At 40.2% G+C, this 72,089-nt stretch overlaps 3 protein-coding genes and 2 long non-coding RNA genes across 6 annotated transcripts; 1 reads left to right on the top strand and 4 right to left on the bottom strand.

Annotated features, from left to right (window-relative positions):
- The first annotated feature begins 18,474 nt into the window (after positions 1 to 18,474).
- On the top strand, positions 18,475 to 20,049 carry LOC129763400 (uncharacterized). Its single transcript, XR_008740910.1, has 3 exons — positions 18,475 to 18,574; positions 18,632 to 19,412; positions 19,470 to 20,049. It is a non-coding gene; the product is annotated as an uncharacterized LOC129763400 (long non-coding RNA).
- Positions 20,050 to 26,667: 6,618 nt separating this feature from the next.
- Positions 26,668 to 28,542, bottom strand: LOC129762329 (DNA damage-binding protein 1-like). Of its 2 annotated transcripts, XM_055760511.1 has the most exons (4): positions 28,440 to 28,542; positions 28,068 to 28,386; positions 27,605 to 27,968; positions 26,668 to 27,547 (listed from the first exon to the last, which is right to left on the bottom strand). In XM_055760511.1, the coding sequence occupies exons 2-4, from the start codon at positions 28,131 to 28,133 to the stop codon at positions 27,456 to 27,458; spliced, it is 522 nt and encodes a 173-aa protein (XP_055616486.1). In that variant the 5' UTR covers positions 28,134 to 28,386; positions 28,440 to 28,542; the 3' UTR covers positions 26,668 to 27,455. The 2 variants fall into 2 exon arrangements, with proteins under 2 accessions (XP_055616486.1, XP_055616485.1); XM_055760510.1 differs by having other exon boundaries at positions 27,605 to 28,386.
- An 8,314-nt stretch (positions 28,543 to 36,856) lies between these two features.
- On the bottom strand, positions 36,857 to 37,953 carry LOC129776843 (uncharacterized). The gene is made up of 3 exons (XR_008743167.1): positions 37,599 to 37,953; positions 37,392 to 37,513; positions 36,857 to 37,268 (listed from the first exon to the last, which is right to left on the bottom strand). It is a non-coding gene; the product is annotated as an uncharacterized LOC129776843 (long non-coding RNA).
- Positions 37,954 to 38,231: 278 nt separating this feature from the next.
- Positions 38,232 to 39,086, bottom strand: LOC129761306 (uncharacterized protein K02A2.6-like). Its single transcript, XM_055759025.1, has one exon. The coding sequence runs from the start codon at positions 39,084 to 39,086 to the stop codon at positions 38,232 to 38,234; it is 855 nt and encodes a 284-aa protein (XP_055615000.1).
- Positions 39,087 to 40,283: 1,197 nt separating this feature from the next.
- LOC129761307 (uncharacterized protein K02A2.6-like) lies at positions 40,284 to 41,903 on the bottom strand. The gene has a single exon (XM_055759026.1). The coding sequence runs from the start codon at positions 41,901 to 41,903 to the stop codon at positions 40,284 to 40,286; it is 1,620 nt and encodes a 539-aa protein (XP_055615001.1).
- Positions 41,904 to 72,089: the final 30,186 nt, after the last annotated feature.

Below are 72,089 nucleotides of genomic sequence, written 5' to 3' on the forward strand. Positions count from 1 at the left end.
TGAGGGTTTTTGAGTACGAGAAATGTTTCTATGGTTTTCTATGATGGTATGACATCCCTCGCTCCTCGGGAATGGAGGGGGGTTCCAAAAAATTAAAACGCATCTCAATCAAACATATTCCAACCAAACATGACAGTTGAAAATTTTCGGAAAACTCAGAAGAAAATGGGAAAATTTGCGAAAAAATTAATTCCCATGTGTTCTAAAATTTCATAGTGACAAGCGTTGTTAGTCCATTTGATGTTTGCGCTAACGAAATTGATCCTATAATATATTCTTTGTTCGAATATGAAAATTGATTTTAATGTGATAAAACTCACTCCTATAGCTTCTTCTATATGTAATGGTTCTTCAATTTTTAGGTGATTTGAATATTTATTTTGTTACACACATTAGAATCACTCTTCTCGTGGTAATATCTTAAGCTCAACTGACGCAGTCTTTCTAGCTTTACAAAGGTGTCCCTACGATAATGCATGTATGTGTGTGTGTGACAAGGTAAACAAATAGGGTGTGAATGATACAGTGAATAAAATATAAAACATAATTATTACACGCATTTTTTTTTAATTGATCAAGATATAGTTAGCACAATCTGTAATTTAGCACTGCCATTGACCATAACGATTCGGTGGAACAACTACTCTTCCGATGCGAGTTACTTGAGGGGAATTCGATTGACTATGGAATGAGTGGAATGAATCAGTATCAGATTCAGAGTCATTGAACCCAAGGTAGTTTGACTCATCTGAAACACTGCAGTCATCATGTTGCAGAGGATAATTGTTGCTGTCGGGCATCTGGATGGCAACTTCAGTTGGAGAATTTTCAACTCTTGCATACTGAGGATCAACGGTATTTTGAGAGATGTTTTCATCGAGTAGCAACTCTCCCGGATGAGCTTCGCTGTTGGTAGTAGGTGAAAAAAATCGACGGTTGCGTCGAAAGTGATTTCCAAAGCTATCTTTGACAACATATGATCGACTGTTGACTTTACGAATTACAATACCATAGCGCCAATCTCTAGAGTTCTTTCGAAACATGATCTTTTGTCCTTCGGTAAGTGAGGGTAAAGGCTTCGCATTTCTGTCGTAGTATTTCTTCTGTGTTTCGCGTTTTCGCTCATGTTTCCAACGAATTAACGGATTATCAACATCCGATCTAAGTAACAGAGATTCATCAATTGGCATGCGTGTTTTAACCTGACGTCCGAAAAACAGCTGACTGGGTGACATTTGCATGTTGGCTACTGGAGTAGTGTTATATTCAAGAATGCGATATCGTAACATCTCTTCAGGATGTTCTTAGCAATTGCAACGGCTTTTTCAGCCAGACCGTTACTCTGTGGATAACGAGGGCTCGAGAACTGAAGAGATATGTTATTTCTGTTGGCATATCTATCACATTCCAAAGAATGGAATAGCACGTTATCACTGCGTATTTCTGTTGGATAGCCGTAGCAGTTAAAATATTTATCAAATAGCTTACATACTCTTTTCATCGTTTTATCTTGTAATTTATCACAACAAATCCAACCCGAGAAAGCGTCAACTATCACCAGCCAGTCGTGTCCACCATACTCGAATATATCTGTGGAAACTTTGTGGAATGGATAGTCAGGTAGTGATTCTTGAAGAAGAGGTTCCTTTTGATTACTTCGCTTAAATTGCTCACAAATGATGCAGCTTTCCACTATTTCTTTCAAATCATTTGTCATACATGGCCAGAAAAACTGCATTCTAGCCCTGGCTAGCGTTTTCTCGATACCAAGATGTGGTGCATGAAGCCATTTTGAAATAAGGTTTTGCAACTCAGTTGGGATGATCAGTCTATGATTCTTGAATAGAAGGCCGTTTTCATAGTGCAATTCATGGCGATATTTGTAAAAGAGCTGACTGAGATCATCTAAAGCGTGATACGAAGGCCATCCACATTGTACATACTTCACAATACGCATATACCGTTCATCCCTATTGAGAGTCTCGACATACCGATTATAGTTCTTTTCGGACATGCACGCACGTTGAGTCAAACTGTGTACTATTCCTTCAATTTGTGAATCACTTTCATCCGTTGTTTTCAAAGCAGCACGTGACAAGCAGTCTGCTACCAGCATACTTTTTCCTGGTAGATATACTAGCGATAAACCTGGATACTTCAACAACCTCAAAAACATTCGCTGTAATCGTGGTGTAACATCGTCTATGTCACGCTTTATGAGACTTTCAAGCGGCTTGTGGTCGGATTCAACAACAAATTCTCTTCCGTATAAGAAGTTATGAAATCGTGAACAGGCAAATACAACCGCGAGTAGCTCCTTCTCTATTTGAGCCCATTTCTGCTCACTTTGAGTCAACGTACGAGATGCGAACGCGACGGGACCATTTTCTTGCATTAGCACACACCCTAAACCATCTTTCGAACTGTCAGTTTGCACCTTACAGGGTTTTGTGGGATCGAAAATTGCAAGGACAGGTGCCTTTCCCAACGACTCACAGAGATCAGTGAACTCTTCATCATGGCAATTCGTCCAATTCCATTCCACGCCATTGTGAGTAAGATGACGTAGATGCGCGGTGTGCTTAGACAAATTTGGAATAAATTTTGCTAAGTACTTCAACAAACCAAGAAGTCTGGAAACATCAGTCACATTATTTGGTTTGGGCATTTGCGTTACAGCTCGAACGTCTTTATCTAAAGGGCATATTTTACCTTCGCCTATAGTATGTCCCATAAATTTCACTCGGCTTTGTTGATATTGTAACTTGTCGGCATTGAACTTCACATTATTCTCCAGGGCTCTTGAAACAACTTGAGATAAAATGAGGTCATGATCTTCTTCATCAACTCCCGCAATCGCCAAATCGTCAAAATAAATTTCAACATCTGATATATCTCCAAATATTTGCACCATTCGCCGTTGGAACATCTCTGGAGCACTATTTAAGCCAAACGGTACCCTGTTCCAACGGAAACGACCGAACGGTGTCATAAAGGTTGTCAAATTTGAACTTTGCTCATCCAGTTTCATCTGCCAGAATCCGCTACTTAGGTCCAGTACGGTTTTATAATGATGATGGTCCCACCTCTTTCCCCTACATAGGTTTGAGCTGGACGAGTTATCTTGTGGATAATTATATGGAGGAGTTTCTTTGTAATATCAAATCAACCAGTAAGCTAGTTAAAAACAAAAAACAGTCCGGTTGTACCACTGGCATAGATTGTTTATCAAAAGAACAAGTAAGGGCATTATCTAAACGCTAAATATTCCATGGCATGTCAAGAGAATTTCCAATCCGGGAAGACACTTGACCGATCAGGAATCGAACCCAATGCCTATATCAGCATTAGCCATGAATTTACAAGGGATTTCCCGCTTTACTAGATTCCCGAGAACGATCTACTAATGCGATCGCTTTCGAGTCCAGACAGCTGAGCAACCCCGAGCCTAATTCTAGCCGACACTTCAGGCCCAGTAACTCTCCCAAGGCATGTCAAGAGAATTTCCAACCCGGGAAGACCCTTGACCGATCAGGAATTGAACCTAATACCTATGTCAGTACCAGCCTTGAATTTACAAAGGAAATCCCGCTTTACTGGATACCCGACAACGATCTGTTAATCGTTTTCGAGACCAGACAGCTGAGCAAACCTAAGCCTAATTCCAGCCGATACTTCAGGCCCTTCATTCAACCTGGGGTATAATCGCGTCAATCTGAATCTGCAATGAGATCTGCCACAACACAGAAAGATCTCGTCAATCATCTGTCAAAAGGATAAATTTACAAGTATTCCGGTTGAGCTATCCCTAGCTTCTTTTCAGTTTCCACTTTCAATCCCTTGGAATGGATCGATCTTATTAAACAAAACAAAAACAAAGAAAAAAATCACTTTTGCCAATGTTCAATTTCAAATTTTACTATGCCGGTTCACGCGCGCGATGCTCAAACTCTTGTAGACTTGTAGACTAGCTTGTTCGCAATTTCCACTTTCAATCCCTTAGAATATGATTTTCTTAAAAACAGAACCATTTTTTTAGCCAATGCTCAATATTAAGCTTCTCTATGCCGTTTCACGTGCACGATGCTCAAACTGTTGTAGACTACTCGAAATGTATAAAAAAAAATTACAAACGAGTACAAACAAATAAAATACCACCATCATCATAGTCTAATGATAAAAAAGACAAAAGCACAAAAAAATTAATCCGTTATAGCTTCGTCATCTTACATACTAACATTGATTACACACCAGGTCAAAAATTTAAATCATGCTTCAAAAACTCTTTACAAATACTACGAAACATTCGAAGGCTTGTTGCTGTCTTTGCTTCATTGGGTAAGGTATTATACAGTCGATATCCCTTATAAAAAATTGAATTTTGGGTACACGACATTCGGAAGTTCATGGTTCTGAGGTCGCTTGCTTGTCTTGTATTATATCGATGCATGTCTCTTCCATACATTATAGTGTTTCGTAGGATGGAATAGCACGGCGTCATATTATTAGATGGAATTCGGCGTCATATTATTAGTCATTTTGTATATGAGCGTGAGCGTGCAATATTTAATACGCTGACTGACTGACATCCATTGTAGGCATTCTAGCATGAATCTCCGCGGAGTTCGTCGATCACATCTCAATATCAGGCGCATAGCCTTGTTTTGCAACATTTGCATTCTTTGCATCTGTCTCTTATTTGCAAGAAATAGTACAGATGCACAATAATCAAAATGTGGAGCGATCAGCGCTTTGTAGATCGTTATTTTGCTTTCAAAAGTCAAGAAACGATTTATTCTACAAAGCACTCCATATTTTTGAGCTGCCTTCTTTATAGTATAATTAATGTTCTCTTCAAAAAGCAGCGTTTCATCTAGAATAACGCCAAGATATTTGATTGATGATACTCTTTCTACGGGTTGCCCATCTATACTTATACTTAGATTGCCACTATCAAGACTGCGTGTCGACACTACCATGTATTTCGTTTTACTTATATTTAATTTCAATTTTTTCCATTTTAACCAGTCATCTAAGTTTTGTAGTTCAAGATTCATTTTTCTGTAACAGTCTTGCAATGTATCTGCCACAACAAATATCGCTGTATCGTCAGCGAACAAATTCACGTCGCTGTCATTTAACACCTGTTTGATGTCATTGATATAAAGCAAGAAAAGTAACGGCCCCAGAACACTTCCTTGAGGCACACCCAGATTCACTGATCCCGCCGATGATTTACTGTCCCTATAAATAGTGATTTGTGTTCGCCCGCTTAAGTAGCTTTCAAACCACGTCAATACAGGTCCAGTTATATCATAACTGGAAAGTAGTTTTATCAATTTACACCGGTCTACTGTCTCGAAGGCCCTTTTCAAATCAATAAATACCGTCAAAATAACTTTCTTCTCCTCTATAGCCTGTTTCCATTTTAGAAGCAACAAATTAAGAGCCGTTTCACAAGAGTGGTTTTTCCTAAATCCAGACTGTTCATCTACCAGTATTTCATTTTCCGTTATATGTTCCAGAAGTTGATCTTTGACAACGATTTCTAGGATTTTTTCGTACATTGGTAATATATTAACTGGTCTACGGTCTTCTGGTTTGGTCGATTTCGGATTTTTTGGAATCGGTATGACAACGGATTTCTTCCAACTATGTGGGCATTCACCTCGAATCATCGACTCATTTACTATATATAGTAGATTCTCTTTGATTAAATCAAATGCATCTACTAATACCGTTTTATTGATATCGTCAACACCCGCACAGTTTCTTAAATCCATCACAACCTTCCTCAGTGTTTCCATACTGATGGTTCTAAAGCATCTCCATTGTGAAGACAAACTAGGAAAAGCAAGATTTAGTCGATTTGTAGGAGGCACAATACCATTGTGGATTTCCTCCACACTTGACGTGAAAAATTTGTTCAATTTTTCAGCTGTTATGAAATTACATTCTGTATTACCGTCAAATTCAATGTCGATATCTTTACTTCCGCATGGATTACACAAATCTTTTATTTTTATCCACAGCTTGTTTGGATCATGTTGAACTGCCATTATTTCACTTTGAATTAATTTATTTTTGGAATTCTTTAGTTCACGTACATAAATATTTCTCCATACTTTGTACATGTCCCAATATTTAATACTGTTTGTACGTTTAGCTATTATTAGGTAATGATCACGTTTTTTCTGATGGAAGCTAGCGTAGTGGTATACCAAGCTTTGTCTCCGCTCTGTCTTTGTGCTGGAATGCCCGATCCTCTAGGGGTCAATATCTTTTTCATTGAAGAGCAAAGTGCTTCCTCAAGATTTTTTGCAACATCATGGAGAGAGGAGTGTTCTCCAATCGGCATAATTTTGTTCTGTAAAACAGATTCCAATTTGCGTTTCGAATAATTGTTCCAGCACTTATATAACTTGTCCTTTATTTCGATAAACTCAACATCAGAGAAGTTATAGATCATACCAATTGTTTCATGATCCGAGATTTTTCTGTCATGAAGAATCTCGATAACACCATCGTCAAAATTAGTAAAAACTAAATCAATAGTCGTCGAAGTTGTCCTTGTTATTCTGGTGTGATCATTAATTATCTGTTTGAATCCAGCGGCTTGTATGATTGCTTTCAATTCATGAGATTTCTTACGTTCGGCCCAATCAATATTAAAATCACCAGTAATGATTATTCTCTTTTGTTCATGAATTTGAATGTGTTGCAGCCACAAATCTTCCAGAAATTCTAAAAAGTCCCTATCGCTACTACTAGGCGAATGGTATATGCCAGCGTATATCCCAGCCATTTTGCATCCTCTGACTTCTACAGCTAGAAACCAATTGTCCCCGTATGTATCATTATAGATTTCTTTAAATTTCATAAGGTTCGAAATGTACATAGAAACACTCGTTTTCCTGATAAACGGCTAAAGAGGTCTTCTTGCGTAGGTATCAAATAATGTTCTCTTTTAATACACATATTCAGCGGTTTTGGATCCAAACAAATGCGCAATTTACCGTTGGGTTTCTCAACTACCTGCATATTACTTACCCAGTCAGTGGGATAATCAACTGCAGATATCACGTTCTGTTCAACCATATGATTCAATTCATTCTTAACCCGGTCATGGAGAGCCAAAGGAATTCGTTTTTTATAATGCAACGTTGGAATCGAATTTGGTTTCAGAATAATAGAATTCATTCCAGGGATCTCACCAAGACCCTCGAATAGTTCACGGAAACGGTTAACAAACTCATGCTTATTGCTCGGAATATCAGTATTCTTTTCAACATTACATAACCTTTTAATCAAGCCAAATTCACTACAAGTTGATAGTCCAAGAAGGGGTTCAAATCCATCATCAACAATCAAGAACTGGGCCGATTGAGAAACTTTTGTTGTAGGATCGAGGCAAGTTAATTTTGCGGTACCATGGATGTTTATTCTATTACAACTATAATCTAACACAGGTCCTTCATTGAAACTTCGGATGGAACCACCGATTTTCTTAAAAATACTTAAGGGAACGCAATTCACATCTGAACCAGTATCCAATTTAAATTCAACGGGCAGACTCCTAATATGATAAAGCTTTTTTCCATCTTTGTATCTGGCTGCTATCTTTTAGGTTAGAGCTTACTCTGTAAGATCCGTTAATGGAATCATATTTCACACTACATGCATTATCGACCTCATTTATCTTACCTGCGTCAGTCCAATTAATCGATTGTATTATATTTTTCCGGCCGCCTGATGGGGTCGCCTTGTTGACCCTATTTTCGTTTTCACCTGATGTGGTCGCCTGATTGACCTGGTTAGTCCTTCCTCCGGATGGGGTCGCCTGGTTGACCCGGTTGGGATAATCGTCCTTCTTTTTATGGCAACAAGCTTTAAAATGCCCAATTTCTCCACAAGTATGACATACGGCTTTCGATGCCGCACACAGTTGACGATGATTACGATGATATAACTTTCCACAATTGTAGCACGTTTTGCGAGTGATCGAATCTACTACGGCTTGTGTTTCTCCACCAACTTCACTTCGAGTGCTCCGGCTTTTCGATCAAGTAGCTGCCTGTTTTCTGATGCCGCTTCGAAAATTTTGCAAACTTCAGTAACCTTCGTCAGTGAATCATCCTTTCCATCGAGCAATTTCAACTGCAGCTTTTTGTTCTGTACGCCAATAATGATTCTGTCCCGAATCATCCGGTCAGAATATGACATTTGACAACCGGAGCACTTGAAATCACAATATTGCACCTGCGTACGAAGTTCTGTCTCAAAGTCACCAAAAGATTGCTTCTCTTTTTGCATCACCAAGTTGAATTTGTAGGCTTCCATTGCTACATTCTTCTGGGGCAAGCAATGATTATCAAATGCCAAAATCACCTCTGCTAGTGTGCGTGCAGCATTGCGAACACCAATATCACCTCCATCAACAGCACCACCACCAGGTTCATCCTGTCCGAACATGTCCTCAACGTTTCCGTCATTTGGATATAGAGTATTATAAATTTCTACTCCACGCGGACCAACCAGCCATAAAAACATCGCAATTTTATTTGCTTCACTTTCACCCATTTTGTTGTTCGCTCTCAGGTAGATGGCGAACGCTTGCTTCCAGCGGGGCCATTCTTTCGCGAGGTTCGCTGTGTCCAGTGGCTGAGGCAAACGCATGTCGAATCCAGACGCCATCTTAAACACAAACGCGTGAGAATATTTCTCGCTGTTTCTTTTATCCCGGGGATTTCAATATCCTCTCAATACACTAGTGAGACATTCGTATCCCACTTCTGACACCATGTAATGGTTCTTCAATTTTTAGGTGATTTGAATATTTATTTTGTTACACACATTAGAATCACTCTTCTCGTGGTAATATCTTATACTTATGACAGACATACAGCTGTACTTGCGTTGTACTTCGAAAATTGTATGTCTGTCACCATGTACAGCGCTAGAACCATGCAAGCAACTCGGTACAATCGCTGTACCTGTACCGACCTATTTTTCCGCTGTACATGGCTACAGTTGTACTGTGCGCAGCGCCATAGACGGTTAGTGGTGGGTAGCATGAACAAAACGAATCAAAACATTTGGTATACATTCTTTTCATTGACTTTCTCTTGAGTTAATAACTCAGATTGAAACATATTTGTTGTGTTCGATAGTTTAGACGCTAAATAAAAACCTTTTTCATTGAAATATTGGTGAAAATACAATGCAATAAATTCAAACTTCTGATTGTCAGTCTGACATGCGGTACAATGTACAACCAAAGTATGTGTGTCATGCTATCGTGGTACCTGTACAACGATGTACACGTACAGCGCTAGTACAGTTGTATGTCTGTCCATGGTATTAAGCAAGGCGCCTAGAAGTATATCCTAAGGTGGGCCAACTTGCTAAAACCACTCTTCAGCCATATTGGAAGTCTACTGTGTTTTGTTTGTAAACAAAACACAATACGCTAGTGCCGAAGCTCGCTCGTGATCAGTCTGTCTCTTTCGCGCTACATGCAAATAATTCCCCTTCTGCTTTCTTCCGTACTGTTTTCATATCCCACTCCCCTAACCAACTTAGTGACGAAACGGCCTCACCTAGTACCATAGACCCGTCTTGGTATTAAGCTCAACTGACGCAGTCTTTCTAACTTTACACAGGTGTCCCTACGATAATACATGTATGTGTGTGTGACAAGGTAAACAAATAGGGTGTGAATGATACAGTGAATAAAATATAAAACATAATTATTACACTATATATATAAATAAAAATGGATCACTGAATATGTTGATAACAGCAAAACTCGAAGAAAAAATTGTCCGATTTAGGGCTGTCTTTATTCTATCATATTTTCTGTATCAAACATTTATTCCATGTAACGGAGAAACATGTTATTTGCAAGTGGTTGGAAAATCTTGGACGAGAATTGTGTCTGAAAATAATCTGATATTATAATGACGAGTTTTGGTAGAAATACTAGAAAGTTTATAGTAAAAGGTTATTTTGAAGGATAGATTACTAAGATTACTAAGAATTACTCTTACTAAGCGAAAACGTGAATGTGATAACGAAAAAAAAAATAGTCTTCAGTTTCCTTGCTCAGTGTATATTGCTGAATTGGCAGCGATACACTGGGCGCTGGACAGCGTCGCCTCACGACCTGTTGAACACTATTACATTGTAACGGATAGTCTTAGCTCCGTCGAAGCTATGAGGCCGGAAAAGCACTCGCCGTACTTCCTTGAGAGAATACGAGAAATTTTGAGTGCTTTATCCAGACGTTGTTATGTCATTACCTTTGTGTGGGTCCCTTCTCATTGCTCAATTCCGGGTAATGAGAGGGCTGACTCATTAGCAAAGGTAGCTGCGATTGAAGGCGATATTTATCAGCGTCGAATCGCCTTCAATGAATTTTACTCTTTAGTCCGCAAAAATACCATCGCTAACTGGCAACGCAAATGGAACGAAGATGAATTGGTCCGGTGGCTTCATTCGATTATCCCTAAGGTTAGCCTCAAACCATGGTTCAAAAGTCTGGACTTGAGTCGGGACTTTATTCGCACCTTCTCCCGACTCATGTCCAATCACTGTTCGTTAGACGCGCTACTCTTTCGTTTCAATCTGGCCGGCAGCAATACCTGCGTTTGTGGCCGAGGTTACCACGACATTGAACACGTTGTTTGGTCGTGTGAGGTGTATCTTGTTGCCAGATCGAATTTAGAGAACTCCCTTCAGGCTAGAGGAAGGCAGCCCAATGTGCCGGTGAGAGATGTGTTGGCTCGGTTAGACCTTGATTACATGTCCCAAATATATGTTTTCCTTAAATCTATCGATGTTCGTGTGTGATTATCCTTATATCCTTATACCCTCCATTTCTTCCTTTGTGAGTAATTGGTCCGCTTGCTATAAACAGGAGAATGAAATGTAAATTCACAATAGATGTACGAATAGATTTAAGAATTGAATGTGTGTGATTATCAACATTGTAATAATTTCCTTATACCATCCTTTTCCTGAGAAAAATATGTCACCCTTCTAATCTCGAGTCCACCGCGAGTAATCGGTTTCCCACATTACTAACCATAGATTTAAGAAAATTGTTCATATATATAGTTTTAAAAATATATTTAAGATTTCGGCTCCTTTAAACTTATGTAACTGAGCCTGTGAAAATAAACGAATCTATAAAAAAAAGCCAAGTTTGGCATGTGATGGTTTTAGGGGACAAGAAACGATTCTATGGTGAGTAGACACTACTCCCCCTTCTCTAGAGGGGCGGGAGGAGGTGGTATTGCCATACAAATGAAGCATAAATTTCTACATAACTCAAGAACTAATCATGAAAATGGAATCAAACTTGGCATATAGAGGTTTTAGGGATCGATGAACGATTCTATGGTGGTTTGACACTCCTCCCCTCTCTAAGCGGAGGCTGCCATACAAATGAAACACAAATTTCTGCATAACTCAAGAACTAATCAATTTCGGTGTATAGAGGTTAGGGAGCAATACACGTTTCAATGGTGGTTTGTCACTCCTCCCCGTCTCTTAGGTGGGGCTACCATACCAATAAAACACAAATTTCTTACTCGAGAATCAATCATGCAAACAGAACCAAATATGGGATGTGAGGGTTTTTGAGTACGAGAAATGTTTCTATGGTTTTCTATGATGGTATGACATCCCTCGCTCCTCGGGAATGGAGGGGGTTCCAAAAAATTAAAACGCATCTCAATCAAACATATTCCAACCAAACATGACAGTTAAAAAATTTTCGGAAAACTCAGAAGAAAATGGGAAAATTTGTGAAAAAATCAATTCCCATGTGTTCTAAAATTTCATAGTGACAAGCGTTGTTAATCCATTTGATGTTTGCGCTAACGAAATTGATCTTTGTTCGAATATGAAAATTGATTTTAATGTGATAAAACTCACTCCTATAGCTTCTTCTATATATATAAATAAAAATTGTAGCACGTTTTGCGAGAGATCGAATCTACTACGGCTTTTGTTTCTGGTTGTTTCTGCTCCACCAACTTCACTTCGAGTGCTCCGGCTTTTCGATCCAGTAGCTGCCTGTTTTCTGATGCCGCTTCGAAAATTTTGCAAACTTCAGTAACCTTCGTCAGTGAATCATCCTTTCCATCGAGCAATTTCAACTGCAGCTTTTTGTTCTGCACGCCAATAATGATTCTGTCCCGAATCATCCGGTCAGAATATGACATTTGACAACCGGAGCACTTGAAATCACAATATTGCACCTGCGTACGAAGTTCTGTCTCAAAGTCACCAAAAGATTGCTTCTCTTTTTGCATCACCAAATTGAATTTGTAGGCTTCCATTGCTACATTCTTCTGGGGCAAGCAATGATTATCAAATGCCAAAATCACCTCTGCTAGTGTGCGTGCAGCATTGCGAACACCAATATCACCTCCATCAACAGCACCACCACCAGGTTCATCCTGTCCGAACATGTCCTCAACGTTTCCGTCATTTGGATATAGAGTATTATAAATTTCTACTCCACGCGGACCAACCAGCCATAAAAACATCGCAATTTTATTTGCTTCACTTTCACCCATTTTGTTGTTCGCTCTCAGGTAGATGGCGAACGCTTGCTTCCAGCGGGGCCATTCTTTCGTGAGGTTCGCTGTGTCCAGTGGCTGAGGCAAACGCATGTCGAATCCAGACGCCATCTTAAACACAAACGCGTGAGAATATTTCTCGCTGTTTCTTTTATCCCGGGGATTTCAATATCCTCTCAATACACTAGTGAGACATTCGTATCCCACTTCTGACACCATGTAATGGTTCTTCAATTTTTAGGTGATTTGAATATTTATTTTGTTACACACATTAGAATCACTCTTCTCGTGGTAATATCTTATACTTATGACAGACATACAGCTGTACTTGCGTTGTACTTCGAAAATTGTATGTTTGTCACCATGTACAGCGCTAGAACCATGCAAGCAACTCGGTACAATCGCTGTACCTGTACCGACCTATTTTTCCGCTGTACATGGCTACAGTTGTACTGTGCGCAGCGCCATAGACGGTTAGTGGTGGGTAGCATGAACAAAACGAATCAAAACATTTGGTATACATTCTTTTCATTGACTTTCTCTTGAGTTAATAACTCAGATTGAAACATATTTGTTGTATTCGATAGTTTAGACGCTAAATAAAAACCTTTTTCATTGAAATATTGGTGAAAATACAATGCAATAAAAACAAACTGACACAGGTGTCCCTACGATAATGCATGTATGTGTGTGTGACAAGGTAAACAAATAGGGTGTGAATGATACAGTGAATAAAATATAAAACATAATTATTACACTATATATATAAATAAAAATGGATCACTGAATATGTTGATAACAGCAAAACTCGAAGAAAAAATTGTCCGATTTAGGGCTGTCTTTATTCTATCATATTTTCTGTATCAAACATTTATTCCATGTAACGGAGAAACATGTTATTTGCAAGTGGTTGGAAAATCTTGGACGAGAATTGTGTCTGAAAATAATCTGATATTATAATGACGAGTTTTGGTAGAAATACTAGAAAGTTTATAGTAAAAGGTTATTTTGAAGGATAGATTACTAAGATTACTAAGAATTACTCTTACTAAGCGAAAACGTGAATGTGATAACGAAAAAAAAATAGTCTTCAGTTTCCTTGCTCAGTGTATATTGCTGAATTGGCAGCGATACACTGGGCGCTGGACAGCGTCGCCTCACGACCTGTTGAACACTATTACATTGTAACGGATAGTCTTAGCTCCGTCGAAGCTATGAGGCCGGAAAAGCACTCGCCGTACTTCCTTGAGAGAATACGAGAAATTTAGAGTGCTTTATCCAGACGTTGTTATGTCATTACCTTTATGTGGGTCCCTTCTCATTGCTCAATTCCGGGTAATGAGAGGGCTGACTCATTAGCAAAGGTAGCTGCGATTGAAGGCGATATTTATCAGCGTCGAATCGCCTTCAATGAATTTTACTCTTTAGTCCGTAAAAATACCATCGCTAACTGGCAACGCAAAAGGAACGAAGATGAATTGGTCCGGTGGCTTCATTCGATTATCCCTAAGGTTAGCCTCAAACCATGGTTCAAAAGTCTGGACTTGAGTCGGGACTTTATTCGCACCTTCTCCCGACTCATGTCCAATCACTGTTCGTTAGACGCGCTACTCTTTCGTTTCAATCTGGCCGGCAGCAATATCTGCGTTTGTGGCCGAGGTTACCACGACATTGAACACGTTGTTTGGTCGTGTGAGGTGTATCTTGTTGCCAGATCGAATTTAGAGAACTCCCTTCGGGCTAGAGGAAGGCAGCCCAATGTGCCGGTGAGAGATGTGTTGGCTCGGTTAGACCTTGATTACATGTCCCAAATATATGTTTTCCTTAAATCTATCGATGTTCGTGTGTGATTATCCTTATATCCTTATACCCTCCATTTCTTCCTTTGTGAGTAATTGGTCCGCTTGCTATAAACAGGAGAATGAAATGTAAATTCACAATAGATGTACGAATAGATTTAAGAATTGAATGTGTGTGATTATCAACATTGTAATAATTTCCTTATACCCCATCCTTTTCCTGAGAAAAATATGTCACCCTTCTAATCTCGAGTCCACCGCGAGTAATCGGTTTCCCACATTACTAACCATAGATTTAAGAAAATTGTTCATATATATAGTTTTAAAAATATATTTAAGATTTCGGCTCCTTTAAACTTATGTAACTGAGCCTGTGAAAATAAACGAATCTATAAAAAAAAGCCAAGTTTGGCATGTGATGGTTTTAGGGGACAAGAAACGATTCTATGGTGAGTAGACACTACTCCCCCTTCTCTAGAGGGGCGGGAGGAGGTGGTATTGCCATACAAATGAAGCATAAATTTCTACATAACTCAAGAACTAATCATGAAAATGGAATCAAACTTGGCATATAGAAGTTTTAGGGATCGATGAACGATTCTATGGTGGTTTGACACTCCTCCCCTCTCTAAGCGGAGGCTGCCATACAAATGAAACACAAATTTCTGCATAACTCAAGAACTAATCAAGCAAATGGAATCAATTTCGGTGTATAGAGGTTAGGGAGCAATACACGTTTCAATGGTGGTTTGACACTCCTCCCCGTCGCTTAGGTGGGGCTACCATACCAATAAAACACAAATTTCTTACTCGAGAATCAATCATGCAAACAGAACCAAATATGGGATGTGAGGGTTTTTGAGTACGAGAAATGTTTCTATGGTTTTCTATGATGGTATGACATCCCTCGCTCCTCGGGAATGGAGGGGGCTCCAAAAAATTAAAACGCATCTCAATCAAACATATTCCAACCAAACATGACAGCTAAAAATTTTCGGAAAACTCAGAAGAAAATGGGAAAATTTGCGAAAAAATCAATTCCCATGTGTTCTAAAATTTCATAGTGACAAGCGTTGTTAGTCCATTTGATGTTTGCGCTAACGAAATTGATCTTTGTTCGAATATGAAAATTGATTTTAATGTGATAAAACTCACTCCTATAGCTTCTTCTATATATATAAATAAAAATGGATCACTGAATATGTTGATAACAGCAAAACTCGAAGAAAAAATTGTCCGATTTAGGACTGTCTTTATTCTATCATATTTTCTGTATCAAACATTTATTCCATGTAACGAAGAAACATGTTATTTGCAAGTGGTTGGAAAATCTTGGACGAGAATTGTGTCTGAAAATAATCTGATATTATAATGACGAGTTTTGGTAGAAATACTAGGAAGTTTATAGTAAAAGGTTATTTTGAAGGATAGATTAGAAGATCAATCAATGAACAGTTCTGCGATTGGACCCATGAACGTGCGCTTAGTAAGAAAACGTGAATGTGATAACGAAAAATAAATTTTGGGCAGGAGGAAGTTTGCCGGGTCAGTTAGTCTTGAATAAATTAACAAATAGTTTACAACGCTCAAATATATTTGTCGCTACTGAAAACAAATCACCATCACGGCCAAGACGGTTTCTCGCCAGCCTTTAGAATCCTGCCATACAGAGCACTCTTGTCGCGATACATAGTCATTCGTTCAGTTTCTTTGTTGTCCAGGAACCAACCAAAACCAAAACCAGCTAATGGTATCAATGTCCATATATACTCTCTCGTAATTCCGAACAATGCCATTTTAAAATTTCTGCTGCAACTGCTCCGGTGCGTAGGCCTGCTTCTTCCACTCACGAGTATGAGAGTAATCGGCAATGATCGAACTGATTGCCAATGTCGGGAATATTATTGTAACTCGATACTTCCGCCAGAAACTTGCGAGAGACATGAAGCTGTAAAATTCACCAACAAAATATTCATAAATACATTGAGAGGAAAGTTATGATTTTCTTTACCGATGTTACGCAAAACTTAGGTCGACTTTGGAATAAGATTTGACAACCGCCTTTCAGGAACAAAACAAGTACATTGGATCAGAGATGCCAGATGTGAAGATTTGAGAAAATCTTTGATCTAAGATCTTTGAATATCATGTAAAAACTAGGGGTACGACTAAAACGTCAAATCCCTCATATTGCCAGTGTACCCAATATTGCTGCGGTTCACTGACATTTTGGTTCTATCAATTACTGTTGTTTACATCTCGGTCCGGTTATATAGTCGAATAGTGGCTAACTTTAAACTCCATGTTAAATGTGAACACCTCTATGTGAAACCGAAATATGAAAATCGCTCATGCAGCTAGAATAAAGCAGCGCATTTTTCGATTTCAATCCTCGTAAATGATATGTTGATAAACAAATGACGCCATATTGATTTTGATTTTGGGTAGCCTATATTCAATTGATGTCTAACCCCTGGTAAAAACACGGAAGACTTTTTGACATTACGTGAGGAACCACTCAGCTTCCAGTGTTTGTCCGAGGCGATCAGTAATATTTTGCGAGGAAGAAATGTGAAGGGCTTTTGTTCATGCGAAAACTTTAACAAAACTGTCTAGCACCCCTGGTTTGGATTTAGACGATTTAGGTATTGTATCCCAGGTGGCAATTTTTATAATTTACAACACTCTCAGCAAAAATAGGTATATATGTCAAATTTTTTGGTAAATATTCACCCTAGGCCGATTATCACCCTTATTCTGGTTTTCGAACGAATAGGAAACGTACGCAAATCCCATCATTGTTTTCGAACGAACCATTCGTCGTATTTTCAATTTACAGTCGTACTAGATCAAATTATTGGTGTACTTATTTGCATAAACTACATTATCGGCATCAATGGCAGATGTTTACATTTTCACACTTGTTTTGATTTGAACTCGGTTTTTCCGATGAGCTCGCTCGAATGCAGGAGAAATATTCCAAAGAGGAGAAATCGAATAGTGGTCTCGATGGGCACGCTACCCTACGGAGGTCGGCATTTTCGTCGGAAAATTCCTACAGAAGTCTGTTGGACGGTACCCGGAACAGACTTGCTCACGCTGATTCTGGATAAAGCACAAGCGATGGAAGTTTCGACTCACACAGGCTTCAGCGGGAAACCACCATCAGCTTCAGTTGCACCAATAGCAGCAACAGTTACAGCTTGTTGCTCTAATGTAGTCCCTCTGTCTGTTAGGTCTGCTCAATGATGAAAGCCACGGCGGCGGTCCCATAATAGGTTCGCTTGGGGAGCAGGTATCGCGCTGCAGGTTCAGCTCGAGCGAAAGAAGCAGTCGAATGAGTAATATGATCGTTCATTCGCAGGGCCGACATTTCTCCAGAATGTGATTTGACACTTAGTAGTGTCAAGTCCGATGGAAAGATGCGAACGCTAGGAAATATCCAACCTTATAGGTATACCACAATATTTAATTCAAATTTTATCTCATAACATCTTTCAATACTCCAATTACAGTACCAACACTAACATCCCTATACGCATGCCGCGTTACACCTGAATATTCCATGTTTCTTATTCAAAAAGTAATTATGTTTTGATAAAACTCTTAGATAGTTTTCAGAAATATGCCGTACATGACTATTCGAATCAAAATAACGAGATGTTGTACGAACTTTGTAAATTCATTGGTGTTTCTTTAATATCCAACATGCACCCTTATTCTCATTTACGGCCGTATCCGTATATTGATTCGTCGGATACGATACGTCGTCAAAGAAAAAGCTATCCTCATTTACGGCCGTATTTCTGTGTACTAGATTTGTTTGGTAAACTGTTTTATCGACATCGATGAAAGAAATTTCCTTATTTTTTCACTTCTGTTTTGTTTTCATTTGAGATTCCTACATTGTGTACAGTTTTTGTCCGGAAAAAACGGAAATTCCCGGTTTTCTGAGTGATCCGCAGACATTTTACTGTGCGAATGTCGATTATGACCAAGTTATTCGGGTTACTTCATAACAGCACGATTGATCCAATGTGACAACAAATCGATGATATGTGAATGGAATCCGCCGGATGATAAAGGCATTAGTGTAGTCGCGTGAAATTCATGTCAGCTTGCGTGTGTAACTGCATGCGACATTTATTATATCAAAATTGAAGCAGGCAAGTCGGAGCACTAGAGGTATGAAACGGCCAATTGTACATGTTCACAATAATAACATTCTTTTCCCTCCCACAGCACTGTCACATTCACCCTTGAACGAAAGCTCCAGCCGTTCGGAACCATTCGGCAGCGGTTTTCTCGAATGTCAACCTGAAGGAAGTAAATCATATGTGCTCACTTAATGCCGGAACGTATCAGGACAGTTCGGCTCTTGGAACCGAATATTCAGTTATTCTTGGTACAATTAATGAAATTCAAAAGCTGCACCTTCGAACGGTACAAATAGGAACAGGAAGCTTCTCAATAGTTTGGTGTTATAACGGTGCGAATGGATCTTCAGGACTCGAGTGGTCTGACTCCTTCGAAACAGAGCGCATGACTCAGACGACAAATGTAACTTACTCGAGCAGCATGGCAATGCTTTAGCCAGGAGCCAGTAGTGCCGAGTTTGGTCAAGAAGTTGAAATTCACAATCTACTTATCATCGATCAGAATACGTTCGAGTTGCTACATGCACATCAATTCATGCAAACGGAGTATACTATGTCACTGATTCCGGCGAAATTGGGCAACGACTCGAAAACTTATTGCATCGTCGGCACAGCACTGATACATCAAGCGGAACCGGAACCCAAAATAGGAAGGATTATCATCTATCACTACGAGGATGGAGCCCTCACTCAAGTTAGCGAGAAGGGAATCAAGGGCGCGTGCTATTCTCTCATTGAGTTTAACGGCCGTGTATTGGCCAGCATCAATTCAACTGTACGATTGTATGAGTGGACTGATGATAAAGATTTGCGACTTGAATGTAACCATTTCAATAACGTGTTGACATTATATTGTAAAACCAAGGGTAAACAAAATTAATGCAACCACTTGGATTCCTCAGAGTAACGGTTTTTTTTAACAGGAGACTTCATTTTGGTGGGTGATTTGATGCGATCTGTTACGCTGGAGGTAATTTTGAGGAGATCGCTCGCGACTATTAACCAAATTGGATAACAGCAGAGTGGATAACAGAACAATCTATTTGTTTGCCTAAAAGATGGATAAGATGGGCTCTGTTTATCATACGAATTTTTGTATTTATTTGAAGGGCCGCAACAACGGACGACGAACGACAGCAAATGCCAGCGGTTGCTCAATTCCATCTCGTTAATATGATGAATATATTCCGCCACGGTTCGCTCGTGATGGAAAACATTGGTGAGCGTACGACGCCGACAACGGGCTGTTTGTTATTTTGGTCAGCTATCGGTCTGGTCACACAAATATCACCTGATTATGAATTATGAATTTCTTCGAAAGTTACAAGAAAGTTTGACTGACACTATCAAATCTGTTGGCAAGATTGATTATTCGTATTGGCATAGTTATCATACCGAAATGAAAACGGAACGTTGCGGGGAATTTATTGATGGAGACCTTATAGAAGGTTTTTTAGATTTAAGTCGGGAAAAATGTACGATGTATTGGGATTGCAGATCGACGTGGATAGAACTAAGGAGTGGCCGAAGATGGTATAATCAATATTGTAGAAGACCTAACAAGAATACATTAGGATGTCCAGTGTTGATCAATATTATTCAATCGATGCTATCAGTTGTTTTCTGACACAAATGCTGGGAAACCGAGATATTACAAATTTTTCTAAAAAAGTTTATTAATAAATCAACTCATTAAGAGAGAGCTGGACGGACAATAGAACCAGATCGAGCTAAGCTCGTGAATTTCAGCATTCCTCGCGAAGAATTATTTCATGTTTGTTGAATAATAATGAGACACCAGTGAATGTACAAAGTTCGTACAACATCTCGTTATTTTGATTCGAATAGTCATGCACGGCGTATTTCTCAAAACTATTTAAGAGTTTTATCAAAACTTTATTACTTTTTGAATATGAAACATAGAATATTCAGGTGTAACGCGGTATGCGTAGGGAGATGTTAGTGTTGGTGCTGTAATTGGAGTATTGAAAGATGTTATGAGATACAATTTGAATGAAATATAGTGGTATACCTATCAGGTTGGATATTTCCTAGCGTTCACATTTTTCCATCGGACTTCACACTACCAAGTGTCAAATCACCTTCTGGAGAAATGTTGGCCCTGCGAATGAACGAATAGGTTAGTTGATTTCGAACTCTTCCGAATGCGATCATAATACTTTTTCGAATTCTTCTTTCGCTCGTGCTGATCCTGCAGCGGGGTGCCTGCTCCCCAAGCGAACCTATTATGGCTCCACCACCGTGGCTTTCATCACTGAGCAGACCTAACAGACAGAGGAACCACATTAGAACGACCAGCTGCAGCTCTCCTCTTTGGCTGCCGCTGTTTCTAGATGACTTGATACGAGACTCGAGCAAAGTTAGGGGTAAAAGTTTCACATGAGAATAATTGAGACAGTTTTTAGGCAATATATGAGATGCTAACGCTTGCTGGTGGTGAGGTTAAACAACGGCTTTTCCAGAAAATATTTAGCGATTGCAGTCTAAAAAAAATCACAAAGTGAAAAGAACGAACATTCGTTCCTATAATTTACAATCGTCTTATACTAATAAACTTGATGGGAGAACCTAACGACAAATCAATCGATGCAATTTTTCAAAACATAAATCAGGCAGTGAGAATTTGTATCAAGATTTCGCTTGCCCAAAAAAATATGACAATGATGAAACGAAGCACGTTATTATAAATAGTAATAAAAGAAAAAGAACAACCACAACATATGAAATATGATCATGAGGAACGGTAATATATAGTACAAAATAACATTAAATTTGAATGTTGCAAGAGATTTATTTATTTATTTATTATTCGAAACCATCCGACAATAAGTCTTAATGGTAAAAAAAGGAACTTAGATTGGGAAAAGCCACCTTGAGCAAACGTTAAATTCGAATTCAAAGCGGCATAAAAACCCAATATCTTTTCACAATGGTATACAAAATAAAATGACATAAAAACTAGGCGAATAACAAAGATGGATAACAATTATGACAATACTATACTACGCATACATTTCACAGTTGCACACAAAATATTCTAAAAGGACAATAAATTTCCACGACGATTATATTCTAACGCCATCTGACGAATAGGTTCCTGAAGACCATAATTAGTGCGATGCGCATCAACCCGTAGCAGATGTTGGTTCCGTCGAGGCCGAAGAGGGCAGTACAGCTGAAGTCGCGACAGAACAGCAGGGCAATCAAAGGATCCCGATAGGATTTTATGGACGGTCTTAACGGTAATATCCTTGCGTCGCTGCTCGAGAGGAGCTATGCCAACTAGCTGACAAAGATCCTCATAAGGTGGCAAATTATCATAATTTCTCCAAGGCAGCATGCGGCAAATTCTACGAATGAAGCACTTTTGTATCCTTTCAATTCGAAGTATCCAGTACTCATAATGCGGATTCCAAACAACACAGCTTGTCCCATGGATGGAACGAACTAATGAGCAATAGAGAGTTCGTAAAGTGAGATAACCATTTCTGCACTGGTAAATGCATTGTAAGAATCCAGTTCTATCGTAACATGTAAGAATTGATCTGTAGAATTCGATGCTTCCTAAGAAGTTCTAATGCTTATGGGACCACCTCGTTTCTGTTGGCACAATTTTTGCGTGACGGAGGGTAGTGGCTCCTGCAGTCGGCTTTGCTGAGAAATATGTATCATTAGGATATTTGTCACCAGCCGGTTAGCAGTGTGACTATGAACCGAAAGACTTCGCTGCATGTTTGGACAAATTTATTGTACGAATTGCTGCACAGCTGCATTTGGTTCGCCGTTGTTAATCACAGCGGCAGCGGCAACAATTCGACCGTTCTGATCACAAAGCGCCTTACGTTGATCCTGCAGTTTTTGCGGAGCGTTCTGAATTATGGATTGGGTACGGAACTGCAGCTCACGTTGGGATGGATAGTTGGGTTGGGTTGTTGGGTTGTTGCATTTGTGGTGGATCAGTTGCATTCTCAACGTGTTTTTCATTGTTTCTGTTGATTTTCGCTGAGAATTTGCATTAGAATTTGTTGCTGAGTAATCATGCTACTGTTGACTTGATTTTGTGCTAGCATGTCAACTAATCGATTGGTGAGGCGTTGTTTGAAATATCTCCATCGAATTCACAAATTGTGTCCAGGCGAAAGGTAGGTCCTGCCGACACCCATTCTGGCTCTTCCTCGTTTGCTGTATCTTGGTGTCGTTGTTCATCTGCACTTATGTAGTTGTTTCGGTTGCTGAACTTGTAATTGCGACGGAACCTTGCTGCGAAATTTGACACAATAGGGTCATCTTTTGCTACCGGACGGCGGTTGCAGAGCAGGGATTTTCTCAATGTCAACAGCTGACTAGTCGTATAGCGAATAGGGCGGACACATGAGTTGCATGCCCGATAGTATGATAGCCGGCAATCTGCAATGTAGAATAGCAGGATCTTGTTCATCTAGCGGAAGTTTATCTGCATTCAACAATTTTGAATTATTCAGAGTACAAAACGTCTGCACATGTTTACAGAGATCTCACCTGCTTTATATTTCGTTTATATTAAACTGCACAAATCAAAACTACGAAAACAAACTACAACGTTCAGATCATAAATTGAACACGTTCGATACGTAAACACCTCCTGATTGTCAACGATGTCGATAATGTAGTACACCAATAACTTGATCTAGTACGACTGTAAATTGAAAATACGACGAATGGCTCGTACGAAAACAAGGATGGGATTTGCGTACGTATCCTATTCGTTCGAAAACTATGATAAGGGTGATGAAATAATTTTTCGCGAGGAATGCTGAAATTCATGAGCTTAGCTCGATCTGGTTCTTCTGTCCGTCCAGCTCTATCTAAATGAGTTGATCTATTAATACACCCTTATCATAGTTTTCGAACGAATAGGATACGTACGCAAATCCCATCCTTGTTTTCGTACGAGCCATTCGTCGTATTTTCAATTTACAGTCGTACTAGATCAAGTTATTGGTGTACTACATTATCGACATCGTTGACAGTCAGGAGGCGTATCGAACGTGTTTAATTTATGATACAGAGTTAAGCCAGCGCTACACGATGCTACGAACACCCTCGAATGCTGGACGCTCGATGATTCGACGCATCGTATAGACGACTGACGAGCTACGAACCTCCAATGTCGAGTGTCGAATATTCGCGTTGGAAGGTAATCCGTTCGTTGTGGATTACCTTCCAACGCGAGTGACACGAGTCAAAGGATTTTTGTCATTCGTTGATTCGACACTTGATGACATTCGATACACCGCTACACGATTCGTCCGAAACTATCTTTGACAGATTGGTTTGTTTACAAGTTTTAGGTGAAGGAACTGTGAAATTGATTCTCAAAGTTCAAAATATTCGGCGAAATATTGCATTCTAATAATGTTGATTTAAAGCATTTTTAATTTACAGCCCGATATCAGTACAATTACTACGGCAGCGATTTGAGTACTAGCATCGTCATTCAGTTTCCTAACGTTTTTGATGGTAGATAAAAACAATAAACATTCGATCCAAATACTCGCCGATTGTTTGGGCCGATTGCTTTGAATCGAACATTCACTTCACCGTGTAGCAGCACATTTGTCACAACATTTGACGATTCATCGAGTCAAATGTTTGAGTCCAACATTCGAGTGAAACGTTGGACGAATCGTGTAGCGCCCGCATAACGTTTTTGATGGTAGATAAAAACAATAAACATTCGATCCAAATACTCGCCGATTGTTTGGGCCGATTGTTTTGAATCGAACATTCACTTCACCGTGTAGCAGCACATTCGTCAAAACATTTGACGATTCATCGAGTCAAATGTTTGAGTCCAACATTCGAGTGAAACGTTGGACGAATCGTGTAGCGCCCGCATTATCTGAACGTTCGAGTTCGAGTTTGTAGTTTTGATTTGTGCGGCCGTATAAAAACAAAGTATAAAGCAGGTGAGATTTCTTAAAACATGTCCGGAAGATTTGTACTCTCAATAATATAATTGTTATAAATTGTTGAACGCAGATAATCTTCCGCTAGAGGAATAAGATCCGGCTGTTCTAAATTACAGATTGCCGGCTATCATACTATCGGACATGCAACCAGTGTGTCCGCCCTATTCGCTATACGACTAGTCAGCTGTTGGCATTGAGAAAATCCCTGCTCTGCAACCGCCGTCCGGTAGCAATAGATGACCCTATTGTGTCAAATTTCGCAGCAAGGTTCCGTCGCAATTACAAGTTCAGCAACCGAAACAACTACATAAGTGCAGATGAACAACGACACCAAGATACAGCAATTTGTAAATTCGATGGAGATATTTCAAACAACGCCTCACCAATCGATTAGTTGACATGCTAGCACAAAATCAAGTCAACAGTAGCATGATTACTCAGCAACAAATTGTAATGCAAATTCTCAGTGAAAATCAACAGAAACAATGAAAAACAACATTGAGAATGCAACTGATCCACCACAAATGCAACAACAGCAACAATCAACCCAACAGCCGCGCTATCCATCCCAACGTGAGCTGCAGTTCCGTACCCAATCCATAATTCAGAACGCTTTGCTCCGCAAAAAAAAAAACTGCAGGATCAACGTAAGGCGCTTTGTGATCAGAACGGTCGAATTGTTGCCGCTGCCGCTGTGATTAACAACGGCGAACCAAATGCAGCTGTGCAGCAATTCGTACAATAAATTTGTCCAAACATGCAGCGAAGTCTTTTGGTTCATAGTCACACTGCTAACCGGCTGGTGACAAATATCCTAATGATACATATTTCTCTGAAAAGCCGACTGCAGGAGCCACTACCCTCCGTCACGCAAAAATTGTGCCAACAGAAACGAGGTGGTCCCATGAGCGTTAGAACTTCTTAGGAAGCATCGAATTCTACAGATCAATTCTTACATGTTACGAGAGAACTGGATTCTTACAATGCATTAACCATTGCAGAAATGGTTATCTCTTGCAACATTCAAATTTAATGTTGTTTTGTACTATATATTACCGTTTTTCATGATCATATTTCATATATTGTGGTTTTTTTTAGCGATTGCAGTCTAAAAAAATAACAAAGAGAAAAGAACGAACATTCGTTCCTATAATTTACAATCGTCTTATACTAATAAACTTGATGGGAGAACCTAACGACAAATCAATCGGTTGTGGATATATTGTGGTTTTTATTTTTATTTTATTACTATTTATAATAACGTGCTTCGTTTCATCATTGTCATATTTTTTAGGCAAGCGAAATTTTGATACAAATTCTCACTGCCTGATTTATGTTTTGCAAAATTGCATCGATTGATTTGTCGTTAGGTTCTCCCATCAAGTTTATTAGTATAAGACGATTGTAAATTATAGGAACGAATGTTCATTCTTTTCTCTTTGTTATTTTTTTAGATTGCAATCGCTAAATATTTTCTGGAAAAGCCGTTGTTTAACTTCACCACTAGCAAGCGTTAGCATCTCATATATTGCATGAAAACTGTCTCAATTATTCTCATGTGAAACTTTTACCCCTAGCTTTGCTCGAGTCTCGTATCAAGTAATCTAGAAACAGCGGCAGCCAAAAAGGAGAGCTGTAGCTGGTCGTTCTAATGTGGTTCCTCTGTCTGTTAGGTCTGCTCAGTGATGAAAGCCACGGTGGTGGAGCCATAATAGGTTCGCTTGGGGAGCAGGCGTCAGCACGAGCGAAAGAAGCAGTCGAATAAGCATTATGATCGCATTCGGAAGAGTTCGAAATCAACTAACCTATTCGTTCATTCGCAGGGCCAACATTTCTCCAGAAGGTGATTTGACACTTGGTAGTGTGAAGTCCGATGGAAAGATGTGAACGCTAGGAAATATCCAACCTGATAGGTATACCACTATATTGCATTCAAATTGTATCTCATAACATCTTTCAATACTCCAATTACAGCACCAACACTAACATCCCCCTACGCATACCGCGTTACACCTGAATATTCTATGTTTCATATTCAAAAAGTAATAAAGTTTTGATAAAACTCTTAAATAGTTTTGAGAAATACGCCGTGCATGACTATTCGAATCAAAATAACGAGATGTTGTACGAACTTTGTACATTCACTGGTGTCTCTTTATTATCCAACAAACATGAAATAATTCTTCGCGAGGAACGCTGAAATTCACGAGCTTAGCTCGATCTGGTTCTATTGTCCGTCCAGCTCTCTCTTATTGAGTTGAATTATTAATAAACTTTTTTAGAAAAATTTGTAATATCTCGGTTTCCCAGCATTTGTGTCAGAAAACAACTGATAGCATCGATTGAATAATATTGATCAACACTGGACATCCTAATGTATTCTTGTTAGGTCTTCTACAATATTGATTATATCATCTTCGGCCACTCCTTCTTAGTTCTATCCACGTCGATCTGCAATCCCAATACATCGTACATTTTTCCCGACTTAAATCTAAAAAACCTTCTATAAGGTCTCCATCAATAAATTCCCCGCAACGTTCCGTTTTCATTTCGGTATGATAACTATGCCAATACGAATAATCAATCTTGCCAACAGATTTGATAGTGTCAGTCAAACTTTCTTGTAACTTTCGAAGAAATTCATAATTCATAATCAGGTGATATTTGTGTGACCAGACCGATAGCTGACCAAAATAACAAACAGCCCGTTGTCGGCGTCGTACGCTCACCAATGTTTTCCATCACGAGCGAACCGTGGCGGAATATATTCATCATATTAACGAGATGGAATTGAGCAACCTCTGGCATTTGCTGTCGTTCGTCGTCCGTTGTTGCGGCCCTAAATTACAAAAATTCGTATGATAAACAGAGCTATGGGAACCCTACTTATCCATCTTTTAGGCAAACAAATAGATTGTTCTGTTATCCGCTCTGCTGTCATCCAATTTGGTTAATAGTCGCGAGCGATCTCCTCAAAATTACCTCCAGCGTAACAGATCGCATCAAATCACCCACCAAAATGAAGTCTCCTGTTAAAAAAAACCGTTACTCTGAGGAATCCAAGTGGTTGCATTAATTTTGTTTACCCTTGGGTTTACAATATAATGCCAACACGTTATTGAAATGGTTACATTCAAGTCGCAAATCCTTATCATCAGTCCACTCATACAATCGTACAGTTGAATTGATGCTGGCCAATACACGGCCGTTAAACTCAATGAGAGAATAGCACGCGCCCTTGATTCCTTTCTCGCTAACTTGAGTGAGGGCTCCATCCGCGTAGTGATAGATGATAATCCTTCCTACTTTGGGTTCCGGTTCCGCTTGATGTATCAGTGCTGTGCCGACGATGCAATAAGTATTCGAGTCGTTACCCAACTTCGCCGAAATCAGTGACATAGTATACTCCGTTTGCATGAATTGATGTGCATGTAGCAACTCGAACGTATTCTGATCGATGATAAGTAGATTGTGAATTTCAACTTCTTGACCAAACTCGGCACTACTGGCTCCTGGCTTAAGCAGTGCCATGTTGCTCGATTAAGTTACATTTGTCGTCTGAGTTGACGCTCTCTGTCTCGAAGGAGTCAGACCACTCGAGTCCTGAAGATCCATTCGCACCGTTATAACACCAAACTATTGAGAAGCTTCCTGGTCCCATTTGTACCGTTCGAATGTGTAACTTTAGAATTTCATTAATTGTACCAAGAATAACTGAATATTCGGTTGCAAGAGCCAAACTGTCCTGATACGCTCCGGCATTAAGTGAGCACATATGATTTACTTCCTTCAGGTTGACATTTGAGAAAACCGCTGCCGAATGGTTCCGAACGGCTGGAGCTTTCGTTCAAGACTGAATGTGACAGTGCTGAGGGAAATGAATGTTATTATTGTGAACATGTACAATTGGCCGTTTTATACCTCTTGTGCTCCAACTTGCCTGCTTCAATTTCGATATAATGAATGTCGCATGCAGTTACACACACAAGCTGACATGAATTTCACGTGACTACACTAATGCACTATCATCGATTCGTTGTCACATTGGATCAATCAAGCTGGTATGGAGCTAGGTAGTGCGGACTGAATCAAAACGGCTGTCAAAAAAGATCCAATTGAAATGTCAAAAGAGATCCAACGATCAGGAGTGTTATTTTTCTTATGATAATCAACACTATAAAAAGGTATTGTTATCAAAGGCAAAAATTATCAAACTTATAAAATGAACGAACTTCATTTTTCTTTCGATTGTTTAATTGACAGAAATCTCTGAAAGAGCATCTCATATTGCAAGGTATCAGAACCTGACAGAATACCAATAAACTACGAATAACGCTTAGTTCACTCCAAGATTTTAATGTGGGAGCGAAATCCGACATTGGCGAATTTTGATACGTACATACATAGCAAAAGTGAAATGTTTTGGGGACGTTTTTTTCTAACGTCGGCGAAAACACTTTTGTTAGTGAAGCTGGCCGAATGAAATCCGCGTAATTATGATCCGATAGTGCTGGTGATGAATATAACGGTAAAGCAATCTGCGCTTCGTGTTGATGATGGACGTAATCTTCTAAGTCAACTACCGGCTTAATTGTGGAGAAGGCATTACGGTTTCTCACGAGGTTTCTTTTCCGGTTGAAATGTAACGATGTATTTTGTATAATGTAAATTGTATAGACGCAAGCGCACTGAAGAGAGAACAGATGAATGCGATGCAATTCCTCGACGCCAGACCCTAAAGTGCAATCCACAGCTCTCCTGCAAAAAGAATCGGACATGCTTCGCCAACGGATTGGACGATAGTTTTTGCTGTATAAGGACAGCACACCAGTTCGATTAAAGACAGCAGAGTGTACGCAACAGCAGCAAATTTGAAGCAGAATTTAAGAAGAAATTTAAGTGCTTGTATAATTTATAACTCTGTAAAATTTCATGTATATTTCTATAGTATTAAGTAAAATACAATGTACATAGTTATATTTTAAACGTGTGTTGTGTTTTGTCTCCGAAGAAACGAGTCCCTCAATCTGCCAGTGATGTGAAGTTCCATGCGAATAGAAAATCCCCGCTGCATCACTGCAATGAAGGCAGTCTGCATCGCGCCCACGGGGGAAATTTGGTTTCTCTCGCTAGGCAAGCCCCATAAAGGCTGCTTCGGTATCGCGCAGCGGAATTTTTTACAGTCCACTGCATTAAGACGCTATAAAAATAATCCTGAAAATGTGTATGAAAAGTTTGATACACTTATGGTTTTCAATAATTCAAACATCGTATTTACTCCACCGATACGCGAACTCTTATTCGGAACTAGTTTTTCGTTTCCGCAAAAATCGACCCAGCGCGTCTGTACGTTTCCGAGAGTATACGATAAAAGCTTACGCGATCATTTTCACTCGTATTCGGGCAGCCTTTCACTGAGCAACGCATTTTTAATGTTCACTTTCCCTGATATAATATTTTTTCGAACGAAATAACAACAAACAAAGTCACAGTCACGTAAATGTTTACTCCCACGATTTGAAAACATTCGATATAAAGTGGAACGAAGAGTTGCCAGATGATTTTTAAAAAAAGTCTGTAAAAATATGTGAAAGTCTGTTAAAAATGTGGAAATATCTGTAAAAGTGTGCGGATCTGTAGAAATGTCTTTTAACGTTAATTCTTCCAGATTCATTGATACTTTGTACATCGCGATGCACGTGAGATTGTCTTTTGTATATTATTGTATATGTTGTATATGTACATCTACATCATATACAGCTATTCCATGAGAAACCGGTATAGTGGCTCTCAGATTTCGATAAAAAGTAGTAGTTTTGTTCTTTGTCGCAAAACATTAGACCTTTTTTTATATTTATATTGGTCCGAAAAATCATTTTGACTTTTTCAAAAATTCATAACTTTTGACTCACTGAACTGATTAAGTTATCGACATATCTAATTGAAGCTAATAATATATTGAAATCGCAAAAAAAAAAAATGGATTTTGTTTTCGTAATTATCGATTGTAGTTTTTTTAAATTATTTTCATGGCTTTGGACTAGAGGGCACTATATATTTTTCATACTTTTCTTGAAAGCTGAGTATATCATACATAATATATCTCGATTTCAGAGATGCTTTTATTTTCGTTTTTGAGATATGGTTTTTTAAACTTAACCGGTGATCCAAAAAATCATTTTTCCTCTTGAGAACCACTTTATTGGCATGAAATGGCTGTATATACAGTAGTTTACATTTAATGCGACATTTACCAAATTGGACCTGTAATGCGAGACGTTTAATTGGACATTTTTACCTCTAGTTGGACATTTTTGTAAATATCAAGTTCGGACCCAAATTATGGTCCCACATTGAAAGTCCCAACCAGGCGTCGACACTGTATCACTCTCATCGCCAATGTCCAATTACAGGTCAAAATCGCCTCCAATGTGACACTTAGTGGTTCATCGGCATGTCGCATTAAATGTAAATAACTGTATATACATATACTAGCTGACCCGGCTTACTTCGTACCGCGCAAAATTATTGTTTTGATATGAATTCTATAGAACGAATTTCCAAACTTTTTGTCATCATAACATTGTTCTATGAGCAGAATACCACAAATACAATAAAATGAAGACAGCTTAAAAAGGAGCAACACATTTGGCCTTCCATTTTTATTCATATAGATAGATAAAAGATATAGGATTGCGTTGTTTTCCCTGAAAATCCATTTCCACTTTCGAACAAAGATCAACTTCGCTAGCGCAAATATCTAATTGACTAAAAACGCTTATCATGATGAAATTTTCGGTCATATGGGAATTCATTCTTCCGAATTTTCCGACATTCCTTCTGAGTTTTCCGGAAACTTTCCGATTTTGCTCTCCACTATATTGATCTACGGAAGGGGACGAATACAACAAAATAAAGAAGGCTAAAATTGGATCATACCTTCTTCGAGTTTTCCGCTTACGAACAGATTTGGCCTTCCATTTTTATTTATATAGATATATATATATATAGGCTAACAGTGCGAGGTTGAAGGGATGCTCAAGGACTGGGATGAAACGGTCTCCGTTATCGCTCGGATGTAGTCAATCTTAATATTACTCAGAGATGTTCATTTTGGGCTTTGAGAATCGACTCATTGTCGTTTGCTCAAAAGATCATCATTTTTAAGGAAATTAGCGACGCACATGTTGCGCCGTACGTTTGCTAAAAAATGATTCGCTTGGCGGCAACAGCGCTAATTCAGTTTACTTAGTTTGTCGCCGGCTGTTCTTGATATTCTCGGGAAATTACAATCTGTTAAGTTTTACCAATCTCATCGATAATTCTCATAAGTCGACTCTGTTCCCTCACTGTCATGAAATTTTGAAGTATAGTATAGATACATTTAATGCAATTTTTCGTTCATCGTGAAGAATTGATTTCAATGCAAAATGTGTTCAGGGCAAAAGTACTTATGAATTCATGAAAAACGTTGACGTATACAAGTTATTGTTACAAAACAAAACACCAACAGAATGCAAAAGATACTGAAGTACTGTCGTCGATCACTGAGCGATACTATGCTCACGAAATCACTGCAATGCGACCTATTTTGCGCACATAACCACTGTGGTTACGCCGGACGACAAAGTGTTAATGAATTACTCATAAAATAGTTATAACGTCATGTGTATTGATATAAACTAAATTTAAAAACATTTTATGTATTAAAACTATGGAAAAATGTAATACGATGAGTCAAATATCTTTGAGCCTCTAGAGCCTCTCATTTTTCAAAAACCTGTGAAATATTGTTATATCCAAAAAGTCTGCAACAAAAATAAAAAGTATTTTACAGATATGTCTGTAAATTTACAAACATATCTGTTAATCTGGCATCTCTGGTGGTCTGAGAATTTATTGCAAGAAACCGCTTGAAAAAATCAATGAATTTGCTTGAAAATGAAGTGGATTGAGTCCGCACCACTTAGGTATGGAGTAACCTGAATAATTTGGCCATCGATATTCCCACAGTAAAATGTCTGCGGATCACTCAGAAAACCGTGAATTTCCGTTTTCTCCAGACAAAAACTGTACCCAATGTAGGAATCTCAAATGAAAACAAAACAGAAGTGAAAAAATAAAAAAGTCACAGGAGGGTTGTGTCCGTTAGACTATCTGTTGGTTTTGGATATGTTTGAAGAATTACATCGTTAAACTCTTTGATAATGATATGGTTGAGGGTTGTGTCCGTTAGACTATCTGTTGGTTTTGGATATGTTTGAAGAATTACATCGTTAAACTCTTTGATAATGATATGGTGGCCCTGAAAAGGGCCGTTTTGTTTGGTTGTTGGGTATTGTATGTTAACTCCACCAGTGTTCATCGAGTGATGATGGCAGAAAGATGGTAAACAGTCGTTGGATGGTGCGTATCAGATAAAAGATACCGAAGTGGAACGATATATGATGAAAACCGCCCTCTGTGATCCTAGACGAGATGCCTCCTGTGATATGTATGTATGAAATAAAGAAAAAAAAACTCACCAATGTAACATAAGACAATTACCAATACCGAACACAATTATAATTTCTCCTCATCAGTAAAAACATGTTACTTCAATATAGAGAAAACATATTTGAAATGGAAAAGGTATTCCTTTTTTATAATTTTTACTTTCTGAGTGTTTATTCAACCCAATTCAATTTTAATTGGACTAACAACACCTAATACTATATATAAAGGATATGGGAAATCATTTTTTCGAATATTTCTTCACTTTTCCAATTTTTCTCGCCGTAAAAAAACAGTCAGCTTAAACTAAACGACCCGTTCTCGAGCGGGAACACACCTTGGTTTTTAATTTTAGGAAATTAAAATAAATCGTTTCATATATCAAGTCATTCTTAGCACAACTGCTACCATATACAATTTTACACTTACACTTGTGCTAAATTTTTCACAATAAACGATCGGTCATTGATATGAAATTTCAAGGAGCAACCCCCGACTTGCATATATTTGCAATTGGTTTTGATGTCTCTGTTAGGGAACACATTTCGATAGGAACAAAAGCTCCCCCTACTTTAATGTATTTGCAATACCGATTTCCCCCAGGCAGCTTGGTTTTGATGTCTCTGTTAGGGAACCGCCGCATGTATCGTCAATTTCGACCAATCAGAAGAGGGTATTTCCGTTAGGATAGGGGATGAGATTATTTTCTTCAATATAAAAAATTGTTATGGAGTACCGAAATCGATTGACGCAAAAATGTCATTAATCCATCATGAAATGACTGAGCAATAAGCGTTTGAAATTGGACAATTTTCACGATGTAATCGATTTTCGATTTCCAATTTGTACCCCAATATGTTCCCGAAAGACCTAATCCAACGTAAAAAAATCTTATATGAAAATTGCGCTTGACAAAAAAATGTGTTTGAATCATGTGTTTTGGTAGAAACATCAGGCAGTATATATAAAAAATTATATAATTGTTTTGAACAATCAAAAATCAAAATAAAAAAAATAAATACATTTAAATTTTATCAATTCAAAACTGCTTTCGGGCCTGCTAGTTCGATGGGAGATTAATCTACCTCCCTAATTGAATATTGCTCATGGCGTCACTTGGTGCCGCCGAAGGCAGACTCGTTTGCTGAGGAGTGCTGAGCGACAATGAAAATGTCTTTCTAAAGGTAGGTCGAGAAAGAGTATGAACTAGTTTTCTTCGCAAGGTCCCTTCTCAGGGCTAGAGATGAATGAACGTAAAGTTTAAAGTCTCTATAATTCAAAAGAAGAAAAATATTGCTACCAGATGTCACGAACTTCGACATTTTTTGCTACTATGGTGCTACTCGCCCGTGTAGATGGCGCAAAGGCACAGCAAAAATATTATTTTATAGAATTCCATCATGCATTTGTTTGATATGGGTTGTGTATCGTTCGTTCTTGTTTTTGAAGGGACTTTAACCCAAAGGTCATTCGTCCCTAACGGGCTGTGTATGACTGGAGCGTTCCGTTATATACATGCATGTATATGTCCTTCGCTTCTTTTGCCAAATCCAGTAAAAGGTGGTTGATGAAACGTACGTTTTTGACGTGATACGTTCCATGTTAGTTGTTAGTAGAAAATGTAAAAATAAACAGTATTTTCGATCGGTTCTATATAGTTTTTGTGGTAAGTGGAAAACAGTAAAATGAACTCTTTTGTTTCAAATTTGTTTGAATTTTTTATTTGCAAATTTGTTTCAAAATAGTACTGAGAAGAACTGGAATGGTTTAATGGGTTGTATGGAATCTGCTGCGCTTCAGTCGGATGTAGCAGTTTAGTTTTGGGAGCGGTAGCTTTTACGGATTCGCTGATGCTTTCCTTGACTTTGGCGCCATCGGCTTCTGTGCGTCGATTTGCGAGGGTTTGATTGGCATCACCACGACGAGCTAAACGACGGATAGCGGGTGTGATACGATGCGATGCAATGCACTTCGCTCCTCTGCCTTCTTTGCCGCATCCAATTGTTGATGTGAAGAGGAGCGCACCAGCAATGCACACTAGATTCAATTCGATGCACTGCATCCATCGTTGGTTGCCGATGGCTTCCTCTCCTTTGCCGCACCGTATGGTGTTAGTTGATTTGTAGAGCACTGCACACTAGAAGCCCAGATGTTTGCCGATCTGAGCGTTGAACGAGAATGAGAAATCCAAAAATGCTACCGTCCTTTTATATCAGTTGGTATGTGAGAAATAGGCGCCCCCACTCGCTCGCCATGCAAATATTTGACTTATCGGGGAACGAAAGAAGCGAAGCAGGCGAAAAAGAAATGACGTAAATTTTGACCAATCAGTACCGTTTGGATAGGGGTTGAGATTTTTCAATTGTTCGATAGTTAATTACATGATATATATTATTTTATTCAAAGTGAAAAATTGTTATAGAGTGCCTCGATGTTTTGATGTAAAAATCTCATCAATCCGTCATGAAATGACTGAGCAATAAGCGTTTGAAATTGGACATTTTTCACGATGCGATCGATATTCGTTTTTCAATTTGTACCCCAATATGTTCCCGAAACACGTAATCCTACGTCAAAAAAACATCTTTCACCGATGTCGATAAAACAGTTTACCAAAATGAATCTAGTACACAGAAATACGGCCGTAAATGAGGATAGCTTTTTCTTTGACGACGTATCGTATCCGACGAATCAATATACGGATACGGCCGTAAATGAGAATAAGGGTGATAGTATTCGACGAGAGCTCACTGTTTGGCGCGAAGCGAGAAGCCAAGGAAGTGACAACAAATCAAGTTGAGCTGTCCCACAAGAAGTCTGTGGGTGAACAACCAGAAGAGGTTGATCCAGAGCGAGTGTTTGAACAACCGGAAGAGGTTGTATCAGATGAAAACAGTGTTTCAGGTGGTGAAGTGCAGGAACCAGCGGTTCGAAGCAGTGGACGATCAAGGAGAACCTGTGTGGTATGATTGCTACGAGGTATCGAGGTATGCTCGGGTTACCGGCTTGAGTGGGGGTATTAATAGTGTAATTACAACCAAATATACGTGCGTGTACCCCTCGACCAATACTACAACTTTGCGTTTGTCAACTGTGGTGTTTCGTGAAGCGTCAACTCGCGACTACGAAGCTGAATTTGACAGCTTGTGTGCGTGAAGCGAACGTCAACAAAGAATTACAAAAAGAATGTGATTTTTAAACGTACCGTTTTTAACGTTTTTAGCAGAAATTTTCGTAATGGTGAGTATGTATCGAAAGAACTATCCTCTAGGATGCTAATTTAGTTAAATCACATAAATTTACTGCAGGGGAAAACGTTTTCTTATCGCATCCAAAGGACACTGTCTTTACTTGTGAAAAAGTAAACAAATTTTCAGGATACTAAATTTTAATAAAAATTAATAATTATGTGCAAAATTTAGCTTCTAAACGGTTGGAAAATGAGTTTTCCTTATGCAGTGAAAAAAACTTTGCTGTAGCTTAAGCTGAATTTAACTTATAAGTGTTTTTCTGTGACCTTGTTCCATGCATTATCAGGAGCCATCAGTCGGAGAAAATGAAACCTGCTACGTGGCTATGGAGTTTGCGGATGTGTTCGATTACGCTGCGGGTGGAAGCCGTTTAGTCGTCGAAGGCGAAAGAGTATTCAAAGCTGGACATCTTTTAAAAGTTGGTGTTGAAGAAGTTCACGATGAAGGCTTCAGTATTTACTCGTCCTGCCTCCAGTCATCATCTCCAAGCTCGGAACCCCATACAATAAAAATTGGTACGAAAATCTCCTTCTCCAAATGGTTGTTTTCGTGTTCCTGTAAAGCTGGCAAAGGGAAGTGCAAACACGTCATGGCTGTTTTGTATCATTTGCTTATGTATGTTTTATTTTATTTCTTTATTATCGCACATTTTGCACCAAGTTGGACTGTTTCACTCTTTCAAAAGTGCGAAAATGTGAATGTGAATACTTGGAGAGTAGAAGTTCGACACGGTGAAATGGAGGCTACAAATACGGGAGGTTTTTGTAGGTTCTATCTTTAGCCGTAGTCGTTGGATCCAGTCTAGATACCGCGATTTGTCCGTTTTCGGAGGGAAGGCATGAAAAGAAATTCCGGGGCGATATCTCTGCTTACATCCGGGGACGACACAAACAATACGGCTTTTGAATTTTGCAGATTGTTCGGAATCAGCCTCAAGCAAATTTCGTCCGACTTGCATGTTCTCCGGGCAATTTGCGCAGCTTTTGACGTCCATATTTCACACGTTCTAAGGAAAATATTTTGAAAAATATTAGAGCACTGATTGAACAGAAGCCAGATCTTTGTATTTTAGGTATTTTATGAACACTAAGCGGATATTTTTATATCAAATTTCATTAATTCGGTTTACCTCTCTCGCAGGTAGATTGACAGAGGGTGTACTTCAACGGCTTTTTTCCACTACTAAATGACAATAAATTTTGGTTCGGAGCATCGAAACAGCTAAGAAAAACTATTTTTCAACAATTTACACTAATTGTAAGATAAACACGGTACAAGTTTTCGAGAAATCAGTATATTAATTATAGAGAAAATATGCAACGGTTTGTTTACATACTTTTCACTCACGCGAAACTTCCTTCGAACGACCTTCGATGACGCGAACTGTTGTTAATAATAAAATTCATTCCAAGTGTGATTTCAACAAGTACAGTTCGTTTTACTTTTTCCTCTCTGAGCCCTTCGGTCTTCGAGTCTTTTGTGTGTCTGTCGCGTTCGCTTTTATATCACAACTCTCCGCAAACTCTAGAACATTTGAAAGACAACATTCGTGAAGTTATGACCGAGATACCGCCCTGTTGAGCTTATCTCTGTAGATTTATCCGTTTTCCACTCTGCTCCAATATTGCAGCTTCTCAGTGCGCTTCTCGGTTTTTTATCTGACCTTCTGTGTCCCTTTCTATCTGTCAAGTCCCTTCCACCAAGGTACCAACGCTTGCAGGTATGAATCTCCTCAACTGTCAAGATTCATAGAAGTTGTGTAGATGGGAATAGTGCATTAATTATTATGAACCCTACATCCCACCCTTTCATTAAACAGTAAACCACGATACTCATAAATACCCAAACTCTTTATTGCATAGAACATTCATCAATAGGTTACATAATCTTTTAATAGTTTCGACTCCGTTCTAACTCTCTTACTCATTACTGCCCCTTCGTTAATGTCTGTATCCTCACCAGAACGATTTCATTCCTTTTCCTTTGCAGAGACAAACTCTTCTCCCGAAGACGCTGGACCCGTTTGAAGATCAGGGTTACTTGGAACAACCTTTAAGTGTGCTGCACTTCTCCTAATATTTTTCCCGCTAAATAGAGATTTCAGCAAAACATCTGTTCCATTTTTCTGAACCACTTGAAATTGCTCGGGTGAATAGTCGGCACTGACTTTGTTCTTTTTTTTCATCTGCTTGACTAATACGTGATCACCAACTTGTATTCCACTGGGTCTTGCTTTCCTTCTGATATCAGCATATTGTCTCCCCTTCTCTTTCTCCATTCGGTCTCGGTCTCTAATCTCCCCATCTTCAATTTGGACTGGAGGCACCGTTGGGAGCTTCGTTCGTGCACGACGCCCGAACATCAACTCGGATGGTGGCTTACCCGTGGTTGTGTGGTTGGAGGTGTGGTACATTAACAAGTACTTTCGAAGTTCCGTTCGCCAGTCCTTTCCAAGTTCTTGCGCTATCCTCAGTCGCTTTAGTATAGAGCGATTTTGACGTTCCACCTCCCCATTCATCTGGAGCCAATAAGGTATAGTGTTAACTAAATGGATTCCGTATTCCTCGCAGAATGCTTTGAATTCATCTGAAGACATTTGAGGACCGTTATCCGCACGCAATGATCGAGGTATGCCATAACGGGAGAAAACAGTCAAAAGCTCATTAATGGTTGCCGTGGATGAAATTTCTGTCATCTCGATGACTTCCATGTATCTACTGTAGTAGTCTACGCAAACTAAAAGATTCTCACCGTCTGGAAGAGGGCCAAGAAAATCTATTGCAATTTGTTCCCATGGTTGCGATGGAAGTTCCTTTCGAATCATCGGTTCAGGAGGATTTGGAGCCGCTACCAACGTACACCCACGACACTCTTGAACAAATTTCTCAACATTTTGATCAATTTTAGGCCACCATACAGTAGAACATTGTTCACTTGACAGAGTTCATTATGAATCATTCGAAAAGATAACGGAAGTTCATCGATCATTCCAGATTGAAGAGAGTCAATGACTTGCTGGATTTCAGGATCCAACCGACTGGCTTCTTCTATCTCTTCCCATTTCAGGGCCGCTGCTGTAACAGTAGCGACAGCAATCTCATTGATTACTAATTCTTCTGCTTCATCAAAAGGTCGAGCAGCTTCGGTGGCAAGTCGGGAGAAAACATCCGCAAGATTTTCTTTACCAGAAACGAAGATTACGGTGTATCGGAAACCTTGTAAGCGTAGAACCCATCTTTCAATGCGGGCGCAAGGACGCGATGTATGCGAGAACAAAAACGTAAGCGCCTTACAGTCAGTAAGTAAATTGAACTCTCTTCCAATCAAGTAATTTTGGAAACGTTCAACGCTCCAAACGAGTGCTAACGCTTCTTTCTCCGTTTGACAATACCTGCGTTCGGTGTCTGTCAATGATTTGGAGGCGAAACAGATCACCCTAGATTGTCTAAGTTCGTTCGTTTGTATAAGAACTGATCCTAATGCGTATGGGCTAGCATCCGCCATAACAGAAGTTTCATCGTCCGGTCTATAAAACCCAAGACTTCCAGCACGGGAGAGATGTTTTTTAATGTCTTCAAATGCTTTGTCTTCCTTTTCGCCCCATTTGAAACTGATTCCCTTTTTTGTTAGTTTTCGGAGCGGTTCATCTATAGTTGCTAAGTTAGGTATAAACTTCCCCATATAATTAGCAAGGCCTAAAAAGCTCCTAACTTCACTATCATTAACGGGGCGGCGAAAATTTGAAACCGCATCCAACTTTATAATGGACGGCTGTATTCCTTGAGAAGACACTCTGTATCCTAAGAATTCGAACTCGGTGACACGAAATTTACACTTGTTCCAGTTCAGAACGACTCCCTTGTCTTCGAAGCGCTGCAGAATCTAGATATTTTAAAAATACCGAAAATAAAACATAAAATTCATTTAGAAACCCAGCCTTTCATTTATTTTTTTTTATACAAAAAAAAATCCGACAATACGAGAAAAGTAACTCGATTAAAGAAAAAAGAAAATCAAGAATTTATACCTTGTTCAAACGACGATCGTGTTCATCCATAGAACCTCCTTCAACGCCCACATCGTCAAGATACCAGTATGCTCCATCGCAATCAGCAAGAATCTCATCCATGATTCGCTGGAATATTTCGGGCGCCGACACAAGTCCGAATGGCAGACGTTTGAATCTATATAATCCGCGGTGCGATATAAACGTTACAATATCTCTGGAGGGTTCATCCAATTCCAATAAGGAAAAGGCATCTTTAACGTCGAGTGTACTCCAAATGTTTCCTCTGCCAACTTTAGCCAACACATCTTCAATGACCGGCATAGGATGACGATCACGGATAACGGCTTGATTTACTCGTCGAAGATCAACGCACAATCTGATTTCCCCATTTGCCTTATTCGCCACTACCAAAGGTGAAACCCAGTTTGCTGGTCCAGTCTTCTTCTCAATAATGTCTCTAGCCAATAACTCATCCAATTTCTTATTAACGGCATCCTCGAGTGGCATGGGAATGCGACGAAGTGGTTGGAAAACCGGCTTAATGTTCGGGTCCATCTGGATATTAATTTGAATATCTTTTATCTTCGAAAAAGGCACAAGGCTCTGATTGTTACCGTCAACAATACGGTTTATGTCCAAACCGACTCTAAGAACACCCAGTTCTTTTGCTGTTTTGTCTCCAAGCAGGTTTCGTTGCCCGTTCACGACAACAAAAAATTCCGCTTGAACCGTTCGTCCACCAGCACTGATGTGAGCAAAAAATGTTCCTAAAATTTTCAATGGGTTCTGGCTACCATAGGATTTCAATATTTTCTTACTGCCCTTCTGACAGTGTTGGACGTCAACCTTCCTAGATTTCAGCAATTCCCAAGAATCAGCAGTAATCAAATTAGCGTCCGATCCGGAATCAACCAACATTTGGATATCCAGCCCACCAACAGTGCAGTCAATCATGTTACAGCTATTTCCAAAATGAAACGTATAATACACCTTTTTCTCCTGTGTCTCTGATGATAATTCTGGTTTAGTTACCGCTGAACAGTCGTTTTCCTCCGGGGTTTCGTCAATAGCTTGAACTTTGCCAGTTTGCTTCAGATTTTTGTACTCTCCAGGACGCTTGCGACAGACATTTTCAAAATGACCTGGACGCTTACACCGACGACAGATTTTGCCTTTTGCCGGACAGCACAAAGCCTTCGATATGTGACCCATCTGCCCACAGGAATAACAGATCGTTGAAGCGCTCTCTTTCCAAATCGGTTTGTTATTAAATCTACCGAGGACCCGTTTCTTGTTCACATCCGGGTTATCAGTACGAAGCTTCTGGATTTTACGCACTTCGAGTGATCCTGAAATTAGGTGCGATGATCCAGCACTTATTTCTTTTTCTTGAGCTCGCACACTTTCCAACGATGCTCCTAATGCTTCTATATCAGCAAGGTTCTGGTCCTTCTCCAAGATTCTGCGTCGAAGCTCCTGAGAAGAACACCCTTCAACAATGACATCAGTTAACATCATCTCTTCAATTGCTGCACGGACTTCCTGAGGATACTTTTCTAATCCGCAATCTGCGAGCTGCTGACGTAGACGTAGGATGAACTGCGAGAACCGTTCGTTTGTGCCTTGCTTCATGTTTCGGAGTTTGTGCCTCTCTAGGACTTCTTGCCTGCGCGGTTTGAAAAATGCGTCCAACCGTTCCACAGCTTTACTATACCACGGTTTATCCAGTAGGACAACAGAGAAATCTTCAGTTCCTTCAAGACTTTTAAAAACCCTCTGCAATTGGGGCCCACCCAAATGAAGCATTCTCGCTCGCATGATCTTTTGATCCGTGATCTGATAAGAATCAAAATAACATTCTAAAGCGCCTTTCCAGTCTTGCCATTCCTTAGCTAGCCTGCTGCTCTCGATTTGCTCGCACTTAAACATGGGCAACACACGACTTTCATCCATCTGTAAAAAAGAATAAAACACTTTCCAGTTGGCTATCATTTCGATCATGAATATAGTGCATAACACGAACAAATGACATATCATAAAATCAATAGACTGCCTTCAACCAAACGAAACAATTGTGCCAATATTTATAAATATCCAAATATATATCCAAATCGAATTTAATGTCATCATCTTAGTATCCAATAGCAAAGGGAATTATACAACATCAACACAACGGAAATTTTATGCAATATAACTGTACAACTCATACAAAAATATAACTCCAACAGTGTCCTTCCTTTTTTTCGAAATTTTAAATCGTCATAGAATTCGCTTCTCCCGCAAAGTGCTACAAAATAGAAATCACGTTCTCGTTTTAAAAACAACTTCGATCGACTACCTGTCACAGTCACAACAGACTGCATTTAGGCAAAGCCGGCAACCCGCCACGGCCACAAAATGACTGCATTTAAGCAAGGCCGGCAATCCGCCACGGCCACAATAGACTGCATTTAAGCAAGGCCAGCTATCCGCCACGGCCACACAAGACTGCATTTAAGCAAGGCCGGCAATCCGCCACGGCCACAATAGACTGCATTTAAGCGAGGCCAGCTATCCGCCACGGCCACAAAAGACTGCATTTAAGCAAGGCCAGCAATCCACCATGGCCACAAAAGACTGCATTTAAGCAAGGCCGGCAACCATGCACGGCCACAATAGACTGCATCTAAGCAAGGCCGGCAACTTGCCACGGCCACAACCAACTGCCACACAGGCCACACGCCACGACCAATAAACACTTCATTTAAACAAGCCCTGCATCTCGCCACGGCCATAACAAACTATGGGTTCTATTACATATGCGCGCCACGGTCATAAACACGGTTATGCAGTTGACCGGCAACCCACCAATGTCACAAAAAAAAAAAACTTTGTCTCATACACACTGATAAACAATCCGATCACAAAGTATTGTCGCCATACAATCGATCGCAAAACCCGTTAAGGGCACAGCTATAAATTTCAAACCAGGAGTCAACCTGGTGAAGATTTTCTTTTGTTATTCTCAACTTCCTTTACTTTTATACTTTTTTTTTTTTTTTTTTTATACCATAAAAAAAACCACCATTTTGAATTTTTTTTTCTATCCGCAAACATCCGCATTCTCTAGCGCAAAAAAAATACCTAAAACCCTAAAATATTTAGTCATTTAAACTAATGGAACTTACTGTAGGTTTTTTTTTTTTATTCCTCGTCGCCAATTGTTGAGCTTATCTCTGTAGATTTATCCGTTTTCCACTCTGCTCCAATATTGCAGCTTCTCAGTGCGCTTCTCGGTTTTTTATCTGACCTTCTGTGTCCCTTTCTATCTGTCAAGTCCCTTCCACCAAGGTACCAACGCTTGCAGGTATGAATCTCCTCAACTGTCAAGATTCATAGAAGTTGTGTAGATGGGAATAGTGCATTAATTATTATGAACCCTACACGCCCCATAAGTGCCGAAAAGTCATCGAAAATTACCTGTTCCGGATCAAGGTGTGCAAGGAAGCCCTAGGTGGACATTTGAATGATGTTGTATTTCACATATAATGGCATAAACCAAACTTTAATTTGAAATAAAAGTTCCATCGAAAATTCGAAATATATATATATATATATATATATATATATATATATATATATATACTAAAAGGGTTCCTTGGAGTAATCGGATACTATAGAAAATTTATCAGAGATTTTGCGAAAATTGCAAAACCTCTTACGCAACGGCTTCGTAAGGGCGAGAAGATCAAACACACAAGTGAGTTCATCTCAGCCTTCAACCGTTGTAAGGACATTTTAACAAGTAGCCATGTCCTCCAATACCCTGACTTTTCCAAACGCTTTATACTTACCACTGATGCATCGAATTATGCATTAGGTGCAGTTTTATCCCAAGGCCCTATCGGTAAAGACAAACCCATTGCCTTCGCATCACGCACCCTAAGCAAAACCGAAGAAAAATATTCAGCCATTGAAAAAGAACTCCTCGCCATTGATTGGGCATGTAAATATTTCAGGCCATACTTATACGGTCGGAAGTTCACGTTATATACCGACCACAAACCATTGACATACGCACTCAATTTAAAAACTCCAAACGACAGACTCATACGCATGAAACTGCGTCTGGAAGAATTCGACTACGAGATTCAATACCGTTCCGGCAAACAAAATGTAGTAGCCGACGGGTTATCGCGAGTCACTCAAGAGTTAAATTCAAATGAAACAGAATCGTTACCGGATGCATCAACCGCACGTTCCACAGATTCTGACAATGACATCCCTATAAGAATGACCGAATCTCCACTTAACTTTTTCAAACATCAAATTCTTATCAAGAAGGGAGATAGAAATACTGAAACATTAGAACAAATTTTCCCAGGAGTCCAAAGACGCACTTTGATGAGAGCAACATTTGGTGTCTCTATAGCTATAAAGATATTTCGGGACTATATGCATTCTTCAAGAGTTAACTGCATTCTTTGCCCGGAAGAATGGGTAAATACCCTACAAGCAACATATAGGAACCACTTCTCTCGTGCAAAATCATTTAAAATTGTATTAACACAATCCATATTGCAGGACCTTACCACTATAGAAGAACAAGATAGAGTTATAGAAGCCACACACGGCAGAGCCCACCGAGGAATAGAAGAAAACCAATCAGCAATTGCGAGAAATTTCTACTTCCCTCGAATGAGAGACAGGATACAGAAATTTATCAACTTTTGTGTCACCTGTCTTGAATGTAAGTACGAAAGAAATCCCTACAAAATAACCTTTTCAGATACCCCAATTCCACAAAAACCTTTAGACATCCTTCATGTTGATATCTACATTTCCTCTCCGAATCTTTTTATAACAGCCATTGACAAAATGTCAAGATACGCTATCCTTATACCTCTAAAATCCCGCTCTATACCCGATGTTAAAAAAGGCATTACCAAACTTCTCACTACTTACGGAACCCCTAAAATGATAGTCTATGATAATGAGGTTGCTTTCAAATCCCCAGAAATTCAAGGACTTCTCCAAAGACTGAATGTTGAATCATATTTTACACCTTCTGGACATAGTGAGGTGAATGGTATCGTAGAACGATTTTATTCAACTCTTACCGAAATCTTTTTATGCATGAAACAAAAATATACCGATATGTCAGCAAAAGATTTGTACAAAATAGCAACTGCATTATACAATAGCACGATTCATTCAGCAACAAAGTTGAAACCAATCGAGATCTTTTTTGGTATCAAAGATGGCGATGAACGCCAATTGAACATAGACAGAATCTTAGAAAACAGAAATCAAATTTTCGACGAAGTCATAAATAAAATTCAACAATATCAAGAAAAAACAAGAGAAAGACACAATTTAAAAAGAGAGGAAGAACCTGTCCTAAACGAAAATGAAATAGTTTACCAAAAAGCACAAGGCATAAAATCTAAACGAAAACCAAAATATAGAAAACAAAAGGTCAAGCGAAATTATAGGAAAACATTCACAGACTATAGAAACATTAAAATTCATAAAAGTAAAATTAAAAGAAGAAGAAAACGTTAGTTGATTATTTTTTCAATAGATGACACTTAATAAAAGAGAGAGAATGTAAGGTCCAAGTAGGAATAATCAAGATCATCCATCCAATTAATTTAACTACAATCGAAAAAACGATTGATACATTAAGTAGCACTTCATATCAAAGATTAACCAATACAAATCCACTTGCAAACATCATCAAGTACAAAGTTCAGCAACTGTACACAACGTTCTACGGATTGAAATCCAGAAAACCTCGAAACAGACGTTGGGACATCATTGGCACAGTATTTAAATTCATCGCAGGAACACCTGATGCAGAGGATCTGAGAATAATTAATCGTACAATTAACGAACTGATCAACCAAAACAATGAACAGCTCAAGATTAATTTTCAAATAAGCGAGAGAGTTTCACAAATTACCAACACTATCAATAAAATCGTGGAGAATTCTTTCACAAACAAACTTATATTGGACGAAATTGAAACGATAACAACAATCTTTACACAACAACAAAACCCGAAGATTTTGTCCAGAAATCATCATTCCTGAACGAGTTAGGCGATGAATGCGTAGCTTCGTTGATTCACGGAAGACAGGCTACATGTAGCTATGTAATGCAAAACAAGACGACCCAGAAACTTATCACGGAAAATTCGATCCTGATTTCTAACGCAAAAAACCAAATCCTACAAACGACATGTGGACCAGATAATAGAACCCTGGATGGAAACTTCCTCATTTCATTTGGAAACTGCACGATATTGTTTAACAATCAACGTTTCAAGAATGCCGAGATAATAAGCGAAGCAAACGTCATCCAAAGAGCGTTAGAAAAAAATTAGAAAAAAATCAACAATGAAACTATCAGCAACAGAAATAAACTGGAGCATGTTTATCTCAACCAAGTTCACATTAATTTTAAACTCTGGAGTCTTTTCGGCGGATTTTCTCTCATGCAAATTACATGCCTCATTGTAATCAGTTTCATTCTTTACAACAAGTTGTCGCCCACAAGAACTTATTCAAAAGCATCAGATATCGAAACGGGACGTTCCTCACTCGAAGGGGGAGTAGTTAACTACGAGACCAACCTTAACCCTCGAAGTGTCAACCCTGGGATGAACACGACTCCAAATTTACCTGAAGATAAGCAGTGCCCGCTCGAACAACTCAGAGCCCTACAACAGATACAACAACAACAAGCAGTTGCTCTCGAACTTTTAGAAAATAAGGAAACGATCCTAAATAAACAATGACAATGTTTGCCACACCGTAGTTAGACAGTAAAGATAAGCAACGAACAATAAGGACCGAAATAGCAATAAACGATTTAGATCATTAGCAGTATCTCACATTCAGGGAAAACACAACACAATGCCGATAATAGCAGCAATAAAAAGGATCGAAGGATCGATAGGGAAATATAGAACAAACAGGTAGAAATAGGAAGTTAGGAGTAAAATGTAATGATGAATAAAAATCAGTTGGTATTTTAGCTTCAAGAGAACAACATCTCTTTTATTTCAAATATATCACCTCCCGAACGTAAGTTATGTAACTTATATATATATATATATATATATATATATATATATATATATATATATATATATATATATATATATATATATATATATATATATATATATATATATATATATATATATATATATATATATATATATATATATATATATATATATATAAGTTACATAACTTACGTTCGGGAGGTGATATATTTGAAATAAAAGAGATGTTGTTCTCTTGAAGCTAAAATACCAACTGATTTTTATTCATCATTACATTTTACTCCTAACTTCCTATTTCTACCTGTTTGTTCTATATTTCCCTATCGATCCTTCGATCCTTTTTATTGCTGCTATTATCGGCATTGTGTTGTGTTTTCCCTGAATGTGAGATACTGCTAATGATCTAAATCGTTTATTGCTATTTCGGTCCTTATTGTTCGTTGCTTATCTTTACTGTCTAACTACGGTGTGGCAAACATTGTCATTGTTTATTTAGGATCGTTTCCTTATTTTCTAAAAGTTCGAGAGCAACTGCTTGTTGTTGTTGTATCTGTTGTAGGGCTCTGAGTTGTTCGAGCGGGCACTGCTTATCTTCAGGTAAATTTGGAGTCGTGTTCATCCCAGGGTTGACACTTCGAGGGTTAAGGTTGGTCTCGTAGTTAACTACTCCCCCTTCGAGTGAGGAACGTCCCGTTTCGATATCTGATGCTTTTGAATAAGTTCTTGTGGGCGACAACTTGTTGTAAAGAATGAAACTGATTACAATGAGGCATGTAATTTGCATGAGAGAAAATCCGCCGAAAAGACTCCAGAGTTTAAAATTAATGTGAACTTGGTTGAGATAAACATGCTCCAGTTTATTTCTGTTGCTGATAGTTTCATTGTTGATTTTTTTCTAATTTTTTTCTAACGCTCTTTGGATGACGTTTGCTTCGCTTATTATCTCGGCATTCTTGAAACGTTGATTGTTAAACAATATCGTGCAGTTTCCAAATGAAATGAGGAAGTTTCCATCCAGGGTTCTATTATCTGGTCCACATGTCGTTTGTAGGATTTGGTTTTTTGCGTTAGAAATCAGGATCGAATTTTCCGTGATAAGTTTCTGGGTCGTCTTGTTTTGCATTACATAGCTACATGTAGCCTGTCTTCCGTGAATCAACGAAGCTACGCATTCATCGCCTAACTCGTTCAGGAATGATGATTTCTGGACAAAATCTTCGGGTTTTGTTGTTGTGTAAAGATTGTTGTTATCGTTTCAATTTCGTCCAATATAAGTTTGTTTGTGAAAGAATTCTCCACGATTTTATTGATAGTGTTGGTAATTTGTGAAACTCTCTCGCTTATTTGAAAATTAATCTTGAGCTGTTCATTGTTTTGGTTGATCAGTTCGTTAATTGTACGATTAATTATTCTCAGATCCTCTGCATCAGGTGTTCCTGCGATGAATTTAAATACTGTGCCAATGATGTCCCAACGTCTGTTTCGAGGTTTTCTGGATTTCAATCCGTAGAACGTTGTGTACAGTTGCTGAACTTTGTACTTGATGATGTTTGCAAGTGGATTTGTATTGGTTAATCTTTGATATGAAGTGCTACTTAATGTATCAATCGTTTTTTCGATTGTAGTTAAATTAATTGGATGGATGATCTTGATTATTCCTACTTGGACCTTACATTCTCTCTCTTTTATTAAGTGTCATCTATTGAAAAAATAATCAACTAACGTTTTCTTCTTCTTTTAATTTTACTTTTATGAATTTTAATGTTTCTATAGTCTGTGAATGTTTTCCTATAATTTCGCTTGACCTTTTGTTTTCTATATTTTGGTTTTCGTTTAGATTTTATGCCTTGTGCTTTTTGGTAAAATTTTTTGTGTAAGGGTATAGTAAAGCTTCCTATCTGTAATGAATTTGACGCGGTATCAATAATTGCATTTAATGACCGAAGGGTTTCAAAACCGATCAATCCATCGAAATAGTTATGAAATTTGAATAGAAAAAACTTTTGAGACGGAATATCCTCTGAAAATTTTGCAAATGGATTGAAAAGCGTAAATTCCTCGACGTCATGAGTTCCGTTGATATTTTTAATTTTATGTCTAGGGCCTCGATCTATTGCTGGTTTTGGGACAATATTTGGGGTGATATAGTTTTGATTTGCTCCCGTATCAATCAGTAATCGGAGCGGTTTCCGATTCTTAAGACTTATCTCAAGAAAAGGAAGAAAATTGTTTGCTAGTTTCCTGTCTGGTGGTCGAAGGCTGAATGAAAATTTAATTCTTCCGTCATATCTGGTTCTATGTTTTCTGGAGTGTTCTCGTATTCATTTGTATTGATTGGCATCACAATTGTTTCGTAATTTTGTTCTGAAGCACAGTGCTCTTGCGAGTGCTCATGACGCTGTTCGTAATTTTTATATTGCGTAGTTTCGCAATTGTTTAATTGAGCTCCCCACTTTTGAAAAGGTACTTGTTGTTTGGGCTGTCCTGATGGATCAGATTTAATATATGGAATTGTTTGTTTTTGAAACTGGGGATTTGGATGGAATGACCTTTGGAATTGTGTGTTTTGAAAAGAAGGTTTCTGGTATTGTAGATTCTGAGAGGGTTGCCTTTTGAATGATGGTTGGGAAAAGTGGAGTGGAGCTGGGTATTTATTATTTTGCCAAGTGTTATACTGCGGCATTGATGGTCTAAAAGCTGTTTTTTGTGGTGCTACTACTGTTTTATTGTTCCTTTCCTTTTTTCGTTGAGCCGCGTTAAATTGTTCGGTAGCACTTTGACGTGCCTCGTTCAAATTTCCTGGACGCGACACTCTAACGAGTGTCGAATACGGTTCTCTTAACCCGTCCATGAATGCATTAGTTATCATACATTCGTAATTTTCTGTCAGGGTTCTAGCGCAAATGCGCATTTCTTGATGCAACAATATTTTTGCAGTGATGTCGGCTAGTAGCTCTCGACATTCATTATAAAATTCCTCTATAGTTTTTGAGTTTTGTTGCAAATAATTTATTTTGGTGATTAAGGTGCTTAAGTCCCTTTTATCTCCAAAGTATTCTTCGAGTGTTTGTTTTATTTCAAGCCAATCGGTGGATGTGTGGTTCTGCACCAACACGTCATTGGCTTTATCAACGACTTTATCTCGAATAATGCTGTACCATAAGGGTAAAGCTTTATTCTGCTCTTCTGGCGTGGGACACAGTTTTTTAGCAAATTCGAGTTTGCTATCTACTGAATTGAGCCAGGATGAAAGGGTTTTAGGATCGCCGTTGTAGGAGGGGATCATTTTGATCGCGTCCGGTACTCGGGATCCATCAAATTTTGTTGCCATAATCATCCCTAATGAGCTAGTAGGGGGCGATTGGCCATTATTTCCGCTAGTTGAAGCAGTGATTGCCTCCAACCCGGCGATTTTTGTTCTCTGAAGTTCCAGTTGAGCTAGAAGCTCGTCAATCCTTTTCTGGATTTCGTCGGCCATTTTTCTTGTAATCATAAACTAATTGGTTGGCACTAATTACGTTTTTACGCACTTATTCACGACCGGTATTCAATTTAGCTAGAGAGAATCACTCTTTCTTCTCTTGTTACTCTTATTTATGGTCGGAATTCAACTTTTTGTTTCTTATCCTAGTGTTAGTTGGAATGAAATTATTATCTATAGCGGATGGCGTACCTTTGCCAGGTAGCCGGATAGAAAAGAGGGAAGCGAAAGATTTGTAAGAAAACCCTTTGGGTGACTCACCTCGAACCAACTGGTGTTCCGCCAGTGGTGCTTACGAGCGGGTGCGTCCAGGTAGGTTGCTCGCTCCGGGTGTGGCAATAAATCTCTCGTCCGACGTTGCTCCGTCCTGATCGCTGCGTTTGTTCACTTCACTCGCGGCGAAATTCTTCCGATTTGCACTGAGTCGCGAACCACACACTTCGATTTTCCGATGCACTAACACTTTTACCGATTTATCGCTCTCCCCGGGCTTTCGACTGCGCCAGTTACATAACTTACGTTCGGGAGGTGATATATTTGAAATAAAAGAGATGTTGTTCTCTTGAAGCTAAAATACCAACTGATTTTTATTCATCATTACATTTTACTCCTAACTTCCTATTTCTACCTGTTTGTTCTATATTTCCCTATCGATCCTTCGATCCTTTTTATTGCTGCTATTATCGGCATTGTGTTGTGTTTTCCCTGAATGTGAGATACTGCTAATGATCTAAATCGTTTATTGCTATTTCGGTCCTTATTGTTCGTTGCTTATCTTTACTGTCTAACTACGGTGTGGCAAACATTGTCATTGTTTATTTAGGATCGTTTCCTTATTTTCTAAAAGTTCGAGAGCAACTGCTTGTTGTTGTTGTATCTGTTGTAGGGCTCTGAGTTGTTCGAGCGGGCACTGCTTATCTTCAGGTAAATTTGGAGTCGTGTTCATCCCAGGTTTGACACTTCGGGGGTTAAGGTTGGTCTCGTAGTCTCGTAACTTATATATATATATACAGGGTTTTCCAATTTTAAATTCCGAAAGTAAATTGAAATAAAACACTCTTAGAATTCGAATTTCGATGGAACTTTTATTTCAAATTAAAGTTTGGTTTATGCCATTATGTGTGAAATACAACATCATTCAAATGTCCACCTAGGGCTTCCTTGCACACCTTGATCCGGAACAGGTAATTTTCGATGACTTTTCGGCACTTATGGGGCGGTATCTCGGTCATAACTTCACGAATGTTGTCTTTCAAATGTTCAAGAGTTTGCAGAGAATTGGCATATAAAAGCGAACGCGACAGACACACAAAAGACTCGAAGACCGAAGGGCTCAGAGAGGAAAAAGTAAAACGAACTGTACTTGTTGAAATCACACTTGGAATGAATTTTATTATTAACAACAGTTGACGCTTCACGAAACACCACAGTTGATAAACGCAAAGTTGTAGTATTGGTCGAGGGGTACACGCACGTATATTCGGTTGTAATTACACTCTTAATACCCCCAGTCAAGCCAATAACCCGAGCATACCTCGATACCTCGTAGCAATCATACCATACAGGTTCTCTTCTTGATCGTCCACTGCTTCGAACCGCTGGTTCCTGCACTTCACCATCTGGAACACTGTTTTCATCTGATACAACCTCTTCCGGTTGTTCAAACACTCGCTCTGGATCAACCTCTTCTGGTTGTTCACCCACAGACTTCTTGTGGGACATCTCAACTTGATTTGTTGTCACTTCCTTGGCTTCTCGCTTCGCGCCAAACAGTGAGCTCTCGTCGAATACTATATCTCTGGCTACAACCACCATGCGTTTCTCTGCATCCCATAAGCGATATCCCTTGACTGTATATCCCACCAGGTACAGCTTTCTTCCTTTGAGATCCAGCTTCGTTCTCAACTCTTTCGGAATGTGAGTATACGCCGAACACCCGAACACACGCAGTTTGCCAACGTTCGGCTTCCTACCGGTCCACAGTTCATATGGTGTTTTCTTTACATCCACAGCTGCAGTCGGGCACAGATTCGTTTTATACGTGGCGGCGCAAACGGCCTTACCCCACATCTCCTTACCGAAACCGCTGTCCACTAGAATGGCTCTGACACATTCCATCAGAGTCCGATTCATCCTTTCGGACACGCCATTTTGTTGTGGCGTGTAAGGGATGGTCGTTTCATCGCAATACCTTTGCTTCGACGAAATCGACGCATCTCATCCCCGACGTATTCACCTCCGTTGTCGCTTCTAAACCGAGAGATTCTTGTTCCGAAATGAACTGTTACAAGAGCTTCATATATTCGGATATCCCCGTCCGGGATATCTTAGGTAGCCGGGATCCTGATCTTCTGCTTCATCTATACCTGTTCCTCAGAAACGCTGATGTCAATGTTTAATGATTTTTCCTTCGTTGTGCCCCCGTTTCATATCCCTCCTATTCGATCGATAAACTTTTACTTAGTCGCGGCAATACATACACACACTCTTTACAGATGCACGGGCCGAAGGTTGTGCAGTCCACTGATCATTCAACAAGAGCCAAAGGTTGTACCGCTCATGACAACTCTACACGAGCTGATGATTGCGCCGGCTAGTGACCATTCTATCCTGGATTCCTCGAGGCGAGAAAGACGCACCACGCTAGATATGGGGTACAGACTAGGGGGGCGTTGCTGATTAATGGTCGGCTGCATCCCAATAGGAAGTATCCCGTGTCGGGCACACGTACAGAGCATCGAAGACTGCAACATACCAATTATGAGAACACTTGTAATACTAACCTCGAGCCAACCGCGAGTAATCGGTTACATATTACTAACATAGTTGTAAGACAAAAATTGTCAAAATATTGAACTCCCGGCCCCGTCAGGCTAACGCCACATGTGCCTTAATAAAATATATATTTTGGGAAAAAAAGAGCTTCATAATCACGAAAACATTGCAGCAATTTGTCTTTCGACGTCATCAGAAAAATTATTGTAAAATGAGAATAATCGTCTATAAGCGAGGCGAAATATCTTTTCGCATCCCATGTATATGGAGTTATAGGACCGCAAATGTCACTATGGACGAGCTCCAGGGGCCGCGTGGATCGTCTTTCCTCAGCGCCCTCAAAAGGTAATCTAACTGTCTTACCTGACAGACACGGCTCACACACGATGGTATCGTCGTCGAACTCGGCAATATTCAATCCATCCACCATGTTATGCCGGACGAGCTGTTTCAGATTATCGCTACCTACATGTCCATATCGTTGATGCCACTGCATCACATTCCGCGATACTTTCCCGGAAATCAAAGAACATCCCATTTCACTTTGTTTACAGTGCACAGCCAGTTCGTAAAGTTTGTCTTTGAGCCAACCTACAGCCCAAACTACACCGTTCTTCGAGATTTCGGCTTTATTCTTATCGAAACTCACTTGAAATCCCAGTCGCGTAATTCTTTTCACGGAAAACAGGTTGCAGCTCAAGCCAGGCAAATATAATACGTCTTTTGCTTCGCACTTCGTGGTTTTCCCGTTCACGAAATTGTCCTTACCGGCTGCCACGAAAGCCACTTCTGGATTCTCTTCACGCACCGCAACGTTTGATTTCTGTCCATTGCCCAAATCACTCTTTTGTTTCTTCTCATTTTCTTTTTAGTTTTTCGACGCGCGACACTCGGCCTTTTTGGGGCCCCCTTTTCCACATTGGTAACACTTCATCTTCTTTTTATGCTTGCTCGCTAACGCCACACCGTCGCCGCCTCCGTTAGCAGCGGAGTCCAAATTCCGACGCTTCATGTCCACATCCAGCAGACGCTTTTTGACGAAATCCATCTTAACGCCCCCCGGGATGGTTTCAATTGCCGTAACGACGGAGTCGAAAGTCGACGGCATTGTCAACAATAAGTGACAAATGGCATCCGATTCCTCGACGTTGGCACCGCTCCCTTTGAGCTCACGAATCAGTCGATCAAAACGCATTAAATGTTCCGACATCGTCGATTTGGATCCTTCCGTGTACTTTAACGTAAGCAACTGTTTTCGAATATATAGCTGACCTGCAACATCATGCTCATCGAAGATATTCTAGAGTGTATTCCAAATCGCTTTCGGCGTTTTGCAGTCCTTAATTATTTCCAGTTGACTATCCGCAATCGCCTGCACGATGAGTGCCTTGCACTTTTTCTCCTGCGATTTTCGTTCGAGAACTTTCTTTTTCTTCTCAACCTTCTCGGCCGCCGTATCATCGTCGGTCTCCATCAGCTCTTCGATTTTTTCCACCCCATGCTCGAGGCAATCCAGCAAATCGAACGTATCGAGAACCGTCTCCATCCGGAACCGCCAATTGTGGAATCCGGAACCATCGAACGGCGTAACCTTCGTCTTTTCCTCCATGCCTGGGCCCATAACCCAAAAGCGAATAACTCGAAGACCGAAGGGCTCAGAGAGGAAAAAGTAAAACGAACTGTACTTGTTGAAATCTGAGACGTGACATGACAATAGGGGGCCGATTCCGGACCACAACTTCTGTCAAACTCGGACCACTTGCAACTCGGCTTCTGATTGGTTGATGAGGAAAATAATTGACAAAGATAAATATACAAAAATGGGATTTCCAACATTTTCACAGTGTTGCCAAATAAAGGGTGTGTCACATCAAATTGCATCACGGAAAAAATGCTGTAGAAATTTAATTTTTAGGAATTATATCTTCAGCTTTCGCTTATAATCAGATAAGAGTGTATAGATCACGTTGGCCATGCATCACTGTCAATTTTTCGTAAATTTGGAAAAATGTCGTCGAACGAAAAAGAGCGTCGTGAATTAATCCTGTGCACTCATTTCTAGAATCCGGAGTTGTCACATCGGGACATCGGTAAGATGCTGGGTGTGGTGGAACGTCTGTAGTAGATATCTGTGGTCTTACTAACACATGCAAGTAGTATTCTATCCGCACCACCTTATGTATGAATGAGATTGGAAATAAAAAGATCAGAAGTTGGAATTAGCAAGTAACGAACGGTGTGTTTTTTATTGAATCTGCGCTACCACAAATTGGCGACGAGGATATTTGTTCTAATTCCTCTTTAATTTTGAATGCTATAAACTGAATTAGGTAAGTGTTCTCCGGTTCTGGTGGCATCTGAAATGTCATAACTCAATTGCACTGCAATTTTACAGTGATTACTGTGAAAAAAAAAAGAAAAAAAAAGAAAAAAATTGCTTCTGTGGAAGCTTCCAGAAAAAAGAGGGTGTGCGTTAACCCAAGATTTGCGATTCGAAGCAGGGATTTGCGACTTGAAGCAGGGATTTGCGACTTGGAGCAGGAAGAGGTGCCGCGCAAGAAAGCGGTTGGTACGCGTTGATAAGATTTGCGACTTGGAGCAGGAAGAGCTACCGCGACAAGAGAGCGGTTAGGTTTCATATTCTGATAATGAATGTATACTTATATATTCGTATTACATTATAGAGGCGTAAAACACAATGGATAAAAACAGTTTCTCGAATTTTCCGTTGTTTACTTACATCACGGTACCGCTGGCAGAGCGTCGCGCTAAATGGTACAGCTGGAAGCGCGGTTTTGAAATTTGCTTACGAGCTTCGAAGGTCACCGATGCTGATGAGAAAAAGGATTTATTGCTTGCAAAGGGTGGCTTCGAACTGCAAGACATCTTCTTCAACATCCCCGGAGCAGATGTAACCACAGACGAGGAGAACAACATTGATTCTTATGCAGTGGCTATCCAGAAGTTGGATGCTTACTTTGCCCCGCAGCGTCACGAGGTACATGAGCGCTATTTATTCTGGGCAATGAAACCGGAACCCGAAGAGGGCTTGGAAATTTTTTTAATGCGCGCTCAAATGCATGCCAGCAAGTGCAATTTCGGAAACACCTCATTGGAAAGTTCGGGTATAGCTGTCATCGATAAATTACTACAATTTGTTCCTGCAAATTTGCGAGAAAAACTTTTATTAGAAGCGGAATTGTCGGTGGAGAAAGTCATACAGCAAGTCAACGCGTTCGAAACGACACGGTCAGCCAGTGAACAAATCAGTGGCCAAAGTATTCTGCAGCAGTCAGTCAAGAACTCAGAAAATGTTTCACGTATTATCTCATCATGTCGGTTTTGCGGACGCTCACATGCTTCTGATGGTCCATGTCCAGCATGGAACAAAACATGCTCTAACTGCGGTAAACGTGGACACTTTCGAGCTGTTTGCTACAATCGAAGTAATCCGGACTCCCTTCTATCTACAAGACCCAGGAAGCGAACTTTTGTACAGGCTTCCCGGACGAATTCAGGTCCGTCGAAGGAATTATACAATAATCGCATACCAAAGCGGTTACATGCAATAGAGGATGAAAAAAAACAATGAATTAAACACTGAGTTAGTGGAAATGGTTTCATCAAACAACGATTCTGAGGAAGTTTTGTGTGCAAAGGTTGGCGGGATATTAATTGAGATGCAAATTGATTCCGGTGTTCACGCCAACATCATCGATGACCAAACTTGGAACAGCATGTTACAGAATGGTGTAAAAACTATTGGGTTGATGAGGCATCCAGACAAGAAATTTAAAGCGTATGCACAGACAGGCTGTCTGACGGTACCAGGTATGTTTGACGCGGAAATTGTCATCACTGATCAACGTAAACAGTTAAGTACAGTAGCAAGGTTTTATGTTGTGCAAGGGGGACCACAACCATTGTTGGGAAAGATCACCGCGAAGAAATTGGGCGTGCTCATATTGGGATTACCAAGTCAGCAAGAGAGTATTCATCAAGTGTCTGTGAGCAGGCCGTTTCCTTGTGTGCGGAATATAAAGATTCACATTCCTGTCGATAAATCTGTGGAACCTGTTGCTCAGCGATTGCGCCGTTTGCCATATGCAACACTCGATCGAGTGGAGGATAAATTGAAAGAATTGGAAGCAAAAGACATCATTGAGAAAGTTTCCGAACCGAGTTCATGGGTTTCCCCATTAGTCGTGGTAGTGAAGGATACCGGAGATATTCGACTATGTGTCGACATGCGACAAGTTAACAAAGCGATTTTGCGGGAGACACATCCGCTGCCTACAATCGAGGACATTAGATGGAAGCTAAACGGAGCTAAGTGTTTCTCCCGACTGGACATAAAAGATGCTTTTCACCAACTTGAACTCGATAATGAGAGTAAACCGCTTACTACGTTCATCACTCACAAAGGTAAGCATATACTTTTTGAATAAAAAAAAAAAAAAAAAAAATAATAATAATAATTTTGTTGCATTTGTGTTAAAGGACTTTTTCGGTATAAACGTCTCGTTTTTGGCATCTCATGTGCGCCGGAGATGTTCCAAAAGGTCTTGGAACATATTTTAGCAGGTTGCAGCAATACGATCAACTTTATTGATGACATTATTGTAGCGGGAGAAACGGAACCAGAACATGATGAGGCTCTGAAAGAGGTTTTAGAAAAATTGAAACGAAGTGGGTTTTTACTGAATCAAACTAAATGTGCGTTCAGATTGTCTGAAATTGACTTTATGGGACACCGATTCAACAAAGATGGAATGACAGCATCGCCGAGTAAGATCGAAGCCGTCCAAAGTTTCAGAGTACCATCTACCGCGGAAGAGGTGAGGAGTTTCCTCGGTTTAGTAAATTACGTTGGCTCCTTCATCCCTGATCTCGCAACGATTTCATTTCCGTTGCGTGAGCTTACAAAGCAAAATGTAGTGTTCTGTTGGGGAGCACAAGAGCAAAAGGCGTTTGATCGCATCATTAAACAAATGACACATATTGGAAGCCTTGCCCATTTTGACCCTAAATTAAAGACTCGTGTAGTGGCAGATGCGTCTCCGGTTGGACTTGGAGCTATACTACTTCAGTTTTTAGAAGGAAAGCCGAGGGTAGTATCATATGCAAGCAAAAGTTTGACGGAAACGGAAAAACGATATGCACAAACCGAAAAAGAAGCTCTTGCATTGGTTTGGTCGGTTGAGAGGTTCCAAATATATCTACTTGGAATTCGATTCGAACTGGAAACAGACCATAAACCTTTGGAAGCCATATTTTCCCCAAATTCGTCCCCTTGCCTTCGCATTGAACGTTGGGTTTTGCGACTGCAGGCATTCTCTTATAATGTTGTCTACAGAAAAGGCAAATCAAATATAGCCGATTCGTTGTCTAGGCTTTCGCAGTCTACCGATAATCAGATGTTCGACGAGGAATCGGAGGTATACATAAGGAATGTCACAGAACTTGCAGCGATCGACATTTGTGAAATAGAAGAAGCGTCCAAACTAGATCCGGAATTATCGGCACTGAGGGAATGCTTGAATCAAGGGATTTGGAACTACACCGTTGATATAATAAAGCCGTATCATGCTTTTCGGACCGAGTTAGGAAAAGTAGGGGATTTGATTGTAAGAGGTAGTAAATTGATAGTACCGCTGAACTTGAGGAAACGTATGTTGCAGTTAGGGCATGAAGGTCATCCTGGTAAAACCAAAATGCAACAACGGTTGAGGAACACTTGCTGGTGGCCTGGAATGGATGACGCGATAACTCGAGTTGTAGATGCTTGCGAAGGCTGTCGTTTGGTGAGCCAGCCCGAGCGCCCGGAGCCTATGCAGAGACGAAAACTACCGGAAGCCCCGTGGTTAGACGTGGCCATAGACTTTCTGGGACCTCTACCCTCCGGTGACTATCTTTTGGTTATCATCGATTATTTTAGTAGATACAAGGAAGTTGAGGTTCTAAGAAGGATTACCGCACAAGAAACAGTGGAGCGTTTGGACAAAATCTTTGTCAGGCTTGGTTATGGATAATGGACGACAATTTGTTAGTCGCGAATTTGAAGAGTTTTGCGATCATCGAGGAATTGTGCTTAATCGAACCACTCCGTACTGGCCTCAAGAGAACGGGCTTGTGGAGCGTCAAAACAGGTCACTGATGAAACGACTGAAGATTAGTCAAGCTCTCTGTAGAGACTGGAAGAAAGATCTTAATGAATATATGACAATGTACTATTCTACACTTCATTGTACCACGGGAAAAACACCCTCTGAATTAATGATGGGAAGGACTATTCGGACAAAACTACCTTCGCTGAATGAACTTTCGATTTCAGTACCAACAACGGATTATAGGGATAAAGATCAGCAATTAAAAGATCATGGAAAGGTATCAGAGGATCGACGTCGACGGGCAAAGGTGTCAAATTTGGAAATCGGTGATAAAGTCATTATGAAAAACGTATTGCCTGGTAACAAGCTCACCCCAACGTTTGCTCCAAACACGATGACGGTTATGGCAAGACATGGTTCACGAATAACGGTACAAAATGATCAAACGCACAAGCAATATGATAGAAATACGAGTCATTTGAAGAAAGTAGCTACACCTGTGGGAAACCAAGATAAAACGCGATTTGAACAGACGATACCGTTCGAGACGGGCACTCAACAAAGTGAGGACATACGCGAATCATTGGATAGATGTCATGATGGCTCCATGAGTGATCAATCGTTTCAAGTTGAGGCGAGCAACGATGAACCTGTATCGGAGCGGAACCGATCACAGCGTGTTATAAGAAAACCACGTCGTTTTGAAGACTGTGTTCTAGATTATTGATATGAGTGGTTTCAGATGCTAATAAGAAGGGGAGATGTGGTGGAACGTCTGTAGTAGATATCTGTGGTCTTACTAACACATGCAAGTAGTATTCTATCCGCACCACCTTATGTATGAATGAGATTGGAAATAAAAAGATCAGAAGTTGGAATTAGCAAGTAACGAACGGTGTGTTTTTTATTGAATCTGCGCTACCACACTGGGAATCGTCCAATCCACGGTCAGCAGAGTACTAAAACGATACTTCGAGAACCTAACCATCGACCGGAAGGTGAAGAACGGCAAAAATGGATGCTCCGTCAGTGAAAAAAAGACGGGTGGGTAATGTCGGGGACATAACCGGAGTGACGTAGGACTATACAAAGGGGACAGCTTTTGTTAAATATATATTTTAAATATATTGTTTTATTTTCTTCTCCTACGTGAATACCTACCTATCTACCTGAAAAATGGATTAGTTTACTGTTTACTCTTTATGAATATGTTGATGGTTCTGAAAAGAACCTTTGGTGTTGTGTTTTTGTTATCACTCGATATTCCCATCTTGTTCGGTTAAACATTCCTGTTTAGCTGTTGCGTTTACCACTCGCCACAGCTTTCACAGTTGGAAAATTTCTTCCCATCCAGCTTGTGACATATTGTTCAGTAAATTACATTTAATGCGACGTGCCGGAGAAACACTTTGCCACTCACTGAAACTAATTGTTGTCTTGATGAGCGCCGAACCGAAGCTGCTCTGTTCTTGATGCGGGTTTTCTGATTGTCGTGAGCAGCTTTGCAAGCGAACTCGAGCATTCCGACGGCCGAAACTCTATAATCGCTGTTAGGTATATTGGTGCTCCGGCACCAATCCGTTCGGCCTAGTTACCCTTGCGGAGCAATCAGTGAATGCGACCAACAGGGAACTGGAGACCTGCACGGTTCGAGTGAGACTTTGCCTTTCCCTTAACTTGTCTTCCTTTGTTACGTCCACGATGCCGATGCCGTACCACCACACGGGTTTACGGTTTGAAAGAAAATAAGATATTTTTTTGGGGTCCGCGTGTTTTACACTCTAGCGGTACACACTCACAGGATAGAGACAAATCGGCAGACTCAGCCAGAGGGGCGAGTCCAACGAGACGAACGAATGAGCGTTAAAAGGGAGCGATGGCAAAAAAATACATTCATTACGATTTGTTCGCTCGTTGGATTCACATGCAGGCTAAAAAGGGTCCTTTTCAGGATCACAAAATTATCTTCAATCTAAAGAGTTTATTGTTTTGTTATCACTCGATATCCCCATCTTGTTCGGCTAAACCTTTCTGTTTAGCTATTGCATTTGCCACTCGCCACAGCTTTCACAGTTGGAAAATTTCTTCCCATCCAGCTTGTGACATATTTTACAGTAAATTACATTCAATGGCACGCATTACCACCACTCAGTATCGGATTGGAGGTAATTTTAACCTGTAATTGAACATTTGCGATGACAGTGGTACATTGTCGACTTTCAATGTGGGGTCATAATTTGGACCCCGAAAAAAAAAACAAAAAAGTCCAACTAAATATGTCGCATTACAGGTCCGTCCAATTAGCTAAATGTCGAGATAAGTGTAAATTACTGTACTTTCAATCTAGAAGCAATTTAAGAATTGGTGAAAATTAATAAGCTCAGAACAACTGCCAAATTCACATACTCATCATATCCTGGCAAACAAATTATGAAAAAATCAATTTGTGTTTTATTATTATTTTGGATATTGTTTTAGAAAGCATTGAACTGTATTTCCTAAACTCTTTTTTGGAAGGTTTAATGGCCCTGAAAAGCGCCTTGTTTTATGGAATGGTTCCAATTTAGAAAACTTAGTACTCGTGGTTTTGAAAAAAACCATTTCGAACGCCCTCGATGCCGCCTTGTTCTGGATTTGCCACCAAAGCAGTTTGTACGAAGAACAAACGTTTTTCTTCTGCTACCTGCTGCCGTTTTGCGATTGCGTTTGCGTCCGCCTGTTGTTGTCTTGATGCCCACCGAACCAAAGCGCAAACAGTTTTGCCAGCCAACTCGATCACTTCGGCAGCCGAAACTCTATAACGGCGGCTAGGTGGACTGGTGCACTGGTAATAACGCGCTCGGCCTAGCTACCCTTGCGGAGCAATTGGCGAATACACCTACGGGAAACTGCAGTCCAAAATGGTTCGAGCGGAATTTTGCCTTTACCTTCACTTTTCCTCCTTTGCCATGTCCAGACATGGCTGCTTGTGTTAGTTTGTTGATGTGTTGTGATGCGAACCGATCTGGTGTACGGTTTGAATGAGAATGATCGTTACGGCAGCGGAGCGGGGATTTTTAAGCTGACTGGCTGGCTCGAGAATTACGCATGTGTGAGACTGCGACGAATGTTTCGTTCATTTTTTTCTTTTTCCTTTCCAATCGTGCTTCATTGTATTTCGCTGCTGCTCTGGTTGCCCGTTTTGGTCGGTACGATTTGAGTAGCACAAAATGGACCAATCAAAAATGGGCACATAGTGCATTTTGACAATGCTTGATATTTCACAATTATTCAATTATTTATCTCGAGAAAAATGAAATGTTATTCGTTATGATAGATGCGTAGATATATTTCCTATCAATTGATGCAAAAACCTTTGCGATCTATTGAGAAATGCTCGAGTTATAAGCGTTCCAAATCTTGCATTTTTTCCTACTTGTTCAGTGCCTAGATTTCCATTTCACCCCCTATATCTTCCGGTTAGACGTAGTCCCACGTCAAAAGATCACCAGCGCGTAGTTAAGCAGTTTAGATGTGATCCGAGAAGTTCGGTCCGGGATGTCGCCAATAAGCTGAATTTGTCAAGTTCATTCGTCCAGCGGACCAAGCAGCGGGAGGGCCTGCGTACATACAAGGTTCAGAAGGCTCCTAACCGCGACGAAAGGCAAAACATGGTGGGGAAGACGCGAGCCCGGAAGCTGTACACCGAAATGCTGACGAAGCCGCATTGCCTGGTAATGGACGACGAAACCTACGTCAAAGCGGACTTTCGTCAGCTGCCGGGCCTGTTGTTCTTCTCCGCAGAGGACAAATTCAGCGTTCCGGAGGAGATTCGCAAGCAGAAACTATCCAAGTACATGGTGTGGCAAGCGATCTGCTCTTGCGGAAAGCGGAGCGCCCCCTTCGTGATGACCGGCACGGGCAGGTTTACCTTAAGGAGTGCCTACAGAAGCGCTTACTACCATTATTGAAGCAGCACGAGGGCTCGACCATCTTCTGGCCGGATCTCGCTTCGTGCCACTATTCAAAGGACGTGTTGGAGTGGTACGAAGCCAACGGGGTCACCTTCGTGCCAAAAGAAATGAACCCGCCCAACACGCCGGAGCTTCGCCCAATAGAGAAATATTGGGCGATTATGAAGCAGGCCCTCCGGAAGAACCCAAAAGTTGTCAAATCGGAGGCGGACTTCAAGAGAAAATGGATTTCTGTTCAAAAAAAAAACTACAACCTGACGTTGTACAGAACCTTATGGACGGGGTAAAGAGGAAGGTGCGAGCATACGGGCTTGGGCTCGAAGTATGAATAAAAAGAAAATGCCAAAAGTTGTTTAATAGTTTTTATTTTACTGTCTAAAATTTTCAAAAGGATCGGTCTACTGGGCGAATTTCTACAGCGTTTTTTCCGTGATGCAATTTGATGTGACACACCCTTTATATTCAAAATTGAATGATAGTTGCATTCACATTTCATTTTAGCGAAAATTTCTATTATGGATTCTTTGTAAGTTTTCGTTTCTATTACGTCCGGTGTTCAGTTCCTGAAGAGGGAAACATTGCATCGGAATTTCCACCCTACATCTTTTTGTGATTCTCTTGCATTCTAGCATAGTATAATAGCAGCGGCCTAGCAGAGATGAACAGTCAATTATTTTCTAACCGTAAAGCATCAATCATGTTGGAACCTGAATAAAGCATACATACCAACGAATAAAAACCTGAATAAACGCTATGTTATATTTTGGAAATATTTTATCAATATTTCAGTACTGTTAGTGTTTGAACGATATCAAAGTTCAATTATAAAGCCTTATTCCTGTATACACTTCTATTTTCTATACACTTTCCGAAATTCTCACTAAAACTTATCATTATAATATAAAATTATCTTCAGATACAATTTTTGTACGAGATTATTTTACCAAATTAAGAAAGCAAAGTTTTTCATTCACATTGAATTTGATACGAAAAAGTTAATTTTTATTCATAATTTCTATTTGAAAAGGTTCAATTCCACCTGAAAACTCATCATTTTCTTAAACTCGTGAAACGAAATTTAAAGGCGTGTCGTTCATTTTGATTTCATCGTGAAGTGTAAACGGTAAGGCCCATAATCTCTTGATAAATAAAATATCATACTACAACTATCAAATCTACGTTTTCTATTTAATTTTCCACATTTAATTTTTTTGCATACCAAAATAACAGGAAAGTACTTATTGTTTGAAATATGTGACATTCGGTTGAACAATTAATACAAAAAAAAAGTGCAGCTCAAAAAATACATGATACGAAGAACATATGTTTTTCATGGGAAAATAATCTTCCGAAATTTTATAACATTTGGCAACCTTCACATCTCGCTTTCCTGTTATCTAGCACTTGGTCGACGAAAATGCAGAAAGAAGAGTAAGAAGCCAGTTGTCACGTCTTGTCTTAAGGCTGATTTAGACGATGCCAGTCAGCGCTCTAGTTGAAGTATCCAGTGAACAGAGAACAGACACTCTGTTCAAGTTACTTGTACCAGTATCGAACAAGTAATTGGCCTCTAACTTGAACAGCGTGTCTGTTCTCTATTCACTGGATACTTCAACTAGAGCGCTGACTGGCATCGTCTAAATCAGCCTTTAGGTTGAAATCACACTTGGAATGAATTGTATTATTAACAACAGTTGACACTTCACGAAACGCCACAGTTGACAAACGCAAAGTTGTAGTATTGGTCGAGGGGTACACGCACGTATATTCGGTTGTAATTACACTCTTAATAGCATAGACACGGTCTCTCGCATAACCCCACAAAAAAATTCTAGCGGGTTCAAATCGCATGATCTGGACGGCCAATTGGCATCACCAAAACGCGAAATTATGCGTCCCTCAAATTTCGTTCGCAATATGGCCATGTTCGGTCATGTTGTGTGGCACGTGGCGCCGTCCTGCTGAAACCACATGTCATCCGTATCCATATCTTCAATTTGTGGCAAAAAAAATCGATTAACATGCGGCCATAGCGCTCACCATTCACAGTTACCGTCTCGCCGTCCTCATTTTCAAAGAAATACGGCCCGATGACTCCACCAGACCATAATGCGCACCAAACAGTGACTTTTGGCGGATGCAATGGCCTCTCAACAATCACGTGTGGATTTTCTGAGCCCCATATACGGAAATTTTGGGTGTTCACATAGCCACCGAGCTCGAAATGTGCCTCATCGCTGAAGAAAATGTGATGCGAAAATTCAGCATTTTGCTGCTGTTGTTCGTTCACCCAATCGACGTATGCCCAACGCATTCCATGGTCACCACGCTCTAATTTTTGTACCAGTTGGACTTTATATGGATGTAGGTGCAAGTCCAAATGCAAAATTCGCCACAATGATATGTTTGACTAGCCCAATTGCTGAGCACGCCGTGGAATCGAAACATTCGGGTCATCCTCCACACTGGCAGCAACAGCAGCAATATTTTCGGCCGAACGCACATTAAGATGATGCCCAGGTTTCACAATATCCGCTACAGATCCAGTTTGTTCGAATTTACGCACTACATTAGCGATTGTGTGCTCTGTGGGCCGTCCATGACGTCCGTCCGTCCGGCCGTCCATTACGGACGGAAAAATCGGAAAATTACGGACTCGAAAAACATTTGCCGGTTTTTCATCATTTTTATAATATAATTTAACAAAATTAACACGTTGTGCGATGCAGTAACGATCCATATTGTAAAATGGCAGACATTCAACTAACGATATGACGCTTTGGTTAACAGCTATGTCAAACGATTGTCAGCGCAGGGCTGTATACTTTCGGAAGTCATTCCTACCGGGACCACATATATATATATATATATATATATATATATATATATATATATATATATATATATATATATATATATATATATATATATATATATATATATATATATATATATATATATATATATATATATATATATATATATATATTTATATATATTATATATATATATATTATATATTATATATATATATATATATATATATATATATATATATATAATTTTTTTTTTTTATAGAGGTGAGGAACGCTCTTCCAGCCTTATCTGGGAAGGGATAACCCAGACGTCGAGTAGGGATCGCACCCACAAAAACTAAGCCCTCTACTCGTAGCCTCATTCCTACCGGGACCACATCTAGGCGACTACTTCAGGGGGCGGCTGTGCACTTCACGAGTTTTCAACGCAAGCTAGCGTTGATCCTTCCCTTTTTCTCTATATTCTTATTCACCATTCGTTGCTCTCCACTGCGCTCATGACCATTTTGCAGGCATCCATTTACCCGTCGAGACGTGCACCGATTAGGAAGCGCCCTCCAACTTAACGCGCGCTCCGTCACAGTCACCCTCGCAGGATTTCTCTTCCCAACGGAGCGCCGATTAGGTAGTGCCCTCCAACATGACGCGCACTCCGTCACAGCTACTCTCGTGGGGTATGCACCAGTTTGTCGATGGCTTCCTCCATGATGCTCGCTCCTTCGAAATGTTCACAGTGTTCCTCCATCCAGGCCACGATAAGGCGTTGACAGGCAGGCATTTTTCTGTTCTTCGCGACAGTATCCGTTTACCTGTCGAGACGTGCACCGATTAGGAAGCGCCCTCCAACTTGACGCGCGCCCCGTCACAGCCACCCTCGCAGGATTTCGCTTCCCAACGGAGCGCCGATTAGGTAGTGCCCTCCAACATAACGCGCACTCCGTCACAGCAACTCTCGTGAGGCACACACCGATTTAGTGACGCCTTCCTAGGCGCTCGCTTCGTCGAAGTCCTCGCAGTATTCTTCTTTACAATCCACCATGAGGCATTGCCAGCAATTTGTCAATCCTTCTTGCCAGATTCCGCTTACCCGTCGAGACGTGTACCGATTAGGAATTGCCCTCCAACTTGACGTGCAACCCGTCACAGTCACTCTCGCAGGATTTCTCTTCCCAGCGGAGCGCCGATTAGGTAGTACCCTCCAACATAACGCGCACTCCGTCACGGCCGCTCTCGTGGGGTACTCCGGTGCTTCAGATCTCACTGTGGTTCATCTTTTATAGTCAGGCGTTATCCGCACGCTGGTCGGCCCTCCACTTCCGCTGTAGCTCGGACATGATGTGGACGATTGCACTGTTCACTGCGTTCCAGGTGCCCTCGTCACGACACATTTCCTCTACGATGCTCCCAGCATGAAGGGTAGGCAGCCTCTCGCGCCTTGTGGTGAATCTTGGACATACAAATACGACGTGTTCCGGTGTTTCCTCCACATCTCCACACTCCGGACAAAGAGGCGATCTTGCATGTCCAAACCGGTGCAGATACTGCCTGAAGCAGCCATACCCAGACAGAAACTGCGTTAGGTGAAAATTCACCTCTCCATGTTTCCTGTTTACCCAGCCCATTAGTGTCGGTATGAGCCTGTGTGTCCATCTGCCGTTTTGAGCCGTACTCCATTCTTGCTGCCACCTAGCCATCGACTCTGCCCTCATTAGCTTCCGGATTCCTCTGGTTCCCCTCCTCATATAGCACTCGCTGTCTTCCGCCAAGATGATGTTGATAGGGACTAGCCTGGCTATGACGCAGACCGCTTCTGTTGATATGGTTCTGTACGCACTCGCGACTCGCATCGCCATGAGCCGGTACGTACTATTCAGCCTCCTCGTGTTCCGCTGAGTTTCTAACGCCGCGATCCAGGCTGGACCCCCGTATCGTAATGTCGATGAGGAGACACTAGCCAAAAGGTGCCTCTTGCTGCTGCTTGGGCCAAAGTAGCATTCGTCTAGACACTTCTGCATTGCTGTCCTGAACATATCAGGGAATGATAGGACTGCCGCTTTTAAAGCTACGTTGGGGATTCCATCTGGGCCAGGCGCTTTCTTCGTTTTGAGGCGTTTCATAGCTGCAACTAGCTCGTCGTTCGTCACCTCTCTGCGTTCGATGTTATCCTCATCCTCTCCATATGGCATGGGTGGCCAGGTCGTTGGGTCGTGCTGCGGAAATAACCCTTCCACGATAGTTTTTAATTTTTCGGGACACATTTCGGAAGGTGTCGTTGGGCCCCTGAGCTTCGCCATCACCACTCGGTAAGCATTGCCCCATGGATTGACGTCCACGTCCCGACATAACTCCCTGAAGCAATTAGATTTGCTCCGCTTAATCGCCCGTTTAAGAGTGGATCTAGCCTCTCTAAATTCCACTCTCCGCTCTTCTCTGGTGTCTATGCTTGACCGTTGGAAGCGTCTTCTGGCGTTGAGGCAGTTGGCCCGAAGCACGCCAAGTGTCTCACTCCACCAGTAGGCTGGAGGTCGCTTATACCTGGGTTCCCTTTTTCTTGGCATTGTTATATCGCATGCTTTGGCTAGCGTTTCCGTCAGTTCATCTGCGTTCATGTTCAAGACGCCACTCTCCACGCGTAGTGCTTCGATGAAAAGATCCTTGTCAAAGATTTTTGTCTTCCACCTGCGTGGGCATGTCCTAGTTATCCGTACTGCCACGGAGTGTCGCTGGCCAATGGTATAACGAATGGCTTGATGATCACTGTGTGTGTATCCTTCGCATACCCTCTATCTCATTTTTGTCATTAACGACGGACTGCAGAAAGTCAAGTCGATGATGGACTCTCGGCCATCTCGACGGAAGGTACTAGTGGTACCCTCGTTGCACAGGGTAACATCCATTCTAGTAAGCAAGTCCCTCTCGCGTTGGTGCATCTGCTTCCCCAATCTACTGCCCAGGCATTGAAATCCCCTCCTATAACGACTGGTTTTCGTTCGGCGAGCTCCTCGGTGAGGACATCCAGCATATAGTGGAACTGGTCCATCGTCCATCTGGGAGGTGCGTAGCAACTGCAGATGAAAATTCCGTTGATCTTTGTGATCACGAAACCCTCGCGAGTCCTCGAGACTACCTCCTGAATGGGATATCGGCCCATGACCTGGATGGCGGCCATTCCCACTTTATCCGTCACCCAATTACCATTACCGGGGGGAATGCGATACGGCTCCGCGATAATTGCGACATCACATTTTGTTTCTGTCGTTGACTGCCACAACAGTTGCTGTGCGGTGTCACAATGGTTGAGATTTATTTGGATTATCTCCATCACTGTTCGCTTGCCCTCGCCTGTTTGTACACAGGGCAATTAAAGCCTCCCGTCGTATGGTCATTACTGTCCTCGCAGAGCATACACCTTGGCTTTCCCTTGCAGTCGCTGGCAAAGTGTCCCTCTATTCCGCATTTATATATATATATATATATATATATATATATATATATATATATATATATATATATATATATATATATATATATATATATATATATATATATATATATATATGTGTGTGTGTGTGTGTGTGTGTGTAGAATGCGACGAGTATCTAGGTTCTGTGATGAGTACATTTTGCGCTGTCGTGCTTATGAATTTTGTGCTTTTCGCACCAATATAGAAACGAGTTTTCTTTGGCCACGCGCTGATGAAAATCAAACTCATTCGCAGCGCTATGTTTGTTTTCTGAAGTCTGGCCACCACCACCGTGGCTTTTATCACTGAGCAGAACTGAGAGACCATTTGTACCTGCAGATTACAACAGATAAATGTTGCTGCTGATGGTGCAGCTGAAGCTGGTGGTGGTTTCCCACTGAAGCCTATGTCGATTGGAATGGACGACCATTTGGGCGAATGCGTGCCACTTCTATCGTGCGGATCCTCCTAGGACTAACGCTTACTATCGAAACCTCCATCGCTTGTGCTATATCCAGAATCGAAGTGAGCACGTCTGTTCCGGGTACCGTCCATCATGCTTCCGGCGTTTTTTTTTCGACGAGAGCGCCAACCTCCGTAGGGTAGTGTGCCTATCGAGATCATTATTCGATTTCTCCTTTTTGGCTGCCACTGTTTCTAGATACTTGAACACGTGGACGAAACTTCAAACGCAAAGTTAGTGGTGAAGTAAGCGAGCTCATGTGTCGAAGCTTCACTGGTTGCAGCACGGTGAGATCCCGAGGCAGTTAGACGAGCGTTGTTGCCCAGCCTGGGAGGAAGATGAGTGATTTTGGTTACTAGCGGCCAAAGTACGTAGAATAAGAAGGTAGTCTACTCCCTGCTTTGTTCAAGTAGTGGTAGGCAAAGAAAAAAAGCAAGAAATAGTTATTAACCATAGATCGAATCCATAAAAAAACAAACATTTTTTAATTTTTTAAATTATAACACAAGAACTGTCTCGAAATATGTTTCGAAATAATAAAATAGTAGTCTACTTAATTATTTTAAAATTGAAAACAGTAAAATTATCGCACCTGTACTATAAAAATAATGCAAACCCGAAATGTGTGGAAAGGTTATATCGAAGCAGTGTCGTTCTCGTTCCCGATCCAAGGAACGAATGCATGGGATAACTGAAAACATCTCCGATTAGTTTATCTCATTCGAAATTATTCTGTTCCGGCATCGCGGGACGTGGTATTTCAACATTTTGCTGAAGTAAACAAAAACTATTCAGTATGAAATCGATAGAAATTCACATAAAACGTTACTTGCAGTAAAAACCAATTACACTATCGTGTTTACCGTCGACTCGACCGGAGATTTTGCCACTTTTCATGATGTTTAGGACTTTTAAAATCGAGAAATATTGAAAAACCTTCAGAACTTCGAACAAATTGAGGATTTTTTATTACTAACTTCGTTGTGTGTGTAGCGCATGCGCTCTCCGTGTGTATACATAGGAAATATCCCTTACCTTCTATTATATGTACTTTGACTAGCGGCATTGAGTTTGGTCAGCTCATCCATTCGAACGAGCCCTTCGGAAATATTGGTGAGTTCAAATCAAAAAAGAAATGTATAAATGTAAACATCTGTCATCAATATCGATAATATAGTTTATGCAAATAAGTACACCAATAACTTGATCTAGTACGACTGTAAGTTGAAAATACGACGAATGGCTCGTTCGAAAACAATGATGGGATTTGCGTTCGTTTCCTATTCGTTTGAAAACCAAAATGAGGATGTATATCTATCACTATCAGAAATAATGTTCGTTCAAGATTCTTTCATTGTTTAAAGAAAACTTTTTAAACTATCAATCAGAATATTTATTTTTTCCAGAAAATATAATTTTCGTTTCAAAAAATGTTAGTTTCTTCCACGGATATGAGTGCTAGAGTTGCTGCACTTCTACAAGCTGTCAGAATCGACTTCTGTGTCGTGAACCATGTTCATATCCAGTTACTATGGTATGCTTAGTGAATTACTATGTATGATTAATGAGTAAGCAGCAAAATATTTTGTGCAATAACATCGTAGTTCTGTAGTTTTTCGTTTGTGTGCGCAATTTTGGTGTAATATATAAAAATTCAAGCATACCTGTTGAATTAGAGGCCATAACAATACTATAGGAAAGAA

The sequence above is a fragment of the Toxorhynchites rutilus genome, chromosome 1 (genome assembly GCF_029784135.1).
Source record: "Toxorhynchites rutilus septentrionalis strain SRP chromosome 1, ASM2978413v1, whole genome shotgun sequence".
Taxonomy (NCBI): Eukaryota; Metazoa; Arthropoda; class Insecta; order Diptera; family Culicidae; genus Toxorhynchites; species Toxorhynchites rutilus.

Bases quoted from the DNA above. Each gene is read 5' to 3' on its own strand.
- LOC129762329 (XM_055760510.1), bottom strand. From the start codon at position 28,049: ATGGCACTGCTTAAGCCAGGAGCCAGTAGTGCCGAGTTTGGTCAAGAA. The intron at 27,548-27,604 runs GTAAACAAAATT...TTTTTTTAACAG, and splicing joins ATTATATTGTAAACCCAAGG to GAGACTTCATTTTGGTGGGT.
- LOC129761306 (XM_055759025.1), bottom strand. From the start codon at position 39,086: ATGATTCGAAAGGAACTTCCATCGCAACCATGGGAACAAATTGCAATA.
- LOC129761307 (XM_055759026.1), bottom strand. From the start codon at position 41,903: ATGAAGCAAGGCACAAACGAACGGTTCTCGCAGTTCATCCTACGTCTA.